This window comes from Humulus lupulus, chromosome 3 (genome assembly GCF_963169125.1).
Source record: "Humulus lupulus chromosome 3, drHumLupu1.1, whole genome shotgun sequence".
NCBI classification, from domain to species: Eukaryota; Viridiplantae; Streptophyta; class Magnoliopsida; order Rosales; family Cannabaceae; genus Humulus; species Humulus lupulus.
In genome coordinates, this window is record NC_084795.1 from 41,824,558 (window position 1) to 41,889,439 (window position 64,882).

General features: G+C 36.5%; 1 protein-coding gene across 2 annotated transcripts; it reads left to right on the top strand.

The window, feature by feature from the left end:
• Positions 1 to 16,501: 16,501 nt before the first annotated feature.
• LOC133822583 (beta-amyrin synthase-like) lies at positions 16,502 to 46,516 on the top strand. Of its 2 annotated transcripts, none has more exons than XM_062254963.1 (16): positions 16,502 to 16,711; positions 16,811 to 17,024; positions 42,174 to 42,359; positions 42,530 to 42,817; positions 42,912 to 42,990; positions 43,082 to 43,248; positions 43,527 to 43,715; positions 43,818 to 43,931; positions 44,029 to 44,268; positions 44,377 to 44,475; positions 44,627 to 44,683; positions 45,006 to 45,052; positions 45,152 to 45,473; positions 45,664 to 45,744; positions 45,860 to 45,943; positions 46,196 to 46,516. In XM_062254963.1, exons 2-16 carry the CDS (start codon positions 16,824 to 16,826, stop codon positions 46,310 to 46,312), a joined length of 2,271 nt encoding a protein of 756 aa, XP_062110947.1. In that variant the 5' UTR covers positions 16,502 to 16,711; positions 16,811 to 16,823; the 3' UTR covers positions 46,313 to 46,516. The 2 variants fall into 2 exon arrangements, with proteins under 2 accessions (XP_062110947.1, XP_062110946.1); XM_062254962.1 differs by having other exon boundaries at positions 16,503 to 16,711; positions 16,798 to 17,024.
• The last annotated feature ends 18,366 nt before the right edge of the window (positions 46,517 to 64,882 follow it).

Below are 64,882 nucleotides of genomic sequence, written 5' to 3' on the forward strand. Positions count from 1 at the left end.
ACTTTAAATTTACTTACCCAATTGTTACCAAAATTTTTCAATTCTATTTTTGGTATGCCATTTAGGTTTCTATAAAATCTTAGGTCAAAATGAGCATTTTTTATTAGTGAAATCACTTTCCAACAATGACATAAAAATGACCTTATTTTCAAGTCCTTATTTTTTTCCAAACTTTGATACTTAATAACTTTCAAACCATTTAGTATTTTCTTACCAAATTTTACAGTGGAATACTAGTCCACCAAATTTTAGAAAAAACTGGTAACATTTTCCCTATACAGTGGCTGTCTAAACTTGGTCCCGAAATTAAGAATACGAAAAAATAGTTTTTTTACCTAAACTTTGAAATAGCATAAATCACTCTTTTTTAAACATTTTTTAGTGTTTCAAAAGCTCAATCTTATGTACTCAATCTCAAAAACATCACAGTATAATTAAATTTTACAAAACAATATACTTTGGATGCTAGACCCCTTGGAAGTCACAGCTCAAAACATGTATTTTGTTTTAAGGTTTCTAACAAAATCCTTGGGGGTTTTGGTTCCTAGTTTCAAAAATCAATACACAAGCATCATAAAAATTATAAAACAACTACCATAACCTTATTACATCACCAATAAGAAACTTTAAGCATTAACTATACAAAATAATGCCTAAAACTAAAAATCATACAATAACAACCATAAAAGTAAACTTTTCACCTCTTTGGTGTTCTTGCTTAAGGTGTGGATCTTCCTACTAGCTTTGGATCCTTCAAAAACTTTTAAAAACCCTAACCAACTCCCCCCAACAACATAGATAATTATTTATTTGAAACTCTATGAATAAAACTTTACAAATGTCTAGATTATTGAAACTTTACCTTAGGGAAAACCCTTCCTAGACCAATCTTAGCTTCCAAGTCTCCTTAGTGTTCTTGAGGTTGAAGGTGGAGAGAAAACTTTGAGAGAGTTTTCAAAAAAATATGATAGTGAAATCAGAGAGAGGTGTGGTTAGTTGGGGAAGGTTAGAAGAGTTTATCAAACTCTAAAATTCCTAAAAACACTTAAGTGCATTACTACCCACTTGCCCACTTGACATTATCCCAAGTTTTTAAATAAATAGGATTAAACTTAATCAAAATCTTGTCATCCCCATTTAATTCTTCACATCTCCGGCCACCTTATCCTATATATATATATATCCATTTATATATATACTTTTATAAAGGTGAATCAATATTTCATAAGAAGAAAAGTCCAAATTGACTTTTGATACATTTTTAACTCTTATTAAGTTTTAATCACAAAACTTAACACTAAATAATTAAATTAAATGTCTCTCACATTTAATTTAATTAATCACACTATAAAATTTAACCTAAGGTCCATTCATGGAATAAAATTCCTTATTTTGTATTTCGGCAAAATTAAGCATTTAACACAAAATGCCCTAAAATTTCCATTTTCTCTTAGGTTTATTATTTTTGACCGAACTTTAATTGTTATGAATGTATTTTATGCCCAAAATATATTTTCCATATTTTTTCATTTTATTTTCCGAGATTCTTACCCGATCAGGGTTTTTGTGTCGGTTCAGGACCGAAAGTCTTCTCTTGACTTTCAAATCACAAAATTCATAATTTGGCTAGCAATAACTCATGGAATAATTTCCAAACAAATATAATATTTTTTAAAATAATATTCTTAACTCGGGGAAATAATCCCGACCCGAATCGTTTAAAGGTACCCGAAAACGCAGGACGTTACATATATATATATGTATGTGTTCATGCTTATGTGTGCTTGTTATTTTTTCTAATTTTATTAGGTTTTCGCTGGTGTAGCGCCTCATTACACTGAAACTTTTCTTGATGGGACTAAGTTCGATTCTAGCCATTATAGAGGATTCCTTTCAAGTTTAAGCTTGGTCAAGGTATTAATTATCAACTAGTGTTGGTGGTATTGTACTTTTTTTTTCCTTTTATAATCATTATGTCTTGTGTTAGTATTGTATTGAGTGGTCCTACCATATGAGCACAAAAACTGCTAAACAAACACCAATAACAATAAACAAAGGACAAATTTTATGTTTCATGAAAAATACCACAAAGCAGCAATTGCAGGAAAGGAATAATTTTAGCCTCTTATAGTATTATAAAGAGTATTACTGTTACATGTAACTTTTGGCTTTGAACAGGCACAATTTACTAGCTTAGCTCTCAAGTACACCACACCACACCACACCACACCTAGTTTGAGAAATAACATTTCGTGGCATTATTGAAGAATTCCAATCAACCAAATACACTCTGGTTTCAAATGCACATAATTGACCAACTAGTGGTGCATTTATTTCAAAAACTTAGTTGCTTTCTACCTAGGAGGAAAACCCAATTTTCTTAGTTGTAGAGAAATACAGAAATAGGTAGGTAGGTAATGATATAATCTCTTACCATTCATTTAAGGGAGCTGGCAGAGCATCAGAGAAATCAAATCAGTTGAATTCTCCTGGCTTGCTGGGCATTGCAAAGATCATTGAATGTTTTTTCCATTGCAACGGATCATTAATGCCTAGCTCTCCAAACAAGTTCTGTTCTATAAATACAGAAATACAGAAATACAGAAATAGGTAGGTAGGTAATGATATAATCTCTTACCATTCATTTAAGGGAGCTGGCAGAGCATCAGAGAAATCAAATCAGTTGAATTCTCCTGGCTTGCTGGGCATTGCAAAGATCATTGAATGTTTTTTCCATTGCAACGGATCATTAATGCCTAGCTCTCCAAACAAGTTCTGTTCTATATGTTGGGATAAGCTCCAACTTGCGACACATACAAAGATAATAAGCACTTCAAATTTGGGAAATGTGTAGATATAAATATATACATTGTGTAGACACCTCATTCTATCCTAGTGGTGCTTACCTCTTTGCATGTACGTTTAGATTGGATCTTATCACTTGTGGTTTATATATATGTTGAAAAAATAGTTCTCATGATATATATCTTTCTCCTCAGAACAACTAAGCTAAGAGAGTTATTTTTGTACTCATTCTCTTATTGATGTGGCAAGTATATTACTTGGACAAGTGCACTAGTTTGGACAATTGCTCAACCGCTTTGACAGATGGCTTCACTCCAAATTTAGTTAGTAGCTAGGTATCTCCCATCATTGTGAGTTTAGTATTTGAGAAGAAAATTTGGATTTTATGTAATATTTTTCCTTTTTTTCATATTCCCTAATGTAAGAAATTGTAATAAACAAGGGTTAGTATAGCTAAAATGGAAGAAAATACAGAAGGGAAAATAGTCACTGCAATCAAATTGATACTTCTTCCTAAAATAAAATAAATGGCCAGAGTTGTTGTCTAGATGCATCAATTACATGGTCTAGTAGATTGAGGAAGTCACTACTACTGCTACTAGTGCTTGCTTGTTCCCTTAGGTTAGTTCTAGTCATTTTTGTCATAGTCGAGTTCAACAACCTTCATTACTAGATTAATAACCAATTTTCCACATTCTTGTTGTTTAAGGTCTGAGATTCTACTATAATGAGGCACACCCAACTAAAACAATTTACTCATTTAGATCATTATTGAACCAAACTCGTTCAGATCATTCTTTTCACTTGAAAATTAATCTTTGTGGCCTTAGACTTGATACTGAGGACATTCAAAAGCTAAGTTCAAATCAAATCTTCCTTTTCCTTTTCTTTTTCATTTGACTTTTAAAAGGCCTAGTTTAGTTTGTTATGAGCTGAACAAAATGAAGAACAAAAACAGAAAATTGTTGTGTTTATTGACATATATAGGTAAGACCATCCAATCCAAACCAATCCATAGCAACAATGAATAATTACTCTTTTATTGTCATTAAGAAGTTGGACACCACACCACCAATGTCATCTTATAGGAAAACAGAAAAGTGTAGGTGAAGATGAAAATTATTCTTAGTGATGATCTGCACGAAGCAACCCAGTTCACATATCAAATACTTCTCTCCCACAGCCAATCAAACACAAAAAATCTATCAATATTCAATTACATATAGCAAATTAGTAAAGTAAATAAAATTATATATTCTCTTATTTATGGCTCCAAGTCTAACGGATGTAATCTCCCAGCCAACTTGCTAGTTTCTTCTCACGCCTGGACCTTTCTTTGAGTCCATTAAAGTGCTTCTCAACCCTAGGCCTGAATTGAACCATTGTGATCTTATTATATAAATATAATTAAGAAAAGAATTGAAATACATTTGATCAAAGAAAAAATGATTAAATAGTGTGCAACGAAGCTTGTGCAAGACGGTTTCAAGAAATATCCTATCAAGTCTAACCTTGTATAAACTTTAACACTACTATAATGAAAACAATTACAACAAAAAAAATTTGATCACGTCAAGAAAAGCCAAACCATCACAGATGCGATTATGCAAGAAACCATGTACTCAAATTTCATTATACACAAAACATACATAGGTTTCTTAATGAAAAGACACTCAAAATCTCAAAATCACAAACACATAGGTCTCTGTAACAACATTCAAACTAAGAAATCTGTAATTAATGTGTATATATACCACAGCCCATGCAAGTGTGTGTACCTGCAACATATATGGCTTTCCTTTGTTATCATTTGAAATATACACTATAAGAAAAAACAGTATTCATAACACTTAAAAACTGCTAACCGGGAGTATTGATAATGCTTCTGGAAAACTAACATAGCCCCTGTTATTAAAGTCCTGTCTTTTCTATAACAGAATTCGAATGTTATGTTCGATGTTATCTTAAACTATTCAATAACACATTTTTAGTTGCTATAATATTCAAATAATAGCATTTAGTTAAAGTATTTGGTTATAAATTTGAAGTTTAATCTTATACTTTTTGCATAACACTTTTCAACTGTTACATTTGATTATTTTGATAGCGTTTTTAGTTTGTTATATTGTATAAACCATAACAATTTGTTACGCTTATAATATGTTTTTAAATCATAACATATTAAGGTTTTTTATTGTGATAAAGACACTTATAAGTTTTCTTTTAAATCAAAAGATTTTCATTATTGTATTTTTATAAAAAAAAAATCAAAATTAATCATAAAATGTAATTCTCAATAAATTGATAAGCCATAAGTATTACATTAAACAATAACTAATTAAAATCATGAATATGTCTACTTCATGAGATATTAGTTCTAACTTAAATTTGAAAGCATAACATAATAAAATTTTATAATCTTGAACATTTTTTACTTCAAAAATGAAAAACAAAAACATTACAAGATACACAAAAGAAAATCATGCATGAAACTTGCTCCATCCTTCAATTCATCATCCTTTGTGCACTTGTCTTTGTTGCCAATGCTTACAAAAACACAAGTTCTTGTGGAAATTTGGCATCATGAACTTAGTGTGCAACATCACTCGCCAACTCCTACAAAAATTTAACATTCTACATGAAATAAGAACTATATTCCAAAATAACTAATAAGAAATGAGCATTAAGTCATTTTCCATTCTTTTACAAAAGTGAGACTTTTTTATGTCAAATAATAGTGGTTAGATCTACTGATTTCCTCTTAAAAACAAAAATCAAAGAATGGTTATATTCTAAATCTCTTACGTGGCATTCCCAATTGTCTGGGACATTTTGATATGAAAAATGGAGTTGTAATAGGTTCAATCTCCCAGATTGAGACCCTATTATGCCTTTCCCCAGCAATTGATTCATCCCAACCAACCTAATCAAGTATACAAACAAATGATGGTAGTATTCTACAATAATAATAATGAATTCATTTTGCTTTCAGCCACAAATTATCCTTATTCATCAGTATTACAAAAAACATTCTTGAATTTTAGAAGGCAACATGTTAATTTAGATCCAAGAAAATCTAAGCATAAACCAATGCCATATTCTTTTGTCCAGCTATTATCAAAACAGGAATAAAGATTCAAGTATAGCTAACTTCTTGTTCCAGACTCTTCGATTTCAAACATCATATGAAAATGCATGCCTAGTGATATTTGGTTTCCACAATCTGTCTTGTAGTACTTGGCTAAAGGAATAACAAATTTTGATGGACTAGCGCTGCACATGCAAAGAAAAATTACACAGTTCACTTTGTAGCCTAATTATAATGCCCTCTCAAACTGATCAAAGTGAAATAAGATATTGAAATTTGCAGTCATGAAAAATTAGTAGGAATTTGTGTTTCTGAAAAGAAGAAAAAAAATGTAGAACAGAGTCACCAGCAAAATGCCTCTTTCCACTGAAAAATAGACTCCATTATAAGCAATCATTTAACTTTGGCTAGGAAACTAAACAAAAGATACAACAAGCTCAATTAAATTCCAACTGAGCCAGATATATTCAGTAATTATCATCTTTTGATAGCATATAAACTATCAGAGTTCCAACAAGTAAAACCATTAACTAAAAGATATGAAGTAAAAGAGAGTAAATTTATTTTTTTTAATTTAAACAATAATTCCTGGCTCTCAAGTGGTTGCTTTTTCAAATGCTCCAGATGCATTAGTGTCAGATCCACATAATTGTGTTATACCCAAGAATTAGGAATTTAAGGGAACAACACAAACATATTTACATCCACATGCATATGGTCAGAAAAAGCATCACTGAGCCTCTGACATTCTCGTTATGAATATTGATTATTCAGCCAACAATAGTGTGTTGTGCAAGACTACAAGGAACAATAGGGGAAATACTATAAAATTATAGTACCACATAAGATACACAAAATCAAGAGCTCTTATAGTTATAACCATTGCATAGCTAAGAATCTCAATAAATTCCCAATGCATGAATCCCATAATCTGTGTTCCAAAAGAATCCAATAGCTTTACATCCTTGCTGCTAAATGGCTAATAATTCCTGAAAGTTAAAAAAAAACCTTCAAAAACTTCTAAGTTGTTTCCATTAGGCACAAATATAATTTCATTACATCCTCTTCTCGGACCCCCGACTCGCCAGAGGTTCCTGCTCCAGGTCAATGACTGGAGGTCAAGCAGGTTGGGGAAGGACAGCTTCGGTATGAACCGTTGTAATAGGGATCACATCTGAGGCCTCCCCGATTGTATTCGACTCCGGCACTGAGCCCCCAAGAATCGTGTCCGACACCTTGTTCTTGGGTGTGCTCCTGGAGGCTTTCTTGGCTGACGCCCTGGCCTTGGCCGCCCAGGCCTCAAGGGCCTACTTCATCTTGGCCATGGGATTAGACAAATCAGAACCTTCTGAAATAGACAAACATAAAGAAAGTCAGCAAAGTATACGAGTGAGGATAAGAAGTGATTCAAAAGAAAAAATGGGCTAAGATCCTCCAGGACGAACCCTTATCTAGAACTCGAGCTCGATTCAATTCTCCTAAAGCAAATGAATGAATTTGGTCTCCCATGTCGTCCTGGTCCAGGAAGTTACCATATTGAAGGAACCTGGACGAGTACATGAGAGTCTCCGGGTCTACAACGATGGGGGATGAAGGTCTCATTTCTCTAACGGCCTCGAACAGGTGGCCTCGACAAACTAGTCTATCCCTAACTAAGTTCCCAAAATGAGGAACATAAGTCAAAAGCAAAGGTGAATTACCTTGCCTCGATACACTAGCCCCGGGAGCCCCCATGTTCGGTGGGCCTCTTCGAAGAGAGCATCCAGTTCCTCGGAGGTGGCCCTCTTCGTTAGAAGCTTCCTTTGAAACCTCTGCCAACTTCTCTGCCTCTTTCCCGGGCTCTACTTCCTCCGCTGCAGTCCCAGACTCCACTACAGTTGATTCCAACTCTGGGAATAACCTAGAATTAGCGTTTAATAGGAAATTGTAGTAGACTACCTCACCGGGACGTGGCTTAAGCATGGAAAATACCACTAATTGCATGGCTGAATAACATTTGTCCAAAAAAACTTTAATAAAATAAATCTTTAATCAATTAATTTGTGACATTTAACAAGATAGAGTAGAACTTACTCGACACTTGGCGAACATAAAAACCAACTCAGCTATTGAAAGAGTGATATAGGTCTTTGTAGCCAAGCTAAGCATCCTGGGAATCTGGTTCCCACTATTCTCTCCGTAGTTACTCCTGATAGATGGTATGACATCAAAAGCCCAGTACAGAAGTGTGGGGGCATAGTCATAGAAGCTATACTTCGACTCCTATTTTTTGCTTGAACACTCTTTCTTCTTCTCTTCATAATGTTTCAATTGTTTCTTCATGTCCTTTTGAACTCCTATAATAACCTTCTTGAAGGACAGCTTCCCCCACGGATACTTGAAAAGGTAATCAAGATCCTCAACCATCTTCAGGGAATCACCCCATATCTGTGTTGTCTTCTCTGGGGCATTCAGTACCCCCTCTATCAAATAGCACAAAACCAACTTAAATGCATCTTCTGGGGTTGTCGAGGCCTTCAAAGCATCTTCCAACTGGCCAAAACTAACCTTCAAATCACCATTAAAGTATTCTTGGATGATCTGATCACTTGAAAGATGCTCTCTCAACTCATCTGGGGACGGGGTGTTCCCAAAATTCAGCCCGGTGACTAGGGAAAACTCTACATTCTCAAATCTGCAAAGAGTGTTACCCAAGTAGACTTGGTCTTCTTCAGGCTTCTTGTTTTCCACCTTCCACAACATAAGCTGATGTAGTAGATCTCCAGAAAAACTAAAGGGCTTAGCCTTGAAGAATTATCCCAACGGGCATGCATGTGCCCGTTCAATTAGCTTATGCCTCCTAAATTGCTCTATAAGGGTATCCAAGTAAGCTCTTCCCTTATAGGTGACACGACCAGGAAAATTATTCTCCAATGGTACAATGAAATCATGCATTTGAAAAAAAGAACAAAAGACTGTTGAAAATACAATTTTAAACAATCTGGTAATTGTCGAGGATAATCGAGGCATGTCGAGGCCCATCGAGGTAAAAAAAATTCAAAAGCTACAAAAATATCGAGGTCTATCGAGGCATGTTGAGGTTTCACACAATATTAATGCTGGCTACACCCATCGAGGCATGTCGAGGCATATTGAGGCACAAATCCAACTAATATAAAAAATGCAAACATCGAGGCCCATCGAGTACTATCGAGGCTTGTTGAGGCCTCACTCAACTCTATGTTCAATCGAGGAGGCCTCTCCCAACTCTATGTTCAATCGATGCCTATCAAGACCCATCAAGGTCTATCAAGGCACATTGAAATTCAATATCTACCTAAACCTATTGAGGCCTATCGAGGCATGTCAAGGCCCTTCAACTCTTACAACCAGTTTCCATCGAGGCATGTCGAGGCCTATCGAGGCTTGTCGATTTCTATCGAGGTGACTAAAAATAACTAAAAACAACCTAGATTTTTTCATTCTCAAGCCCTGATTTATCGCATGAACAAAAAACTTACGAAAAAAACAGACCCAAACAATTTATTCAATAATAAACACGTAAAGTTCTCACCTTTGCCTATTGTGGGGTTTACACGCCTCTCCGTCTACTCTGGTTGTCCCCTCTGTCGATTTTCTGGCCACTGGTGCGCAGTCATGGTCTTGGAAGACAAGGCCAACAGTTACACGAAGAATGCGAAGGGAGGTGAGGGATTTTGGGGGTTTCGGTTGGGATTTTGGTCTGGTTTTGATTTGTTAGAATAGAGAGAATAGAGAAAGACCGAGAGAGTAGAGAGAGAATGGGTCCAACAAATGCCTAGGGTATTTTTGGAAGTGAGGGAAATAATGAAATCAATTTTACATTTGAATAGTGGGTAGTATATTTTTGTTATGGTACCCCATTTAATGCATCGATAGTCAAATTTTTCGTTGTAATTTGAATGTCAACAGGTTTGGGTAGTCCTATTTATAGGGAAAATTTTGGTAAATTTTTTGAAAAATATTTAATACTTAAGAAATTTCAATATTTCAAATAATTACTTAGGTGAACCTCACATGTTTAGTTGTATGAACACTTTATATGTTTATGTGGTACTTAACTTTTATTTTTGTATGAATGTGTATATATATGTACATTAAGTCTATATAGTTTGTGAATTTTATTTTATTTTAAGTTTATTGGAATGTTCATATATTTATTAATATTAAAATAATTGCAGATTAGAATTTAAAAAATAACTATTAAAATATTTTATAAAAAACCAAATTAATAATACAAATAAAATAAATATATTTTTTGAAGAAAAAATACATTTAACTTCGGTTATTATGCATTTAACTTTGGCTTTTAGATATTTTTTTTTTTTTTTTTTTTGTAGTAGTAGTTCTGTATTTTGGATATAAACGAATGCATAGTCTCTAACATAATTGAGCTGAGTTTAATATGCAAAACCAATTATACTTATTTTCTATCTTTACATACATTACTTATAACTTTCATTAAAGTATTGTACATTTTTTTTTTCAATTAATTAGTTTATATATTCATTATTTAAGATTTGAACTTAGTCTTGCCTGACCATGGAAAATATTGGAACGAAGATTAGATCAAAGATACAAATATACGTGCCACAAAAACAAACGCTACGTTTCTTCTACGTACCCGCGTGCTCGATCTCAATTGAACCAAACGTTATATGCGTGTACGATATAACAAAAACTGAAAATGAAAAAGGAAACTAATTAAATAGACTTTGCGCATAAGCATAATTTATTAGTAACTTACTTGTTTAATTTTTGTCATCTCTATAACTATATTAATCTAAGTTAGCTGTTGTTTATTTAGTTGAAAAGTCAAATTAACTACGAACGCTAATTTGAAATTTCTAATTAGAATTTTATTTTATTTTCAACAACCCTGGCTCATTCTCTTGCAAATTGTTATTAGAATAATATCACTATTTAGAGGGGACATGGCTAAGGACTATACAGTGTCACATATGAAATATGATTTGGGTCAAAAATAAGAATTATTCTTAGAAAGAACTTATTTCGATAAATTTCCAATTTAAAACACTTTTGGTGTTTTGGTAAAATTTTTAGGCCAATCGAGCCTTATCAAGGCATATATCATTATGTATTAATTTGGACCCATCGAGGCCAATCGATTTCTATCGAAGCATATATCGTTATGTATTAATCTGGATTCATCGAGGCCAGTCGAGTCCTATAAAGGCCTATCAAGGCATATATCGTTATGTATTAATCTGGACCCATCGAGGCTAATCGAGTCTTATCGAGGCTTATCGAGGTAGATTTGGTTAAGAATTATTTTGGACCTATCGAGTCCTATTGAGGCACATTTGGTTAAGTAGTATTCTAGACCCAATCGAGTCTTCTCGAGGCAGTTCGTTTGACCCATTGAGTTTTGTCAAGGTAGACAGATTCTGTGAATTTAGTAGTTTTTTATTTAATAACTTTCAAAAAAATAATGTTTGATAAAAAAAACATATACAAAACTAACTATATACTATACTATACAAGAGGTGTCTCAAGAAAATGTAAAGTGCATCACGGTGACAAATTCTGATAGAATAGATCCACACACCACTTGGTCCAGAAATGCTGCATGTTCTCATCGATAAAGGTATCGAGTGGTAGCCTGGAAACAAAATGCTCGATATGTTTGATGGCAAACATACCACAATTCCCACTGTATATAATCGATTTTGTGTCAATACAAGATAAAAATAAATTCAATATTTGGATTCCAAAAAACACTAATTAAATGGGGGAATACCTTGTCTTAGTCTGAGGACACTCCTCAGGAGAAATATGACAATATGAAAAAGGCTTTGCTTTTTGCCTAGGAGTTTCCTAGAGGTCCTCATGGTCGTCAAATATGCTACAACACCACAACAACGAAGGCAACAATAAGCACTAAGGCTTGATCACTTCCGCCAACAGAGTGGGACTAAGCACGCTATGGTTGGAATCATAAATGTTGATGCACCACAATTGAATTGAGACTTCAATGGCGATCCAATGCTTAGCTTGATCGACGTGCAAGGCAAAATATACTTCACTAACATTTTTTCAGGATACGAGGAATTGATTTTCATTGCCCTTCAACATTTTCAGCACATCGTCGTCCAATGTATACTTAGTGCCGGTCTCCTTGAAATGATTCCAACGACCTAGGCACACTTGGGGAAAGGTTGTGTTTATGATCGCAGCATCCTACGAAAATGCGGCATGGTGAAAGTGGCGTCGCCGGCGTAGCATGTGTAGAGAGACATCAATAGGCTGCAAAAACATGAAAATTCGTTAGAACCATCAATATATTTTATGATTGAATTGAAAAAAATAATTGTAATTTACACACCGAATCCCAAAGCCAAGTTTGAATTGTGTGCAACAGCAAGAACCATGCCACACCGTGCGTCTTAGTATGGATGTTCTGATCCCTCTTGTTGTCGATCTTCCCGATCATCCACTTATGGAAGCTCTTCTCCTGCTGTGGGACTTCCTCAAAGGTTCAGTAACTAGAACATGTTTATCTACTCTCATCCTTTTCGTTGGGTGGGTGAAGTCATCAAAACGCTTGGGCCTGCATTTCTTCCTGAAAGCTTCAAGGTCAGCTGCCTCCTCAGGCTGTAGTACTCGTACACTAGGACTGTCGGTGTCGCTGGCAACAAGAGATATCTGGGCCTGTGGAATAGAGGGTGGATCACCGGGCTCATAGTCAGCAGGCAAGATATTAGAGTCTGTATTTGATTGTATGTGGGTGGGTCGGCTCTGTTCCATGGATCGATATGAGATCAATGAAATCTGCTGCACCAACTGATTCATGATCGTAGTATGATTTTGAAGTAAAGTTGTCTGGCCCTCCTCAACCCTCTGTAGCCTCTGGGCATAATCAGACTAGCCCTCCTCAATCCTCTTGAGCCTCTGCATCAACTGCTCATAATCAGGCTGGGCAACCTGACTAGAGGAAGGTGCATAGGCCTGTGAAATGCCCTCCTCAACCCTCGGGACATCCTCTTAAAAAATAGAAGCTTCCTTTGCAACCTCCGCCATCTTCTCTACCTTTTTCTCGGGCTCTACTTCCTCCGCTGCAGTCCCAGCCTCCACTACAGTTGATTCCAACTCTGGGAATAACCTGGAATACACATCTGATAGGCTATTGTAGTAGACTACCTCATCGGAATGTGGCTTAAGCATAGAAAATACCACTAACTACATGGTCGAATAACATTTTTCAGAAAAAGTTTAATAAAATAAATCTTTAATCAATTAATTTGTGACATTTAACAAGATAGAGTGGAACTTACTCGACACTTGGCGAACATAAAAACCAACTCAGTTGTCGAAAGAGTGATATTGGTCTTTGTAGCCCAGCTAAGCATCCTGGGAATCTGGTTCCCACGATTCTCACCGTACGTACTCCCGATAGATGGCATGACCTCAAAAGCCTAGTACAAAAGTGTGGGGGCATAGTCATAGAAACTATACTTCGACTCCTTCTATTTTTTGCTTGAACCCTCTTTCTTCTTCTCCTTATAATGTTTCAATTTTTTCTTCATGTCCTTTTGAACTCCTATAATAACCTTCTTGAAGGACAGCTTCCCCCGCGGATACTTGAAAAAGTAATCAAGATCCTCAACCATCTTCAGGGAATCACCCCAAATTTGTGTTGTCTTCTTTGGGGCATTCAGTACTCCCTCTATCAAATAGCACAAAACCAACTTAAATGCATCTTCTGGGTTTGTCGAGGCCTTCAAAGCATCTTCCAACTAGCCGAAACTAACCTTCAAATCACCATTAAAGTATTCTTGGATAATCCGATCACTTGAAAGATGCTCTCTCAACTTATTTGGGGATGGGGTGTTCCCAAAATTCAGCTCGGTGACTAGGGAAAACTCTGCAATCTCAAATCTGCAAAGAGTATTACCCAAGTAGACCTGACCTTCTTCAAGCTTCTTGCTTTCCACCTTCCACAACATAAGCTGATGCAGTAGAACTCAAGAAAAACTAAAGGTCTTAGCCTTGAAGAACTATCCTAGCGGGCATGCATGTGCCCGTTCAATTAGCCCATGCCTCCTAAATTTCTCTATAAGGGTATCCAAGTAAGCATTATCCCTATATGTGACACGACCAGGAAAGTTCTTCTTCAATGGTACAATGAAATCAAGCATTTGAAAAAAAAACTGTTGAAAATACAATTTTAAACAATCTAGTAACTATCGAGGATAATCGAGGCATGTCAAGGCCCATCGAGGTAAAAAAAATTCAAAGGCTACAAAACTCATCAAGGCCTATCGAGGCATGTTGAGGTTTCACACAATATTAATGCTGGCTACACCCATCGAGGCATGTCGAGGCATATCGAGGCACATATCCAACTAAAATAAAAAATGCAAACATCGAGGCCCATCGAGTACTATCGAGGCTTGTCAAGGCCTCACTCAACTCTTTGTTCAATCGAGGAGGCCTCACCCAAATCTATGTTCAATCGATGCCTATCAAGACCCATCGAGGTCTATCAAGGCACATTGAAATTCAATATCTACCTAAACCTATTGAGCCCTATCGAGGCATGTCGAGGCCCTTCAACTCTTACAACCAGTTTCCATCGAGGCCTATCGAGGCTTGTTGATTTCTATCGAGGTGACTAAAAAAAACTAAATAAAAAAGATTAAGATTTCTTCATTCTCAAGCCTCGATCTATCGCATGAACAAAAAACTAACGAAAAAAATAGACCCAGACAATTTATTCAAGAATAAACACGTAAAGTTCTCTCCTTTGCCTATTTCGGGGTTTACACGCCTCTCCATCTACTTCGATTGTCCCCTCTGTCGATTTTTTGGCCTCTGTCGATTTTTTGGCCACTAGGGATTTTGGGGGTTTTGGTTGGGATTTTGGTCTGGTTTTGATTTGTTAGAATAGAGAGAATAGAGAAAGACCGAGAGAGTGGAGAGAGAATGGGTCCAACAAATGCCTAGGGTATTTTTGGAAGTAAGGGAAATAATGAAATCAATTTTACATTTGAATAATGGGTAGTATATTTTTGTTATGGTACCCCATTTAATGCATCGATAGTCAAATTTGTCGTTGTAATTTGAATGTTAACCGGTTTGGGTAGTCTTATTTATAGGGAAAATTTTGCTAAATTTTTTGAAAAATATTTAATACTTAAGAAATTTCAATATTTCAAATAATTACTTAGGTGAACTTCACATGTTTAGTTGTATGAACACTTTATATGTTTATGTGGTACTTAACTTTTATTTTTGTATGAATGTGTATATATATGTACATTAAGTCTATATAGTTTGTGAATTTTATTTTATTTTAAGTTTATTGGAATGTTCATATATTTATTAATATTAAAATAATTGCATATTAGAATTAAAAAAATAACTATTAAATATTTTATAAAAAACCAAATTAATAATACAAATAAAATAAATATATGTTTTTTAAGAAAAAATACATTTAACTTCGGTTATTATGCATTTAACTTTGACTTTTAGATATTTTTTTAACTTCGTTTGGATTAATTTCGCTTAATATCTCCGCGAGATCCGAAGAATAATAAGTGAAAAACCCGAAGTTAAAGTTTTTTTTTTTTTTTTTTGTAGTAGTAGTGGTGTAACTTATTTGTATTGACTTCTTTATTTTGGATATAAAAGAATGCATAGTCTCTAACATAATTGAGCTGAGTTTAATAAGCAAAACCAATTATACTTATTTTCTATCTTTACATACATTACTTATAACTTTCATTAAAGTATTGTACATTTTTTTTTTCAATTCATTAGTTTATATATTCATTATTTAAGATTTGAACTTAGTCTTGCTTGACCATGGAAAATATTGGAACGAAGATTAGATCAAAGATACAAATATACGTGCCACAAAAACAAACGCTACGTTTCTTCTACGTACCCGCGTGCTCGATCTCAATTGAACCAAACGTTATATGCGTGTACGATATAACAAAAACTGAAAATGAAAAAGGAAACTAAATAGACTTTGCGCATAGGCAAAATTTATTAGTAACTTACTTGTTTAATTTTTGTCATCTCTATAACTATATTAAATCTAAGTTAGCTGTTGTTTATTTAGTTGAAAAGTCAAATTAACTACGAACGCTAGTTTGAAATTTCTAATTAGAATTTTATTTTATTTTCAACAACCCTGACTCCTTCTCTTGCAAATTGTAATTAGAATAATATCATTCTTCTCTTGCAAATTGTAATTAGAATAATATCATTCGTTAACTCTTTGTTTTTTTAATTAAATTTTCCGAAGAACTAAATACAATATGAATATATTTTCTTTTAACATTAAAAATTACTATTCACACCGTCTAATCATTTTTGGCTCATATCAATAAACTAAACTTAATTTCGGAAAAGCGTGTGACGCGTACACGGGAAAATGATGAAATATCTATTAAGAAAATGGAAACTAATATCTCCAATCAAAATTTAATAAATAAATAAATAAAAATAGTGACTCATCACTATTTATATACACACATACACAATATTTTTTTCAAAGTCTGTAACTTCAACGAAAATATACATATTAATTATGAAATACGTACTCATTTCCAGTAGTCCTCCAAAAAATTCGAATATAAAATCAGTAATATAGTCCATGCATAGGATCATATATAGTTGAAAATATATAACATGCATATATATACATATAGAACAAGCTAAGACCAATAACTAATTAAGAATCTATTTTAACACCCACCGATAAACTTTCTCCATATAGATACATTTCTGAGTTTTTTCCAACCTCTTCGATCTCTAGCTCTTTCGGTAATTAATTAATTAATAAGTTCCTCTTCTCTTATCTCTATGATCATCTCTCTGAATATATATATATATATATATATTATATACAGTGTTATATTATAGGTTAGTTGGAAGGATGTGGAAGATCAAGTATGGAAGGGGAGCAGAGGACCCATATTTGTTTAGTACGAACAACTTCTTAGGGAGACAAATATTTGAGTTTGAGGCAAACGCAGGGACTCCTGAAGAACGAGCCCAAATCGAGGAGGCTCGTCAGAATTTCTATAGAAACCGCTACAAGGTTAAGCCTTGTAGCGACCTTATTTGCCGACTCCAGGTATTTATATCCATAAACCTACCTCTCCCTAATTAATAATATTAATATGCTTGTTTGGTGACTGATATTAATTAATTAAGATTATATATATAGTATTATATAATTTTTCCAATAATATGTTAAGTCATATATATTGTCTAAGCAAAATATTTCGATTCATATAATGTCATGGGATAAGAAACTCTTTTCCAACAAGTTTGCGGTTTATGAATTATCTTAGTATACTCTTTGATTAAATAATAAACTTATTTAATGGATAATATTATTCTTTTATTTTTATTTTTAATTTTATTCTTATTTTAGTAGTGATATATTTTAGTATATACTACATAGAAGCAACATACAATGCATGTATGCTTAATTTTAAAGTTGTAAATATTGTCTATAATTTTAATAAAAATTAATTCACTATTATTTAAATACATATTAATAGAATGAATTATATTCTATAGTATATATAAATATTTATATCAATAATCTCTACATATATGATATCTAAACATAATGTATAGATATATATTTACATTACTACATGATATATATATATAATACAATAATATTTTTTTAAAATAATAATAGAAATAAAATAAGGATAGAAAAAGTCATAGACAGTAGTATGCATGCATAAATTATTTTTAGTTTCTAATATCCATTGGTAAATTTGATGAAGAAAAAGAGCTTCAATTACTTGATAAAAAAACAACTATCACACAAATTTATAAGATAAAAAAAATGATATGTATGCATTTATTATTTTTAAATAAATATAATTTAATTATTTAAATTATCATAAAATATCTTTAAAATATCATATTTTAATTAATTTATTTATTTTTGTTTAAGTTTATGTTTGTTCTAGTTTTTGAATTTGGTAATGACAAAAAAATATTACATATATTAAGGGTGCACGCGGGTCGGTTTTTCGGGTTTCCGGTGCATCGGGTTCGGGTGGGATTTGTCCAAAAATGAGCTTTGGGCCGAAAATAGGCCTTGGTAAAAAAAAATTCAAAAATACCATTTTTTTTTAGTTTTCACTATGTTTTTTTTTTAACTTCGTTGTTAGTTTGGTAATGTTTATTTTTAACAAATTGGGCCTTGGTAATATTTTTTTGAAAAAAAGCATTAATTTTTTTCTAATTTTTTCTTTTCTTTTTAATTATGTTCGTGTGCAACCCGAACCCATGTGTCCTTAATTTCAAAACCCAACTATGTCCGGTTCGGACTGTATTTCACCTGAATTTCACGGGTTTTGCGAAAAATTGGGTTTTCGGGTTGCAGGTCGGGCGGGTTTGCGAGGTTTTTGGATTTTTTATCAAATATTCACTCCTAATATATATTATATGTTTAATATAATATTAAGTTTAAGTTTAATTAAATTTTATTTAAGGTATAAAATATCTGATTTAATTATTTTTAAATAATTATTATTGTAAAATATTTTATTTTAATTTATTTAATTTTATATAAGTTTAAGTCTCATTTACAACTTACTCTTAATAATATAAAAATATTTTATTAATTATAAGAATATTCTATTAAAGTTAATAGAAAAAAATAAAAAAATAGTTAAAACTATGAATTTCTTTTACCTACACATTTTTTTTATATAGAAGAGGCATGACAAAAAAAATATCAAAGTAAAAGATAGTATATTATACCTACTACTTTATTGTGTTTTATTATACATACCAAATTGTAGATTTACAACAATCCATCTTAACTTATTTCTTTTTAAATTTATCATTGACTAATAGTTAATTAATTAATTTTCTTTTGTATTTTTTCCGGTTTATATTTTTTTAATTTAATCCAATTTTAAAATTTTAAATCTTTATGAAGGTATAATATTAAAATTAAATATGATATAAATAAGTATTATTATTTGGTACTTTGTGCCCAACAAACATGAGGTGTAGTAATTTCTAATTAATTAGTGAAATTATATATAATAATTATTAAATTAAAATATACAAAGACAATCTTAAATTCCACTAATAGCCATATGGTGCATTTTTAGTGTTGGATAACATTGATGCAGGCAGGTATTGTTGGACATACAAGTGATATAATTATCCGTATAAATATATAGTATAGTTACACAACGTCGCGTCGCCTTAAAAGTTAACTTCAAGCTCTATTTTCAATGTCCGATCCTACAATATTCGTTATTATGAGTGGATTATATACTCTAGTGTCATAATTCTAAGTGGAACATTTTATCAAAGCTATTTAGTTTCGAATAAACTCGATTTTAACTTAACTGGTTGATTAATAATTGATTGTCTTTACACAATATTGAAATTACCTATATAATTTGTTTTATGAAATTTAAAAAAACAATATATTTTAATTAAGGAAAATGCTTAATTATAAGAGCCTAGAACATTCTTAAAAGAAATTGATAATATACATATTAGAATATCCTCGTGTTGTATACACGACAGTGGATGGATATAATTTAAAAAACAAAAAATCGTGAAAAAATTAATTTATGCTTAACTTTTGTCTTTTAAAAAAAAAAATCGTTTGACTCTTCAACATTCCTCGAGTTAGTATGTTCAACATTTCCTCGAATTAGTATGAAGCATCAATTGTCATAGTCTTCAAATAGAAAATTCTCATAATTTTCAACGTTAAAACTTCTTCGCACATATTGGATGGAGCGTTTTTTTGTAGCACCCAAAAAAAGACACGGGTGCTTTTTCTTGTCTTTTCAATATTTGGATGATTTTTGCAGGCACACCGGAAGAATATCTTTTAATTTTTTTTTTAAATTTTGAATAATTTATGATTTTGAAAATAATATTTAAATAATTTATTACACATATAATATATTTTTAAGTGCGTGAAAAGTAATGCATTTTGTTTTCAGCGTTTTAAATTATTCAAATTTTTTTATAAATTTATAAAATATTCTAAATAATTAAAAAATACAATATTAAAAATATTGTGGTAAAAATAATCTATGTAGAAAATATGAATGAGGCGCAACGTACACCCAAAAATTGAGAGTTGGGCCTTAGAATTTTCCAATATATTTTTTTTTTGATGAATCAACAGCTATTCATTACTCCACAAACAATATTACAACCTATAGGCACCTAATTCTTAAGGCCCGTATACTCTATACAAGTATAGAAACTAGCTATAATAATTCAAACCATGTCTTATCAACGTGATCTACATGCTTAGGCATTATACATGTTATCCTAGTTTTAATTTTCCATTTTGCTTCCTGAACTAACGACTTGGGAGATACAATGTTTGATTGCCAGAGTTTGTAGTTTCTAGCCTGCCATAAGTGATAAACCAGTGATGCAACTGATGCAGCCAAGACTTTCTTCTGAAACTTGCTTCTCTTGGACCTTTCTATCCACCTAAGAAGTCCCTGCAACGAATCTGTATGAGCTTTCCAACCCAGCCAAGAATTCAATTGTTGTAAGCATTCCTGAGAGAATGAGCAGCCGAAAAACAGGTGGAACACTGTTTCTTCTGCTCCATTGCAGAGGATACAAGATGACTCCTCTGTTATATTGAATCTTCGAAGTCTTTCTCTGGTTTTGAGTCTATCCTGTATTGCTATCCAAAGCATAAAGTTATGTTTGGGGATGTTAAACCTGCACCATACTTCTTTGCTCCAATGGAACCTTTCTTGCATCTGAATAAGCATTTTGTACCCTGAGGAAATTTGATAAGGCTTTTGTTGAAAATGCACAGGGTCCATAAGCTGTTTGACTTGATCTTTAAGCATCACTAACTTCCTCCAGTACCAGCTGCTATGGGGTGGAGCCTTGTAACTCCACCACTCCTCGTTCTTTATATACACAGTATGCACCCACTTAACCCATAGATTGTCTTTTTTTGTTGCAATTGACCAGACATTTTTAAACAGAGCAGCTCGATTCCACTCTGAAATGCTCATGAATCCTATTCCTCCAGCCTTCTTAGGCTTACAAAGCCTATTCTAGCCCACACTTCCAGACCCAACCATGTTACTCTGCCCTTTCCAGAGGAAACTTCTACATATCCTTTCAATTTCAGACAGAATTTCCTTAGGTAGAATCATGATTTGGCTCCAATAGGCATGAATAGAAAGCAGTACAGAATGAATCAACATTGATCTACCTGCAAATGATAAATTCCTGGTACTCCAACTCTTAATCCTGGCTGTCATCTTCTCAACCAGCAGCTTGCAATCAACAGCTGAGATTCTCTTGGCACAGATGGGTATACCAAGATACTTAAATGGTATAGTACTTCTACTAAATCCTGACATATCAATTACTCTTCGAATTTCCTCCTCACTCATACCACTACAGTAGATGGCGGATTTTTTGATGTTTGGGATCAAACCAGAGGACTTTGAGAACAACTTTAGCCCCTGCAACAATAGATATATGCTCTTGAAATCACCCTTGCAGAACAATAACACATCATCGGCAAAGCTGAGATGGTTAAGCTTTAAGTCCCTGCATCTGTCATGAAACTGAAACTCATCCTTCTCCCCCAACTTTTTGCATGATTCTACTCAAGTATTCCATTCCAAGGACAAAAAGAAAGGGGGACATTGGGTCCCTTTGCCTCAAACGTCTTTTCGCTGCAAAGAATCCATGCATAGATCCATTGAACATTAGAGAAAACTTAGGTGTAGATATGCAAGCCATTATTAGACTAATGAACTTTGCAGGGAATTTAAAAGCTTGTAACATCTCTTCTAAGAATCCCCATTCCATGGTATCATAAGCCTTTTGTAAATCTAGCTTTATCATGCAGTTGGGCCTACTAGATTTCCGTCCATACTGCCTAATTAGATCCTGACAAATCATAATGTTATGAGAAATTATTCTGCCTTGAATAAACCCCCCTTGGTTTTGAGCCACAAGATCAGGAAGGATAACTTTCGGCCTACTGCAAATCAATTTTGTAGCCACTTTGTATAGAACATTGCAGCAAGATATAGGACGGTAATCACTTACAGAATTAGGACATTTGCACTTAGGGATAAGAGTAATCACTGTAGAATTAATCTCTTTTAACAGATGCCCTGTATGTAGGAATGATAATATAGCTTCACTAATCTCGTCACCAACTAACTCCCAATTGTCCTGAAAGAAGTAGTTGCAATAACCATCAGGCCCTGGAGCTTTAATACCAGGGATGCTAAACATAGCAGCTTTAACGTCTTCTTTAGTGAACTCAGCTGAAAGAAAAACTGCTTGTTGCCGAGAAAGCACAGGACCGTGAGCCATAACTGAGTTTTTAACTTGATGCCTATTGTCCATTTGAGTGCCCAGCAAAGTCTGATAATAGGAGAAAAAAGCTTCAGTAACCTCATTAGGATTCTCCACCCTATTCCCTCCTGCATTGATAATAGAATATATCCGATTTTGGCACCTTCTTTCTTTGATACTAGAGTGAAAAAATGCAGAGTTTTCGTCACCTTCTTTGACCCAAGTAACCTTAGCTTTTTGAGACAAATATGAGCTGTAGTTTTTATGTACCTTTGCATAATGTTTTCTAGCTTCCAATTCTTGAAACTGTAGAACCACATTCAAAGGATCTCGATGCATTTTATTCTGACAATCATTCAACTTCTCTTTAGCTTGCACATAAGCCATATGAATCTCTGAAAAACCCCTCTTGTTCAGCTCTTTAAAGATGGACTTAAGATTCTTAAGTTTAGCCACAACTTGGTACATTTTAGTCCCTTTAACCATTTGATGCCACCCCCTACACACTTCTTGGTGATATTGAGGATGAGAAGACCACATTCTAAAATACTTGAAAGGTTTCTTTCCACTAGGAATGTCAGAATGCACTGTAAGAACTGCTGGAGTATGATCAAATATGCCTTCATTAAGGAAAATAGCTTCAACATTTGTAAATTTGTCCAGCCAAGCTTGATTCGCCATAACTCTATCAATCTTGGAGTAGATTTGATCTGATCCCTGCTGTTTATTACTCCAAGTATAGAAGTTCCCACTGTATTTAACATCTTCCAATTGACAGCCATAAACACAATTAATGAACTCATTATTTAATCTGTGTCTTGCTCTATCCCCAATTCTTTCATCCATGTTCAAGATATCATTAAAGTCCCCAAGCACAACCCATGGGTCCATTCTAGCCAAATCCTGTAATCCTTTCCACAAGCTTTTCCTTCCCTCCTCATCATTAAATCCATATACAAAAGTGGCAAAAAAACTATGCTTATTGTCCACAGTAGTAACAGACAAATGAATAAGCTGGTTTGAACAACTGAGTATACTTACATTGAATCTCAAAGGGTTCCAAGCAACTATAATTTGTCCTCCCTTATGCCACGCACTGTTGGTTGTGAAGCACCAACCAGAGAACATATGAACATACAAGGCTCCAAGTTTTGAAGCCTTCACTCTCGTCTCAAGCAGACCAACTAGCCCAGCTCTCTGATGGGCAATAAATTGCCTTACTACATTTTGCTTGTGCTGGGTATTGATCCCTCGGACGTTCCAGCATATTATCATATCCATTGGAAAGAGGAGGCCCTCCCCCTCCTCCCGTAATTCCCAGTTCCTCCACCGTTCTCTGTTGATTCTCTTGCATAGTGTCCTTCTGGCTCTCCCCAGTCAGAACACATGTTGAAACTTTAGACTCTGTTAACACCTGAAAGGAGTTCATTGTGGATGGACCAGCCATAGAAGCCTTGGCTTTGACCCTCCACCCTTTCGTAATAGCCTGAAACCCGTCATCTGTTTTTTTAGTTGCCTCCGTTTCTTTTTCCTCTAGTTTCTGAATCACCTCTTTAGCTATCCACTGTTGCTTTCTGCTTTCTTTCCTTCTGCAATCTTTAGTAGCATGCCCCATACCCTTACAATGCCCACAAATGATTGGTTTCCATTCATATGTGACACCTACTGTAACATTAGATCCAAATTCATCCTCAAATTCAATACAACTTGGAAAGTCCTGCTGGAGACTAACTTCAATCAGAACACGAGGAAAATTGAGTTTATCTCTCTCTTGTGTAATCGCATCTACCATCAAAGGCTGCCCCACTTGACTTACAATCTTGAATAGAGACTTTTGACCCCAATATTTCAATTCTAAATCCTCCAACTGAACCCAAATTGGAACTGTTCGTATATCCTCTTTCTTGAAATTAGTGTTCGGATCCCAAGCTTTCATAACAACAGGCCGCTTATTGAAGAATATGTATCCCCCCGTGAGTATAGCATCTCTAAATTCAATACTATCAAATCTAATAAGGAAAATTCCATATGAAAGCATACCCACCTTATTCACTCTGTCATTCCATAATCTTCTGGCAAATCCTTCAATCACGGAGAGTGGCGGATTGGCTCCCAGAACATAACAGATGATTGAAGAATTCCAAAAAGAAATCTCCTCTTCAATGTCTTCCATAGTGATTTTAATCTTGTTAGCCTGTTTCGGAAAAGAATTTTCCAGATTCCGAACCACATTCCCAGATCTGAGTACTGGTGGAGTAGCAGAGATACCTTTCGATAGAGCATTCGAACACTTTTGAGTAGCTTCAAGGAAAGCTGCAAACTCAGATCGAACCGCATCTTGCTGCTGCATTACCTTCAAAGGTGATTTCGGGGACAAAGGGGCCTGAAACACATCCTGTAATGCAGGGTCATCACCTTGGTCCTTCGTACCTTCATCCTCATCTGTGAACTCAAGAGGCTCAATTCCTAAAACTTCCTCCATAGATTTAGTTTTTTTCACATCCGCAGTAGAATTAGGACCTCTTTTCTTCTTCTTCTTAGCAGAACCCTTCAGCTTCCCCTGCATCTTGGCTCTTGTTTTCGCCATGGCACCAGCCCACGAGAGAGCTGCAAAAGCTAGGAGGCGGGAAAAACTTTTATATATTTTCCAATATTTCTGTATATATATATATATACTCAAATTATCACTAACACAGTGACTTTTATTTATATATTTATGTATTGGATAATTTATTTATAGGAGTTTCACTTTAAGCTCTATCGATGAGACTCTCAGTGTTTTTCGACCTGTGAACAGTTTTCGGTGCGATTTTTTTTATGATCGTGTATATTATAGCTATTTAGAGCATCCTGCAAATTTTCTGAAAATTCCGAATAGTTTACACTACCGAAAACTATGTTCAAATATGTAATTTTCCATGCACATAAAAAAAATTATCGTAAACTATTCAGAATTTTCTGAAAATTTGCAAGATGCTCTAAATAGCTACAATACACGATCATAAAAAAAATCGTGCCAAAAACTGTTCACGGGTCGAAAACACTGAAAACTCTACCGGTAGGGCTTGAAGTGAGGCCACTTTAAGAAAATTCCCTATATATATATAAATATATCCAACTAAATTTATCAAGAGTCGATATCTCCTAGGTGGAAATTTGGTCTAAGCTTTATCTTTATTTCCAATTATATCCTCTCTTTTTTTTCCTAAATGTCTTTCATTGTCTTTTAGATCTGTGTACAATATATATTAATTATTCTTTTTTTTTTCATTTAATCTTTTTTACAACTCCATTTTTTTTCGTTTCGTTTCTTTTTATTTTTATTAAATAATATTGTCTAGTATCACTTAATTGGTTTACACACTACTTAATATACATACATATAATATAATATTAAAAAAAAACATTCTAATATTGATGTTATAAATATAAAAAAAATCATTTTAACCATTAAATATATAAAAATGAGAGACTACACTAATTAATATTAATGTGTTTACTCTTACAATAAAATATTAATGTTTTCAATTTCTAATGCAAACTAACATGTATGAAATTATAAATTATGAATCATATTTTTAAAAATTTATTTATCACTTGCTCTTTCAAATTGTATTTTAGAAAATGATAAATTATGTAAAAAACTTTCAAACTTTTATTACAATTTTAATAATACAAAAATAATTGTTACTATTTTTCAATTACAAGAGCTGCAAAGGAAAAAAATTCAAAGACTCACAATGGATAAAATTTTAAAATAACTTAGACACTTTTGTTTGATTTATTCAATTTTTTTATGGAGTATGGATGAATTATTATACCAAAAATGAGTTTCAATCCAAATTTGGTTTTATATATTGTCTCAAATTAAAATTATGAGTGAAAATTCAATATCAGCACATATCATGCACATGCTCATACTATATATATATACACTAGATACAAATAACGTGCAATGCACATGTGCTTAGTTTTATTTATAAAATTTATTAATTATTTTTATTAAATTTATATTAATGTCATCTAAATTTCAAGTAAATATCTTATTTTAATTAAATAATTTATTTATTTTTGTTTAAGTTTATATATGTTCTAGTTTTTGAATTTGAGAGTGACAACAAGAGATTGTATATTATATGTTTAATGTAATATTAAATATTATACGTGAATTTTAAATTTAAGTTTCTTGCTAGTTTTTAAAAAAAAGTAATTTGTTGCTAATTGAAAGTAGATTATATTATATGTTTAATATGATATTATTATAATAGGTGAGTTTAAGTTTAATTAAATTTTATTTAAGTAATAAAACGTATGATTTTATTATTTTTAAATGATAATTATTGTAAAATATTTAAAAAATATTCTATTTAATTTTTTTTAATTATTTATTATTTTTAAATAATTATCATTGTAAAATATTTCAAAAATATCATATTTCAATTTTTTTAATTATTTATTAATTTTAAATAATTATCTTTGTAAAATATATAAAAAATATCTTATTTTAATTTTTTTAATTGTTTATTTTATTTAATTTTAAGTGTTTACAAACTACCGTTAAATATAAGAATATTCCGTTAAAGTTAACATTAAAAAATAAAAAACCGTTAAAACAAAAAATTTCAATTATCTACACACTTATTATATAGAATATATAATAAATGTATAGATAACGAAAAGTCTTGGTTGTAATAATTTTTTATTTTTTTCCGTTAACTTTAATAAAATATTCTTATATTTAACAGAATATTCTTATATTTAACAGTAGATTGTAAACATGACGTAAAATTAAATAAAAATAAATAAATAAATAAACAAAATAAAATAAGATATTTTTGAGATATTGTACAAAGATAATTATTTAAAAATAATAAAACTATATATTTTATAACTTAAATAAAATTTAATTAATCTTAAACTTAATATTATATTGAACATATAATATATAATATTTTGTTTTCACTGTCAGATTCTAAAACTAGGATAAACATAAACTTAAACAAAAATAAATAAATTAATTATAATAGGATATTTTAAAGATGTTTTATGATAATTTAAATAATTAAATGATATTTATTTAAAAAAAATTAAGGCATACATCATTTTTTTTTATCTAATTTATTTTTTATCAAGTGATTGAAGCTTTTTTTCTTTATGAAAGTCACTGAAGGACATTGTGAGATATATTAGAAACTAAAAATAATTTATGCATGTATACTACTGTGTACACTATGAATTGTTCTATTCTTATTTTGTTTCTATTATTAATTTCATTTTAAATATTATTGTATTTTTATATATATATGTCATGTAGTTATGTAAATATATATCTATGTCAACGTTGTGTTTATATATCATATATGTAGAAATTATTGATATAAATATTTATATATGCTATAGAACTATAATTTATTATATTATATATTTTTTTTTAAAATAGTGATCTAGTTTTTATTTAAATTATATTTAATGTTTACAACTTTGAAACTAAGCAAACATGTATTACATGTTTCTTGTACCTAGTATATATATATAGTCATAAAAATTATTGTTACTGATGAGAAGTATTTTTTATATATAAAAAAAAAACTTTCTTCTACAGTTTTACTCTATGTTTTTGCACTGTTACATGTAAATGATATTCAAATATTTTATATATTAAAAAAATTACTAATTATCAATAAAAGTTATTGGAAATTTATGTGGTAGGAGTTTCAAAAAGAGGCTTACCAATGGGGCTTGTTTGTTTTCTCACTCTGTGAACAGTTTTCAATGCAATTTTTTTATGATTGCATATATTGTATTTATTTAGAACATTTTGCAAAATTTCAGAAAATTCTGAATAATTTACAGTGTCGAAAACTAGTTTTAACACAGGTTGTTGCACGCGTGACTAATTTTTTTATGCGCGTGAAAAATATAACATATTTAAACTTAGTTTTCGGCAATATAAATTAATCGGAATTTTCTGAAAAGTTGCGTGATGCTCTAAATAACTACAATATATACGATCATAAAAAAAATTCACGCTGAAAATTATTTACAGGTCATAAATACAAAAGAGCTCCACTAGTAGATTCTTTTTGAAGCCCCTACCATAGAATACTCCAAAACTATTAACTCCTCATTATAAATGTTGGTTTTTATTAATAATAATAAAATACAAATTTTTATTATACTAATTAACACTTTGTTGACGCCGTTTTTCGTCAACAGATAAAAGAAGAGAGCACGTAAACAATTAAAGACAATGGCCAAAAGAAACAAACGAATCAAACACACAGTTTTTTACGTGGTTCAGCAGTTAAATCTGCCTAGTCCACGAGTCTCTGTTATTAACCTCAAGATTATCTCTGAACAATTCTTTAACATGAATTCTACAGAGTTTTCTCTCAAGGATCAGAATTTCGGTCCATTACAATGGTGCATGACCTCTCTATTTATAGAGAAGGTTGCCGAATACTATCCCACATATATTAGGTAGTTACTCTTTTGTGAATAAAAATAAATGGCTTTAAATGCCAATAATCAGATAAAAAAGGAAACGTCCCTGATGACCAGGGAATGCATAACTGACTAAATAATATCCCACAATTCTTGGGGATTTACATCAATTAATGAGGGCTACATCTCATAGTTATAATACTTGTAGATATTCAAGGTGGTTATAGCATATCTCCAAGACTTTAACATTTCAAGTTTCATGTCATTATGCGAGCCATCGACATCTCCCGAGCTAACGTTGCTTTCGAGATGGGATATCGAGCTCAAGAACCATGCTCCGAAGTTCCTGAAGATGAAGATGCTCTCGGAGCTACCTTTAGAGATCGAGTCATTTCGAGATCACCGCATTCGAGATCATGCATCATACTTTGCAGGCTCGACTTACAATGTTAGATCACTCTAATCCTCACGAGACCATTTGTTGCGAACTCAGCTTTCGAGGTCATATTTACTATGGCTCGAAATCTGGGTATAACATTTTGCCCCCTCAAAAGTATTTGTTCGAATCCTAAGAGAAGGAAACTTTTGAACTACTCTTTCTGGGAACCATACCGTCACACTCTTGAAATTGGACACGTGCCAGATGGGTATTGCTCACTTTAAGTACTTGAGTACCTTGGGAACACGCCCACGATCGTTCGTCTGACAACTTTTCGGCTCCATCTTGTCACCGATTCCCATCCATTCGATCTGTTGAGGATTTTAACCAACGCTCCTGATCAGTTTAGTTTTCCCACCTATATATATATATAAGACCTCCTCTTCGTCTTCTTCTTTACGTTTGTTCATCGTAAACCAGAAAGAAAAAGAAAAACAAGAAAGCCAGAAACTTTCTTAAGAAGCTTCCGTCCCGTGCATGTTTTCTCGACCCAAAAAACAAAGGAATCCTGGTCTGTTCGAGTCAGTGAGTTCTTTCTTGCAACCTCTTCTCCACTCGACGATTTCGCTGCAATCACCATCACTGTGTAAGTACGCCATTTTTGTTGTTCTTTTTATACTATATTTGCTGTGTATGTTAGTTTACGTTCTTAGCATGATACGATAGGAAGTTTTGAACCGATAGGTTTTTATGCTTTCTGGATTTTCACTCTGGATGTCCGCCTCTGGTTTATGCCCAGTTTTGTCCTTTGAACGGAGTTTCAACTTTCTGGGTTTTGAAAATGCTAGGCCATGTTTCTTGTACACTAAGTTTTCGGGTAAAAACCCTTGTTCTTGACAATTACACGAAACCCAAAAACGATTTTCCTGGCTAACCGCCACTCTCCTTTCCCTTGAATTTTGGGACTTTTCAAAAAAAATCATCCACGCTCTCTTTCCTCTCTTGTGGAACACGCGCTCTGGCTCTTTAGTGAGGGTCCTAATACTTAGTTTCTTGTCCTTAGATCTCCGAGCTCATCCCATCGAGCTCGTGATTCTTGCATGCATGGCCCTCACCATTTTTTCTTTCTCGTTAGATGTCACAGAATCCGGAAAGACGGTGGGGGTCATTATGAGCAGTCCCTTACGAGCTCAAATCTCCGAGCCCGGAATCGGTCTTTGCTCGGAACCAACGTCGGATAAAAGAATACGAACTTGCGCGCGAGCAGGAGGATATTCGAGCCCACTATCGTCGTCAGATAGACGAGGTCATTGAAAAGAAGAGAAGAGTTCTTCGGGAAGCCATCTATCCGGAGCCCAACCCTGGACCTAAGCCAATTCCCCTCGACCCAGCGTTAAAAGTCACGGTTGCATACCACCCAGGGGAACTCCAGTTTTCCTTAATGGCGGAGCCTTCGTCTTCGCAGCCTAGGAGGGAGATGTTTGAAGCCGAATTCTACCAGAGCTCGGTTACCACCACCGACCAAATAACTAATATCTTGGCCCTCCATGGCCTTGGTTCGTTGGACACACTGAAGTGTCGAGCTCCGACAAGGCATGAACGGAGCTGTTTCGCTCCTAGGGGCCGTGATTCCAGTGTGAAATACGCGGCCTGGAGCCAGGAACATATAAGGGCAGGAGCTTTGCTGCCCCTGAAGTCCTTTTTCAGAAACTTCATTGATTTCGTTGGGTTGGCTCCATTCCAACTCAACACCAACTCATACAGGGTGTTGTCTGCCCTGAGGTCCTTGTTCCACGAGCTGGGGTGGACAGGGCCTTCACCCCAAGAGATTTTATATCTCTTTTGTTTGAAGAGTAATCCCTCCCGAGCTCGGGGAGGAGATGGTTTTTACTATCTTTCGAGCTACCCCAAAGAGACAAAGATCTTTGAAGATCTTCCGAACCACCCTCCTGACTTCAAGAAGGCTTTTTTCTGGACAGACGGTCTGTCCCCGTCTCGACACCGTTCGTTCAGGCGGATTCGTAAGTGTTCTCGTTACTTTCTATTTTTAAGCTCGGAATTTTAGCCCTAAAATCCATATTTAGTTGAAGTGTACCTTGTCTTTCAGCTAACTTTCAGCGTCCCACCCCTGACGAAACAATGAAGGAGCACAGAGAGACCCTGCTCCGACTCCCATACGGCAGGAGGTCTCTCTCATTTCTGTTACATGAAGACAAGCTACGAGCTTGTGGGTTGTTGGGACAGGGCCAGTCAACCTCTGACTGGTCCAGTAAAAAATATGGACGCTGGGAGGAAGTGCCACTGCCCACAGGCATCCTTCCTCCTAGGAGAGAAAGGAAAGCATCTCTCCCAATTCGCTCGAGAAGTCCGCGGTCGGGAAATGAGGCCAATGACGAAGCCTCGAGTTCGGACTCCGGTGGAGGTAAAACCCTTCCTACTTCGCGAATGTGGTCCCCCACTTTATTAAAACACAGGCCCAATAGACTAGTCTCGTGCCCACAGGATAGATACCACTTCTACATATGGAGTTGGGTAGATGACTGTGTCCATAGGTTTGATAGTGGGCTCGGGAAATACGACACTATGTACACCACAGACGAGGTGTGGAATGGGATAGCTGTGCAGTATGGGACCAATGATTATAGGGACCTTCGAGGTTATCTCTAACTTATAGGGAAGGCACTCCCCCCGCCTCTTCTGAAGACGGGGGAATTTCATGGTCCCCAAGCTCGAGCTCGGGGGAGAGTCTCAGTTAGGTTTTTTCTTCAATTGGTTTACATCTTTTCCCTAAGTTATTATCATTGTTTAACTCACTGTCATTATGCAGGTGCCATGAATCCCGACCTCGACGCCGTGCTCTTTAGTGATGGGGGAGCTGGCGCCCAAAAGAGCAAACGCCCGAGGATACCAAAGAGGCCCGAACGACAGTCCAAGGTACCTAAACAACACGAGACGACTCCCACGACCCAGATCACTGCGAACACCTCCAAGGAGCCGACTGCCCAGGTTGATGGGTCAGGCCCTACTGCATCCATCTCGCAGCTTCCCACCGAGACCCGGTTAATAGTTGTTCGGCCCCCGAAGAAACCTTCTACCTCAACGGTTCAGCTGCCAACGGCCCGAACTCATACTGAGGAATATGTACTTGATGGCGCCGCTGGGACAGAAGGGGCGCTTCTCAGCTCGGACGTCCTTTCTCGGGTGGGTCAGAGCTTTTCTGGCTTTGGTGCTGACCACTGGGACCTCGTGCGCAAGGCCTCGGACTGCAACACTCTTTATGAGAAGAGTATCGAACTCTCCGCCGCGGTAGCCTTCTCAACTCTATTTAGAGTATTTATGTCTCTGATTATAATTCTGATTCATTCTTTGTGTTTCATGCCCTTGTTGTTTCAGCACAACTCAACTACAAGCTGACCAACGAGGTGCAAACGAGCTTATCTCTGGCTCAGAAGTCGAAGGATCTCGAGCTGAAGATGGCTGACGAGCTCAAAGACTCGAAGTCTGAACTTGAAAAATTGAAGACCCGTCTCGAGGAGCTTGAAAAGTCAAACGCTGAGCTCGAGAAGGCCAATGCCAAGCTCGAAGAGGAGAAGTCTGCCACCCTCGATTTCATGGAGAGCGAGAAGACCCGCCTCCTGAATGAGTCTAAGGAGCAGAGGGAGAAAGCGGTCGACCAGGCCATGTACAAACTTTGGGCCGACAATGCCGATCTTGACACCAGCTTCCTGGGTCCTCTCGAAGCCACATATGTTGAGCGGTGGAATGCCCGTCTTTTGGCAAGTACAGCTGCTCGAGAGGCGGCCCAGCAGGATAGTCATGCTATTCGTCCTGAGGGATCCGGTGCCACTGATGCTGAGAAGGCCAAGGAGACTCCTCTTCCTTAAATCTGATCTCGGAGAAATCAGTTATTGGGGCTGCGTCCCCTTATGTAATTATTTTATGCCCATGGGGCTGATACAATTTTATTTTTTTAACTAATTCTTTTACATGCTTTACATTTCTTGGCTCGAAATATTTTGCACATTTTTATAATTGATGAACTGGTTATGTTTATTTATGCATACAAACATAGTTTGGATTTAGGCTCGAAATTCGATGCATTCATGCATAGTTTATTCGAATTATCCGTTTCCGACCTCGTTATTTATCAAGGTCGGATATTACTTCAACCATGAACTCGAAAGTACTTATATGGTATGTTACATGAATGATTTGATTATCTTTTTAGTCACTTTTCCTCTTCCTCAGTATTTTGGCTCCGAGGTTACGAGTTCGAAACTATTTTTCTCTTTAAGATATTCCAGCCTCGATCTCGACATTTTTCGCAATAGGTTTAGGTTCCCATTTATCATCGATCGATAACTTGGCTGGTTTGTTCCAAACCTGTTAAGCTTGCACATCTGGTTAACCCAAACGTTTTAGGCTTTTGGTAGTTCGGTTATGTCCGAACTATCTAAGCTCGCGTATTTGGTTATATCCAAACACTTAGTATGTTTTTGATAACTCGGTTAAGTCCGAACTATCTAAGCTCGCTCGGTTAAGTCCGAACTATTTAAGCTCGCGTATTTGGTTATATCCAAATACTTCATGTTTTATTTATTACTTTTTATTTTTTAAGCTGGTGGTATGTATACCAATGATGCCCCCTTAATATCCTATGAGTGTGACCATAGGTTATTAACTTAAGAGAGATTGCAAAAATAAAAAATAAATTACATGCGGAACAAAGTAGACATGTTATTCAAAAACAAAGAAACATAGATAGAAAATCATGGTTACAGGCAACACTTTTCCTGTACTATTGATAATAAGGTCTAAGGTGTTCGCCATTCCATGCTCGTGGTAGGAGGCTCCCATCTAATCTCGCAAGTTTGTATATGCCAGGGCGGATGACTGATTCTATCTGGTATGGTCCTTCCCAGTTTGGCCTGAGTACTCCTGCTGCTGGATCTCGAGTTGCTAAGAATACGCGTCTCAATACCAGATCTCCTACTCCGAACTTTCGATCTCGAACCCTTTTATTGAAATATCTTGTGGTTCGTTGCTGGTAAGCAGCATTTCTCAGCTAAGCCTCCTCCCTTTTTTCTTCGATCAAGTCTAGGGTTTCTTCGAGCTGAGTATGATTGGAGCTCTGGTCGTAAATCTGAGTTCGAATTGTTGGAATTTCGACCTCAATGGGCAACATTGCCTCGCAGCCGTATGCTAGAGAAAATGGGGTATGTCCAGTTGATGTCCGAGCTGTAGTTCTATATCCCCAAAGGACTTGAGGTAATTCCTCAGGCCATCGTCCCTTTGCTTCTTCCAACTTTTTCTTCAAAGAACTTTTGAGAGTTTTATTAACGGCTTCGACCTGACCATTCGCCTGAGGGTGAGCTACTGACGAAAAACTCTTTATTATACCGTTCTTGTTACAAAAGTTCGTAAATAAGTCGCAATCAAACTGGGTTCTGTTGTCAGACACAATCTTTCTTGGCACTCCATATCGGCATACGATGTTCTTTACCACGAAATCTAGGATCTTCTTCAAAGTTATGGTCGCCAATGGTTCAGCCTCCGTCCATTTTGTGAAGTAATCAACCGCGACCACATCATACTTTACTCCTCCTTTGCCAGTTGGGAGCGAGCCTATGAGGTCGATTCCCCACACAGCAAAAGGCCATGGGGATCTCAACATGGTCAGTTCGGAAGGTGGAGCTCGGGGTATCGTGGCGAATCTCTGGCATTTGTCGCACTTTTTCACGTACTCGAAAGAGTCCGTTTTAATGGTTGGCCAGAAATATCCTTGGCGTATAATCTTCTTGGATAGGCTATGCCCCCCGGTATGGTCTCCGCAGAACCCTTCATGAATTTCTTCAATAATCTTCTTTGCCTCGGGGGGAGTCACACATCTGAGCAATGGCATGGAATACCCTCTTCTGTATAGCCTTCCGTCCAGGATGGTGTAACGAGGAAGTTGATACATTAGTTTCATAGCCTGATTTCGATCTTTTGGAAGAATTCCATTTTCGAGATACTCAACGATCGGGCTCATCCAGGTCGGCTCTGTCTCGATCATACACACATCTTCCTCGTCAGGCTCAGTAATACTGGGTGCTGACAGGTGTTCTACGGGTATAACATTCAGTTCCTCATTTTCGGCGGAGGTGGCGAGCCGAGCTAAAGCATCTGCATTTGAGTTCTGTTCTCGGGGAACCTGTTCGATTGCATAAAACTCAAAAAACTCTAATGCGGACTTTGCCTTCTCCAGATAAGCTGCCATTTTTGTGCCACGAGCCTGGTATTCTCCCAAGATTTGATTAACCACGAGCTGGGAGTCGCTGTAGCAATGTATAGCTTTGGCCTTGAGCTCTTTTGCTATTCGTAGTCCCGCAAGTAAAGCCTCGTACTCAGCTTCATTATTAGATGCTTTAAAGCCGAACCTTAACGCGGAGTGAAATTTTCTCCCTGCAGGAGTGATCAGAATAACTCCTGCCCCCGCTCCATTTTCATTTGATGACCCGTCGACGTAAAGTTTCCACAGCTCGCGGGCCGTGGTTGTTATCTCGTCGTCGGCTATACCGGTGCACTCCACTATGAAATCCGCCAACGCTTGTGCCTTAATGGTCGTTCTCGGATGGTAGGTGATCTCGAACTGTCCGAGCTCAACAGCCCACTTTAGGAGTCGACCAGACGCCTCTGGTTTAGACAAGACTTGCCTTAGTGGTTGATCTGTTAGTACATGGATAGGATGTGCCTGAAAGTAAGGGCGGAGCTTACGAGATGAGTGGATTAGGCTGAGGGCGAGCTTCTCCATTAGTGGATATCTTGACTCTGCCCCCAGTAATCTTTTACTGATATAGTAGACGGGTTTCTGTACTCTCTCTTCCTCTCGAACGAGCATCGCGCTTATCGCGTGTTCGGTAGTTGAGAGGTATAGGAATAATACTTCTCCTGTCTCAGGCTTTGATAGGATGGGCGGCTTGGCTAAATGCTTTTTGAGCTCCTGAAAGGCTAGCTCGCACTCATCTGTCCATTCGAACTTCTTACTTCCTTTTAATAAGTTGAAGAATGGGAGACCGCGGTCCGTTGACTTCGAGATGAACCTGCTCAAAGCTGCCATCCTGCCAGTCAAGCTTTGAACATATTTATGTTTCCGAGGTGAAGGCATATCGATCAGGGCCTTTATTTTTTCGGGATTAGCCTCGATCCCGCGAGAATTGACAATGAAACCCAGAAATTTTCCTGAAGACACTCCAAAAGTGCACTTCTGAGGATTCAACTTCATGTTGTATTTTCTGAGCACGCCAAAGCACTCTTCGAGGTCATCAACATGGTTCTTGTTAAGTTGAGACTTTACAAGCATGTCGTCAACATAAACTTCCATGTTGTTCCCTATTTGCTCTGAGAACATCATGTTTACGAGCCGCTGGTACGTGGCTCCGGCATTCTTGAGTCCGAATGACATGACATTGTAGCAGTAGAGCCCTTTATCTGTGATGAAGCTCGTATGCTCTTGGTCGGGGGCATGCATGGGAATCTGGTTATATCCAGAATAGGCATCCATGAACGACATCAGACCATGCCCCGCCGTGGCGTCTACGAGCTGGTCAATTCTCGGCAGGGGAAAACAATCTTTCAGGCAGGCCTTGTTGAGGTCCGAGTAGTCAATGCACGTTCTCCACGTCCCATTGGGCTTCGGGACCAACACTGGATTGGCCACCCATTCCGGGTAAAAAGCGTCCCTTATGAAATTATTTGCTTTCAGCCTGTCCACCTCCTCCTTTAGTGCTTTCTTTCTGTCTTCATCCAGCTGCCTTCGCTTTTGCTGCTTCGGGGGAAAGCTTTTGTCTATATTCAATGCGTGGCTCGCTACATTAGGGCTTATTCCCACCATGTCAGAGTGTGACCACGCGAATACATCCTGGTTTTTCTTCAGAAAGCAAATTAATTGCTATTTTGATTCGTCTTGGAGGTGTTTCCCGACCTTCACCTTCTTTGAGGGATCAACTTCCTCGAGCTGAACCTCTTCGAGCTCTTCCAAAGGTTGGAGGTCAACCTTCTCCTCAATCCTCGGATCGATCTCCTCATCAATTTCTAAAACTGTCCCATCTTTATTCTGTATGACAACGAGTGCTTGAGCGCTCGTTTGTTTCTTTCCCCTCAAGGAAATGCTGTAGCACTCCCTTCCTGCCAATTGATCTCCTTTCAATGTTCCGACTCCGCTCGGAGTTGGGAACTTAAGGGCTAGATGCCTTACAGATGAAACTGCCCCCAGCCCGACCAGGGCGGGTCTCCCGAGCAATACATTGTAGGCAGATGGTAACTCTACTACCACGAACTCCATCATCTTGGTCACCGAGACTGGATAGTCTCCCAAGGTCACAGGGAGTTCGATGGACCCCATACAGGCGGTTCCTTCTCCAGAAAAGTCGTACAACGTGGTTGCACAAGCCTTCAGGTCGCGAAGGGAGAGTCCCATTTTTTCTAGTGTTGCTTTTATAAAGAATGTTAACTGAGCTCCCATTGTCTATGAGAACTCGGCGCACTCTTTTGTTGGCAAGCTGTAGGGTGATGACAAGTGGATCATGATGAGGGAACTGGACATGGGAGGCATCCTCCTCGGTGAAGGTTATAGGCTGAGTTTCAACCCTTTGGCTTTTTGGTGCCCTTGGTTCGGGTTCATAACGAGACCCGTCCCCTGTCTTCAGCTCATTCACATATCGCTTTTGAGCATTTCTACCCCCTCCTGCGAGATGAGGACCTCCCGAGATGGTTATTACGTCCTCTCCATCTATCGGCGGAGGCCTGTCTTCTTCCCGAGATCGGGAGTTATTATTCTGTGCTGCCGGAAGCGCGGCTACTCTCTGGCTGGCAGTAGCCTGTCCAGTATTCTGGTTTTTGACATACTGCCGGAAATAACCTCTCGAGATCAACCCTTCGATCTCGTCCTTCAGCTGTCGGCACTCATCAGTTGTGTGTCCGGTGTCCCTATGAAACCGACAATACTTGCTGGAATCCCTCTTGGACTTTTGATTCCTCATAGGGTCCGGACGCCTGAAGGGGACCTGGTTTTCATTAGCCAGGTATATGTTTTCCCGAGACTCGTTGAGCTTGGTGTGCACTTTATATACGGAGAAATACCTTTCTCCTTTTTTCTTCTTTCCTCCATCAGCCTCGGGGTTATTTCCCTCGCTCTTTTTCCTCTTGGAGGGATTCTCCGAGGTAGGCTGTGGAGCTGCTGGGTCAGCCGAGGTTGAGGCGGAGTTAATGTTTATCGTTGTAGTTTCGGTCTGCGAGGTCGCCTTGAGCGTTGACCTCGCCTCCTCTACATTGACAAATCTCTGCGCCCGTCTGTTAAACTCGGTTATCGACCTCACCGGTTTCCCTTGCATGTCATCCCAAAGGGCACTCCCGGGTAAAACACCAGCTCGGATAGCCATTAGGTGCCAACTGTCATCCACATCTCGAGCTCGGGCGACCTCAAGGTTAAATCTTGTTAGATAGCTTTTCAGTGTTTCGCCCGGCTGTTGTCGGACGTTGGTCAAAGTGGATGCCTCTGGTCTGACTCCCATCATAGCCCGGAACTGCTTCTTGAAGTCCCTAGACAACTGATCCCATGAGGTTATCGAGTGTCTCTTGTACTTCTCGAACCAACTCTTGGCAGGTCCGGCTAACGACGTTGGAAACAACATGCATCTGAGCTCGTAACCCACGTTACTAGCTCTCATGATAGTGTTGAATGTACCCAGGTGGCTACATGGGTCGGTTTTTCCCTCAAATGCTGGGACGTGAGGAATCCGGAACCCTTGGGGAAACTGAGTGTTAGAAATATTGGGAGCAAACGGCTCGAGCTCCTCATCAGAGTCCTCATATCGACCGTTTCCTCGTTCATTCTTCAAAAGCCTAAAGGCTTTTTCGAGCTGATCAATCCTTTCTTGGACTGGGTCCTTAGGCGGTGTCTGGAATTGCCAGTCATTGATTATGATCCCAGGCTCGCGTCTCCGTGAGGGATCTCTACGCCCATTTAGGTGATTCCTTAGGCCCGGATTCGTCTGATCTCCCTCCCCCTGCTCTGATTCAGATGATTCCGCAGGTCGGGATGGGTCTTGCGGCTTCCAGTATTTTTACGACCTCGGTCGCGTTTACTGACGGACCTGGTTTCTCCGGACTCGTCACTGGTGAAACTTACTGATCGGTCATTTCGTGGTGAATCCTTTCCACGTCGCCTTGTCTCCGCAGTGCGAGACCGGGACGTCTGACTTCTCTCAGATGGCGCGCCTCTCCGCCCCTGGAACGTCTCTCTGTTTCCTTGTCTTTCCCCTGTACGCCCTTGATCCTGATCTCGACCAGGTTGAGCGTTTCTGCGGGGAGGTGAAGGATATCTTATGGGAGACGGAGGGAACCGTATAGGTGACGGTGGTTGCCGTCCTTGCCTCGGCCTGGAGGGTCCAGAATTTGCACGAGATGGGCCAGTTGCGTTCGGTGCACTACCAGGAACCTGAGTCCGAGCCTCGGCAGGAGCTCGGTTGTTCTCAGTTCCTGCAGGCACTTCCACAGGTGGATTAGGCGGGACCCGAGCTCGTGTACTCCTCTGAGGCCTAGAAGGAGCAGATGGCTCTGTTGGTGCTGGAGGTTGTGCTGTCCTCCTTGTGGCAGCATTTTTTCGTGGACGTCCACGGGGCCTCCGGGGAGGAACGTGCACATCCCTTGGAGGAGGGACTTGGTCTTCGCGCGGAGGCGGGGGCTGAGCCACCTGCGCCTCTGTGGCTATCCTAGTCAACTCCTCGTTACGTTTGTTGGCTTCTGCCAACAACTGTTTCAGCTGCCGATTCTCCAATTCCACAATAGGGACATAACGTTCAGGGTTATAATACATGTCCTCATCCCTTGGTTGTGGAGGTGGTCCCCGGGAATCAGAGGACCCACTCCTTTCATCAGCGTCCGGGTTCTCCATTGGCTGTTTTCCAGGACGCCTTGGGTAATTTTCTTCAGGAGTGTTCTGATTGTTTGCAGCCATGAATCTCTCAGGGATGAATGCTTAAGGCTCTCAATGAAAGCACCAAACTATTGACGCCGTTTTTCGTCAACATATAAAAGAAGAGAGCACGTAAACAATTAAAGACAATGGCCAAAAGAAACAAACGAATCAAACACACGGTTTTTTACGTGGTTCAGCAGTTAAATCTGCCTAGTCCACGAGTCTCTGTTATTAACCTCAAGATTATCTCTGAACAATTCTTTAACATGAATTCTACAGAGTTTTCTCTCAAGGATCAGAATTTCGGTCCATTACAATGGTGCATGACCTCTCTATTTATAGAGAAGGTTGCCGAATACTATCCCACATATATTGGGTAGTTACTCTTTTGTGAATAAAAATAAATGGCTTTAAATGCCAATAATCAGATAAAAAAGGAAACGTCCCTGATGACCAGGGAACGCATAACTGACTAAATAATATCCCACAATTCTTGGGGATTTACATCAATTAATGAGGGCTACATCTCATAGTTATAATACTTGTAGATATTCAAGGTGGTTATAGCATATCTCCAAGACTTTAACATTTCAAGTTTCATGTCATTATGCGAGCCATCGACATCTCCCGAGCTAACGTTGCTTTCGAGATGGGATATCGAGCTCAAGAACCATGCTCCGAAGTTCCTGAAGATGAAGATGCTCTCGGAGCTACCTTTCGAGATCGAGGTCATTTCGAGATCACCGCATTCGAGATCATGCATCATACTTTGTAGGCTCGACTTACAATCCTAGATCACTCTAATCCTCACGAGACCATTTGTTGCGAACTCAGCTTTCGAGGTCATATTTACTATGGCTCAAAATCTGGGTATAACACACTTATTTTAATGCGTTCACAGTTATATATTTTAAAGAATTTATATGTTTTGTCTTATTAATTGTTTCAACCATATATTTTGACAAATTATTTTTGTACCTTATGTTTCTTAAAACTATTCGAATAAACTCATAAATTCTATTTTGATGAATAGAAAAATCAAATGTAATTATTTAATATTGTATCATTTTATGTCATCTCTTATTATATTATAGAGTAATGATATGTGCATTCAAAATATGTATCCAAAATATTATAAACAGTAGCGTGACAGTCTAAACTAATCAATCACATTTATCAAAATTGAAAGTAACTATTTTAAAACATGTCACTGTAATATTTGAGTACATACTAAAACGTGCTCATTTATACATATTTTTAGTCAATTTATTTTTAAAGAAAGATAAAATTGTTCTTATTGAAAATGTGCATTAATATCTTTATATTTTTTTATAAATATAATTTATGAAATTAATCAACAAAACTTAAAATTTAAAAGTAAACTATAGGTATTGATGCAATTTTAGTGAGGATATTATTGTCTTTTCAATAGCTTTTTTTTTACTAAAAACACATAAAAAAATGGTTCACTTCTGTCTATTTAATATAATATAATGGTATTTTTAGATTTTTTGAAAACTCAAGATTAAACTTATAATAAGCTTAAAATATAGGGGTTAAAATAATATTTTTCTTATTTTAATATAGGAAAATGTTTAAAACAAGTCCAATCCATAGCATAAAACTTGTGTTAGACCATAACACTAAAAAGTAATATTCTATAATAAAATAGAATATTTTCTTTATTATAATTCAAATACAATTAATAAAATATATTTGTAAAAGTAAAACAAAAAAGGTATTTTTCTATGGTCCATGATTGCCAACAAATTTGGTGGGACACTGAGACTTCAACAAATATAGTAAGTGTTTTAATAATATTGGGTCTGAGTATAAGAGCCAAGTAAAAGTTTCTTTCTAAAAAATAAAATTGACAAGAATTGGACAAATTAGAATTTGCTCTTGATGTATGCACAATATTAGATGACAAAATGAGTGGATATAATAATAGCATATATGTTACATCAATTAAGTTATTACTAATTTTATTTTTATTTCAACTGTCATGATCTTCAAATAGAACTTTCTCACAAGTGTGCACACATGAGTAATCAATACAAATTATTATTTGTAAGGAATGGATGTAAATTGATCATCTTACATATTAAATGCTTGATTTTTTTTGAGTAACTTATTAGATGCTAAGAGAGAAAAGCTTTAAGCAAAGTATTGATCAAGTCAAAGTGAAAGACGTTGAGGAAATCAAATATGAAACAGTGGATGCCACCATGAGAAGGTCCATCAACTTTTGGTCAGCTCTTCAGTCACCCCATGGCCATTGGCCTGCTCAAAATGCTGGCATTATGTTCTACATTCCTCCACTAGTAAGTTTATCAATATTTGAGGAATATACTAACATATTATATTGAATTACTAATTTAATGAAAAATACCATTTTTAATTAATATCAACTGGTTTGCACATTGCATTTCTAGTTTTATTTTTCCTATATATGCAAAATTTAGAATTTTCTAACACAAAGATATATATATAGGTATTTTGCATGTACATTACAGGTCATATGGAGACAGTATTCAACGAACATCATAAAAGAGAAATGTTATGGTACATGTATTGTCATCAAAATGTAGACGGTGGATGGGGATTGCACATTGAAGGTCCAAGCATGATGATGTGCACTGTTCTAAACTATCTTGCCATGCGCATTCTTGGAGAAGGGCCCGATGGTGGCCTTGACAATGCATGCGCCCGAGCTCGAAAATGGATTCTTGACCATGGTGGAGCGACTGGTTCTGCTTCATGGGGAAAGACTTGGATGTCTGTAAGTTCTTCTAAATGATCACTTTATACATTTGTATGTGTATTAACTGTCACTACAAGCTAGCATTGAGACAATTAATTATTATGATTTGTAGATTCTTGGTGTATATAATTGGGATGGATGCAATCCAATGCCACCGGAGTTTTGGTTCTACCCTTCCATTCTTCATCCATGTAATGTTCATCTATGTTTATCTTATGTCTCTTAAACAGTTAATTAATAATGCTTATTATATGATAATACTATGTTTATATGACAATACAGCAAAAATGTTTTGCTATTCCCGGTTGACATACTTGCCAATGTCATATCTTTATGGGAAAAAGTACGTTGGCCCAATCACCCCTTTGATTCAGGAACTCAGAGAAGAAATCTACAATGAGCCTTACAAACAAATCAAATGGAGCAAGATGCGACATCTTTGTGTCGAGGTGATAAATCAACTTATATATATATATATATATATATAGATTTCACTGCATGCATACAAGTAAATAAAAAAGTTGTCACCTTATTTTTTTTATAATATAGTAATATAGTTACAACAGAATTCCTATAAATTTTATTTTAAGTAATTTCGAATAATTTAAAATGTCGAAATCTTCATTCAAATAACCTATTACACGTGTATATAAATTATATATATAGCCTATAGATAATATTATATATTGGATATCTTTAATAAAATGTCATACTTCCACAAACACAGGCTGATAATTACTACCCTCATGGTAGAATACAACGACTCTTGTGGGACAGTGTCTACTACATTGCCGAGTCTTTTATTGCTACTTGGCCTTTAACAAAACTAAGAGAACAATCGCTTCAGCAAGTAATGGAACACATTCATTACGAAGATGAGAATAGTCGATATATCACTATTGGATGTGTTGAGAAGGCAAGTCTACATGACTACTACATCTATTAATTATATTAGTACAAATATGCTCCTCTTTATTATTAGCTAACTCTATACATGTTGAACTCACTATATATGCAGCCACTAATGATGCTTGCTTGCTGGTCAGAAGATCCAAATGGAGAATATTTCAGAAAACATATTCCTAGAGTTGCAGATTATTTATGGGTTGCAGAAGATGGAATCAATATGCAAGTTAGTAATCCAACATTTATTAACATGAAAGTATTTATTTTTTATTAAGTGGTTTGCTTGTTAGCATATTGTTTATGATTGTTACATGAAAGTGTAGAGTTTTGGTAGTCAAGCATGGGATTGTAGTCTCTCTGTGCAAGCTCTACTTGCAGCAAATATCAATGAAGACATTGGACACATACTAAAGAAAGCACACGAGTACTTGAAGCAGTCACAAGTGAGGATTGATCCTCCCGACTATTCAAAATATTTTCGACATATTTCCAAAGGAGCATGGACTTTTTCTGATCGAGATCATGGATGGCAAGTTTCTGATTGCACTGCTGAAGGTCTAAAGGTATATTTGATATCATCCATTAATATACTCATACTATTAAGTTAAGAGTTTGGCTTTCACCCTTAATTTCAATAATTTTATTTTTTATTTTTTGTATTGTTTTGTTAGTGTTGCCTGTTGCTCTCAATGATGTCGCCTGACATTGTGGGAGAACCTATGGAAGTAGAGCACTTGTACGATTCAGTCAATATCATCCTTTCACTACAGGTGAGAAGATATGATAAGTTGTGTTACCATATTCATATATACTTATAAATAACCTTAAATTATATTAATTACACATATATTTGTATTATATCTATATGTTAGTGTATAGCATTAACACTATTTAATGTCCATTATTGTGTCTAAAAAACAGAGTGAAAATGGCGGTCTATCAGCTTGGGAGAAGGCAGGAGCTCCAAAAGTATTAGAGGTAATCAAACAAAAACCCTTTTATCTACATTCTCGATCTTAAAATTGCAACAAATTATCATATAAAAAATAAATATGACATGGCTTTACTAGTTAATAATTAATTAGTGCTTGCATTTTTTCCACTCCACTCCAAGGCCGACTCAACATTTTGAGGCCTTAATTTTATATGGGGGGAAATTTTTTTGAGGCCTTATTTCTTATACACATAAAATAAAGCAAAAAAAAAAAAAAAAAAATTGAAACCTTAAATCTATGGTGCTCGACTCATTATTTACCCAATGTAGTAGTGCAATGCATTAATACTTATTTTCCCTTTATAGTGGCTCAATCCAGTGGAGTTTCTGGAGGATGTGGTCATTGAATACGAGTAAGTAAAATTGACCACCATTTTCTCTTTATTAGATCGATCTAGTCACTGATGAAACAACCTTAACAAAACTGGTAACTATGTGTGCTTATGATGCAGGTATGTAGAGTGCACCTCTTCCTCAATACAAGCATTAAATTTATTTAGGAAGTTATATCCAAACCATAGGAAAAAGGAGATTGACAATTTCATTACCAAGGCTGTGAGATACCTTGAAGAGACACAAATGGATGATGGTTCTTGGTATGGAAGTTGGGGAATTTGCTTTATATATGGTACATGGTTTGCCATTAGAGGTTTGGAGGCTGGCGGAAAACACTACAATAACTGTCAAGCTGTTCGTCGAGCTGTTGACTTTTTACTCAACGCACAAAGAGAAGATGGTGGTTGGGCAGAAAGTTACACTTCTTGCTCTAATAAGGTACGTATCGAAAACTTTTAATAATTTTTCCTTTTTAAGTAAAATTGAAAATAATGTAGTTAATTGGGATTCTTTTTATTAATCCCTTCTTGGGTTAGTTTGGTTTTAAATAGAAGAAAACAAGATTGGTGTAAAATAAAATTAATCTTCTCCTCATGAATTTACTCTTCTTTGGAGCTCATATATACAGGTATATACTCCTTTGGAAGGAGACCACTCACATTTGGTGCACACTGCGTTTGGATTGATGGCTTTGATTCATGCTAGACAGGTTTGTAATTAAGTAGCTTTTTGAGACTAGAATATTTTGTTCATATATATTAATTATTTTGAGTTTTCCTCCAATTATTGAATTTCTTTTTAACGATTTTACTAATTTATAATAGGCTGAGAGAGATCCCACTCCTATTCATCGTGCTGCAAAATTGTTAATCAATTCTCAATTAGAGGATGGTGATTTTCCTCAACAGGTAATAATAATTGTTTTTATAATATATATATATTTATATAATGGAAAAATGAGTGAATAATTCATATATTAATTAGTACATATTCGTTTAAAAAAGCTTTTACATACCAAACCAAGAAATCTAAACATATTAGATCAAATTAGAATTAATTCAGATAAATTATAATTAGTATATGTTAGTGAACTCTTTAGTCTAATCTCTATTTGCAATAAATGCTTAAAACTAATCACTTGTTTTGATTAAAATTTGCAGGAACTTACGGGTGTTTTCATGAAAACTTGCATGTTGCATTATGCGGCGTATAGGAATATCTTCCCCATTTGGGCTATTTCAGAGTATCGTAATTTAGTTCCACTGCCTTCCAAATGAAGAAGAAAATTAATAGAGTAATTCTGATAAATAAAAATAAGTTTTTCTAAAAAAAAAATAACTTAAATTAAAATACTTGCTTAAAGGATATATGTACGCATAACTGGAAATAATATGTAACAGAATTAGCCTATATTTATGCAAATTAATATGTAGTGTTGTGCTGTGTTTGAGCATGATTAGTAAAGCAGCCATCGATCATTATTGTATAGTGTAGTTATATTGTTGCTTATTGGGATTATTAGTAACAACTATAACACACTTGTAGAAACATGTGAGATTAAAAAAAAAAAATTGATTGCTTAACATATACCAATAAAACGAAATTCACATAAATTCTAATAAAATAGATAAAATAACTCAACAAAATTTTAGAATGACACGCTACCTCTCCAGAGTTCTCGTGCATTTTTCAGCACTATCTTCACAACATACTTGTCATGTAATTGCATTCGTCTTTTTCTTTTTAATTTGTACGTCTTCAAATAAAGTCTAAATTCTTCTTCTTCTTCTTCTTCTTTTAAATCTACTGTAAATTAGAAAGGAAAATGGTATTAGATATTCTCTCTCGTTAATTCATGAAAATATATATATAATATAAAAATTGTCCCTGTCTTTTATATATTATTAAATAAAATTTGTTTTATAAATTAATTTTAACATTTAACTTGAAAAGAAATCATATTAGTGATATGATGCATGTCTTGTGTATCTTCGAGCAACTCCAACCTGGCTAATTATGTTAAAGAATTAGCTATTTTAGCTAATAATGTGATATATATTTTTTAACTTTTTACCACTCCAACCATAACTCATTTATAAATAGTGTGAAGTGACTAGTCAAATTGATGGCATATAATAATAATTTACTTTTTGACTAGCCTAATATAACTAGTGTGAAGTGGTTACCAAAATTGATTACATGCTATTTTAATAATAAAAAAAGTAATGATGGTAATTTAAATTTGTAAAAATTATTAAATTAACCAATGTTGGAAATCTAAAAATTATTAAATTAATCAACTTTAGCTATTATAGAGAGCATGACTGGAATGATGGTATTAAAAGTGGTTAGCTAAAATATCTTTGTTGATGTCGTTTTTCGTCAAGTTAGAGAAGAAGAGCAATTAAACGAAATATACCAGAGGAAACAAATAATACAGACACGATTTTTTACGTGGTTCAACAGTTAAAAACTATCTAGTCTACGAGTCTATATTATTAACTTTTTGGAATTCTCTGATAGCTTTCTGGAAGCAATTGTACAGAGTTTTTCCAATATTTGTTCTTTAATCCCCTACAAATGAATCGTCCCACTCTATTTATAGAGTAGTTTACCGAATCTCTTCTCACAGATTTCGAGGAATTATTCTACAAATCAATTAAAATAAAGCCATTAAATGCATTAGCTACTACGTACGCAATAATATTCCATGATATTTGGGATTTAATAACAAATTACATCAGATCTCTTAAACATAGGGATTTTACAACAATAAACATGTTCACACACAGCTTGCGAGCTTGGACGCTAGATTCACACACCTTCAAGACCGTTTACCTATTGCGAGCTTGTCACCTTGGTTCACCCATGTTCTCCACATGTAATGTTGACGAGACCATCCTCTTCGAGCTTACAATACTCGAGCTCGAATCGTCTTGCCTGATGGCAGGAAATAAATCAAGAAAATTATACTAGTGTTGAACCATTGCCACTGCGGGTTGCGAGCCTAACTTATAACCTCAGAACACCTTCGAGACTATGTAGTTCCCGAGCTCACCAATCCCGATGTTGTCACATTTACTGCTCAGCGAGACTGTCTCTAACTTGCTGATCACATGACGACTGTGCTAGTCTCGAGCTTACACCTTACGAGCTTGAGTTTCAAGATCAAAATTCCCATTCTCGAAATCGGGGTGTAACATTTTGCCCCCTCAAAAGTATTTGTTCGAATCTTATGAGAAGGAAACTTTTGAACTGTCTCTTTCGAAAACTGAGCCACCTACTACACTTGAGTGTGGACACGCGTCAGTCGCGAATTGCTCAATCAAAGTACTCGAGTAATTTTTCACGACACCCACATCTATTCGCATGCCAGCTTTTTGCCGCCATTACCACGTTTGCACCCAACCATTTGATCAGATACCGAATCCAGCCAATGGCCCAGATTAGCTCGACCCTTGACCTCTTCTTGGTATGCATATACATATATATATATATATATACTAGGTATAAAATACATGCAATGCACGTTATATTTCGGTGAAGCAAAATATAGAACAGGAGGCCTCCATTTGGTGCCTTGTTATACGCTTATATATATATATAAATAAATATATACATATAAGCACACACATAGAAAAAGAAAAGTTGGGTTTTTTCAATTATAGCCTTTAAAGGGGATTGAGTTCTTGATAAATGTAAAAAAAATTGGTAGTTCAGCAGAGGATGTGGCTTTGTTTCTGAAGAACACTAATGGCTTGAATGAAACAATGATCGGTGACTATTTGGGTGAGAGAGATGAATTTCCTCTGAAAGTTATGCATTCCTATGTGGATTCCTTTAATTTTAAAGGGATAGATTTCGGTGAAGCAATAAGGTTTTCCCTGCGCGAGTTCAGGTTGCCTGGAGAGGCACAAAAGATCGATCGCATCATGGAGAAGTTTGCTGAACGGTATTGTAAATGCAATTCGAGTTTATAATGATGAGAGAGGAGGTTTGATGAGATAATGATTTTTATCATGCCTGTAAACGCTAATGGTTGTGTCCTTTGGTAATGGTTGTATATTTTTCAACAGTTGCACTGTTTGACTAAATTTTTGTTAAAATATTAATAACCAACTGTTAAATCGTACCAAAATCTGTTAAATACAAAATACTGTTTAATAGCCATTTATATAATAGGTAAGATATAGTCTCATCTTCTCTTCTTCTTCACTTTTATCATTACGTTTTTAGTTTCAGAGAGAAAAAACCAGAGCTTAAAATTCTTTCATCTTTGCATGTTCTCCAAGCCGAAGAGACAAAACACCCCTGGAATTTTCGACTCTGTGAGAGCATTCTTGCAACCGCTCCTATAGTCGTCAATTTCACTATACCCGCAAGCTTCTCTGTGCAATTTTCTTTTTCTTGTTCTTGATTCTCGTATTTTGATTTAATCCCTTGGGGCAAAGAAAATTTATAGCTTGCTTTAGGGCTATTTTATACTTGTTCAAACAGTAATTTTAATACTTATGTATATGATTTTCTTTGCTCGAAAACCTTTATACACTTGATTTTTACATTAAGCTTTTACTTTAATATTTTTGCTTTACATTTCTGGGTCGAAATATTTCAAGCATCTTATATTAAAGGTTTGCTTTTATGTTTGTTCATTTGTACAAACACATTTGTTGGATTTAAGCTTGAGCTTCAATGCATTCATGCACAGTTTACTCGATGTATTCATGTCCGATCTCGTTATTTGTCAAGGTCGAACCTTACTTTCACCATGCACCCGAAAGTGATTATATGGCATGTAAGATTAGTAGTTTAGTTATATCTTGCTTTTCTAGTCACTTTTCTTCTTCCTCGAGTGGTTCCCTAAGGTTGTGAGGTCGAAACTATCTTTTTTTGCAAAATATTCCAACCTCGAACTCGACTTAACTCGAAGTGGGTTTATTTATATCCCAACTTCCTGTCGATTAGTTTTAGCTGGTTTGTTCCAAACTTATTTAGTTCGTGTCGAGTTTGTAATCCATACACTTATAACTTTGGTAATTTGGTTATGTCCAGATCATCTTAGCTAGTGTATCTGGTCATATCCAGACACTTATAATTTTGATAATCTGGTTATGTCCAGATCATCTTAGCTCGTGTATCTGGTTATATCCAGACAACTTTAGCTCCCGTATACACTGCTAACTTCTATGTTGGGTTAATAATCCCGACATTTTTGTTATTTTACGTGTATACTCAACATTTTTATGTCGGGTTAACGATCCACACATTTTTATTCTATGTTATTTATTTTTTCAAACTTATGGTATTATTGTATACCATTGATGCCCCCTTAATATCCTATGAGTGTGACCATAGGTTATTGAATTAAGAGAGTTTGCGAAAAATACAACATTTAGTAAAGAAAATAACTTTTGAGCAAAGTTTAACATTTTAATAATAAAAATTCTGAAAAATAAACAAGCTTGGTTACAACAAAACATTATCCTGCACTACTGATAGTAAGGTCGTAGATGTTCACCATTCCAAGCTCGCGATACCAGTTCTTTGTTCAACCTCGCCAATTTATAAACCCAGGTCAGATAATAGACTCGGTCTGTTAAGGTCCTTCCCAGTTAGGTCCGAGTACACCAGCCAATGGGTCCCTTATAGCCTGGAATTCACATCTTAATACCAAGTCTCCCAATCCAATTTTTCGGGTAGTTCGTTGCTGATATACGACATTTCTCAGTTGAGCTTCATCTTGTCTTTCTTCAATAAGGTCTAGACTTTCTTTGAGCTAGGATTGGTTCAAGGCCTGGTCGTAGGCATGGCTCCATATTGTAGGTATTTCGACTTCAATTGGCAACATGGCCTCGCATCCATATGCTAGGGAGAAGGGGGTATGTCCCGTCGAAGTTCGAGCTCTGGTTCGATAGGCCCACAAAACTTAGGGTAACTCCTCAGGCCACCTTCATTTAGCCTCCTCCAACCTTTTCTTTATGGAGCTTTTAAGGGTTTTGTTGACTGCTTCGACCCGACTGTTTGATTGGGGATGGGTGACAGAGGAGAAGCTTTTTATTATCCCATTCTTTTCACAGAAATAGGTAAACAAGTCACTGTCGAACTGGGTACCATTGTCCGACACTATCTTTCTGGGCATTTCGTATCGGTAAATGATGTTTTTTTATCACAAAGTCTAAAACTTTTTTCGAGGTAATTGTTGCCAGGGGTTCGGACTCGGTCCATTTTGTGAAATAATCGACCGCAACCACAACATACTTCACTCCACCTTTGCCTGTTGGTAGTGAGCCTATAAGATCGATTCCCTACACCGCAAATGGCCATGGGGAGGTTAGCATGGTTAGCTCGGTAGGTGGAGCTTGTGGAATTGAAGCAAATCGCTGACACTTATCACATCTTTTGACATATTTGAATGTGTCTGCCTTGACTGTGGCCCGGAAATACCCCTGTCTTATCACTTTTTGGGATAGGCTATGCCCCCCAGTTTGGTCTCCACAAAATCCTTCATGAATTTCTTCTAGAATTTACTTTGCCTTGGGTGGAGTTACACATCGGAGTAGTTGCATAGAATACCCTCTTCGATACAACCTCACTTCCACAATAGTGTATCTCAGGATCTGATACATCAATTTCTGAGCCTCGTTCCGTTCTGCTAGGAGAATTCTGGTTTCGAGGTAATCGATTATTGGGGTCATCCAGGTAGGTGAAGAGTCGATCATGCATACGTCTTCTTCCTCAGGCTCGCTGATACTCGGGGTCGATAGAAACTCTATTGGGACCACGTTCAATGTATCGGCCTCGCTAGTCGTAGCGAGCCTGGCCAATGCACCCGCGTTTGAATTTTGTTCTCGGGGAACTTGCTCTATAGCGTAGAACTCAAACTGTCCGAGCGTAGCCTTGGCTTTCTCTAAATATGCAGCCATCTTTATGCCACGAGCCTGATATTCCCCTAAAATTTGGTTGACCACTAACTGTGAATCACTATAGCAGTCTGTAGCTTTTTCTTTGAGTTCCTAGTCTATTCGAAACCCTACCAATAATGCTTCATATTCAGCTTCTTTATTTGATGCTTCGAAGTTGAACCTTAAAGTGGAATGAAATCGATTCCCGTTGGAGTGAGCAGTATGATACCTACCCCTAATCCATTTTCGTTGGAGGATCCGTCGACATAAAGTTTCCACAACTCGCGGACTGGGGTTATAACTTCGTCGTTAGACAATCCAATACATTCTACAATGAAATCCGCCAGGGCTTGTCCCTTTATGGTTGTTCTCGGGTGATATGTGATCTCGAACTGTCTGTGTTCGACTGCCCACTTTAACAATCTTCCAAAGGCTTCTGGTTTAGATAGAACTTGTCGCAGTGGTTGGTCAGTTAACACATGAATAAGGTGTGCTTGGAAATAAGGTTGGAGCTTTCGGGATGAATGGATCAGGCTAAGAGCCAGTTTTTCCATTAAAGGGTATCTCGATTCTGTCCCCAGTAACCTTTTGTTGACATAGTACACTGGTATTTGTACCTTCTTGTCTTCTCGGATGAGCACGACACTAATGGCGTGCTCGGTGGTAGCGAGGTACAAGTACAAGACCTCTCCTGTGATAGGCTTCGACAAGATCGGTGGTTCGGCAAGATGTTTCTTTAGGTCTTGGAATGCAAGCTCGCATTCCTCTGACCATTCGAACTTTTTGCCCCCTCTTAAAAGGTTGAAAAATGAAGACAACGTCTGTAGATTTTGAAACAAACCTACTTAGTGTCGCCATTCGTCCAGTTAAACTCTGGACATCCTTATGCTTTCGAGATGAGGGCATATCAATCAATACCTTAATCTTGTCAGGATTGACCTCTATTCCTCACGCATTTACTATGAACCCCAGAAAATTTCCTGAAGATACTCCGAAAGAGCATTTTTGTAGGTTGAGTTTCATGTTATATTTCCGTAGTGCGGTGAAGCATTCCGTGAGATTATCCACATGGTTATTGTTGTGTTTGGACTTGACTAGCATGTCATCAACATAAACTTCCATGTTATTACCTATCTACTCAGAGAATATTCTGTTCACCAGTCTTTGGTACGTTGCTCCAACGTTTTTGAGCTCGAAGACATGACATTGTAGCAGTATAGCCCTTATCGGTTACAAAGATCGTATGCTCTTGGTCCAGTGCGTGCATGGAGATCTGGTGATATCTAGAATAAGCATCCATGAATGACATGATGCCATGAACTGCAGTGGCATCTATGAGCTAATCAATCCGAGGTAAGGGGAAACAACCTTTAGGGTATGCCTTGTTAAGGTCGGAGTAGTCGATACAGATTCTCCATGTGTCGTTGGGCTTCAGAACCAACACTAGATTGGCAATCCAATCAGGACAGAAGGCATCTCGTATGAATCGATTTTCCTTTAACCTGTTGACTTCTTCCTTGAGGACCTTCTTTCTATCGTCATCCATGAGTCTTCGCTTTTGCTGCTTCGGGGGGAAGCTTTTGTCGATGTTAAGTGCATGACTCATGACATTTGGACTGATTCCCACCATGTTCGACTGTGACCATGCGAATACATCCTGGTTTTCTTTTAAGAAGCAGCTTAATTTATATTTCTCTTCTTCAAAAAGATTCTTACCCACCTTTAATATCTTTGTGGGGTCTTAGAGCTTGACCTCCTCGAGCTTTTCTAGAGGTTCAAGGTCAGCCCTTTCTGCTATTCTGGGGTCGATCTCTTCATCTATCTCGATGACAGTCCCATCCTTGTTCTGAATAATTACAAGTTCCTGTGCACTTGTTTGCTTCTGCCCCCTAACAGAGATGCTATAGCATTCCCTCCCCGAAAGCTGGTCCCTTTTTAGCATCCCAATGCCACTAGAAATCGGGAACATGATGGACAAGTGCCTAACAAATGACACTGCGGGTCTCTCGAGCAGTGCATTGTAGGCCAATGGGAGGTCCACCATGACAAACTCCATCATCTTGGTTACAGAGACTGGATAGTCTCCCAAGGTCACGGGGAGTTCAATGGATCACGTACAGACAATCCCTTATCCTGAAAAACCGTACAATGTGGTAGCACAAGCTTTTAGATCGCGAAGCGCGAGTCCCATCTTTTCTAGAGTGGCTTTATAAAGGATATTCACCGAGCTCCCATTATCAATCAGGACTCGACATACCCTCTTGTTTGCAAGTTGGAGGGTTATGACCAGGGGGGTAATGACCCAACTATTTCTAAAACCTTGGACCATTAAAACTACTAGACATAGCTACTACTATTTGGATACAAACATAAGAAATAACATAACTTTATTAAAAACCCAAAATATTGTTCCAATACAAAATAAGATAAAAATATTAAATAAAATATGCTATGGTATGGGATCCCATTGCTTATAAAACATAAAACATAAACTTTCAATTTTTTTAACTACTATTTGCGGAGTTACATCAAAACATGATTTAAAAGACTAAATAACACCATCCTCGATCGACACGCAGTCCATTCATCCTTAACACACAAGCCAAACTGCCAAGAATCCTTCCACCTTCCATAATCATTTTCCTGCATCACACTAAAAATAAAGGAATGATCCTAATGCCCAGCAAGGAAAAATCTACTAACAACGTATAACATAAATCATAAGCATAAGACTATATCTTAAACATACACTATAAAACATATGACTATAAAAACATATATCGTATAGGACTACAATATTAATGGCCATCATAAATTCTTGGGGCTTGTTAGCTAAGCAAGTCATATGCCCATAAATTTGTGGGGCTTGCTAGCTAAACAAGTCATATGCCCAAGGACTATAAAACATATTCTTGGGGCTTGTTATCTAAACAAGTCATATGCCCAAGGACTACAAGACATATTATACATATACATATCATAACATCAACATATCATAACATAAGCACCTAAAATCTGTCCTATTTTCCTTACCAAAAGCCGGGATATTTGGGAACAAGAACGGGATTAGAACACTCCTATAAACCAACAGTAAATATGATGAGAATCTTACCAAAAGAGATAAAAAGAACACTAAACCATCCAAGAAGAAACTTATCAAGAAGAACCTTAAGTTTCAAGAACTTAAATACCTAATCAAGAATCGTAAACAAGAGTTAGGATCTAAATAAAAGAAAACTAAAGAAAACTATAGAACCATAAAGAATTGAACTTAGGAATAAGAATACCTTGAATGATCTAATGGATTGATCTAAACCTCAATTCCGAAATCACACTTTATCTTACTTCCCAAGTGTTTAGAAAAGCTTAGAATAATAAAGCTTTTAACCCAAAAACCCAAGTGTATCTCTCAATAGTAACACTAGAAACTTGGAGGCTCTGAAGACTGCTTGAAGAATGAAGAAAATGGCTGAGTACTAGGTCCTATTTATAGAGTTCAAGGAGTGAAACTGACACCCAAAACTCGGTCAAAATCGTTCAAAGGCAGGTCTAAGTGGTTAAGGGTAATTTTTAAAATTAAAAACCAAACTTAAAAAAAACCCATCTTGGAGCCGATATATCGCCCCCCCATAGGCGATATATCGCCTCCCCATGTATTCCCGAGCCTCGTTCGATTGTTCGTGCAAAGTCGACGTGTTTTTCGTATCTTTCGTAGGCAATAAATCGGCCCCCATAGCTGCGATATATCGGCATACGTTGATATATCAAACACGTAATTGCAATTTTTCAGCATATTTTGAATTGAGTAAACAGCTTTGACTGAGTCATAATACGATCCTAACAGTTTCTGGAATGTTCTAGAGCTTCTAGATCTTTCTTTTTAATTAAACTATTCATCAAAATACTTAAATCCTTAATAAACATGATTATAACAAGTGTCATGCTCTTAACAGTTCTATCTAAACCTTAGGTTATAATCAAACCTTATGTTATAATTAATATTCTTAAACTATAGGTTAAACTTATAAAATCCACAACTGTTGCTATGAGTTTCTAACTAAGTCCCGGTTTGAACCAAAATCCACGGTAACTAACATACTACAATCTAATACTAACTACTACTACTATCTAGCTAGCTAAGTAAATATTTTGGGACTCTAAAATTCTCCCCTACTTAAAAGAATTTTTTCCCCGAAATTTACTTACCAAACAATTCTGGATACTAGGCTAACATGTCTTCCTCCAACTCCCACGTTGCCTCCCGTTTAGAACCATTACTTCATAGGATCTTGACTATCGGAATACTCTTAGATCGTAATTCCTTCATCCCTCTATCTAGGATGCTAATCGGTCGTTCCTCGTAACTCAATTCTTTCTAGAGTGCTATCGTATCATACTTGAGGACGTGAGATGGGTCTGACACATATCTACACAACATCGAGATGTGGAACACATTATGGCTATCTGCTAGAGCTAGCGGTAGGGCTAATCTATATGCAACTGTTCCCAACTTGTCCAATACCTCAAATGGACCTATAAACTGAGGACTAAGCTTGCCTTTCTTCCCAAACCGCTTTACACCTTTCATAGGAGATATCTTTAACATGACTTGATCTCTGACTTTGAATTCCACATCACGTCGCTTGGCATCCGCATAACTTTTCCGATGGCTCTGAGCAGCGAGCATATGCTTTCTAATCAGCGCTACTGCATCCTGAGTTTCTCTAACAGCTTCAGGTCCAAGAAGTTGCCTTTCTCCCACCTCGTCCCAATGTAACAGCGATTGACACATCCTCCCATAAAGTAACTCATAGGGTGCCATCTCGATTGTTGAATGGTAGCTATTGTTGTAGGAGAACTCTATAAGTGGAAAATACTTACTCCATGATCCTCCGAAATCAATTACACAAGCAAGCAACATATCTTCTAAAATCTTTATGGTATGCTCGGACTGACCATCGGTCTGAGGATGAAATGCTGTACTAAGACTTAACTTGGTACCCATGGCTTGCCGCAAGCTTCCCCAAAATCTCGATGTAAACACTGATCCTCTATTGGATACTATGGTCTTAGGGATTCCATGCAGTCTTACTATTTCTCGGACATAAATGTCTGTGTACTGATCTATTGTGTACGTAGTCTTGACAGGCAGGAAGTGAGTTGACTTGGTTAGTCTATCTACTACTACCCAAGCCGAGTTGTGCTACTTAATTGTTCGTGGAAATCTCGTCACGAAATCCATGGCTATGTCATCCCACTTCCATTCTGGAATACTAAGCGGTTGCAATAAGCCTGCAGGCCGCTGATGTTCTGCTTTCACTTGTTGGCATACTAAGCATTTAGACACATACTCCGCTACATCTTTCTTGATTACTGGCCACCAATGTAATGCCTTAAGGTCGTGAGTTATCTTAGTCAACCCTGGGTGAACTGAGTATGGGGTATTGTGCGCTTCTTCTAAAATATTCATCCCATGATCATTCGGAACGCATACTCGGTCCTTATATCTCAAGAACCCCTGTCCTAATATTGAGAAATCTGTGGCCTTGCCTTCCTTAACTACATTTATGTGAGATACTAAAGTGTCATCATGTCGTTGTTCGATTCGTATATATTCTAACAGACTTGGCTGGATGGACAAGTTAGCCAGTTTACCAATGACTACTTCTATTCTGGCATTGATCAGCTCCTGCTATAGTGGCTTTTCTATTCCAACTAATGCTGCTAGACTTCCATAACTCTTCCTACTTAGCGCATCATCAACTACATTTGCTTTTCCCGGGTGGTATAAGATTTCATAGCCATAATCCTTTACTAATTCTAACCACCCGCACTGCCTCATATTGAGCTCCTTTTGTGTGAAGAAATAATTTAAGCTTTTGTGGTCCGTATAAATCTCACACCGCTCTCCATAAAGATAATGTCGCCAGATTTTCAATGCAAAGACCACCGCTGCCAACTCCATACCATGCGTTGGATAGCGTTGCTCGTACTACTTCAGCTTCCTTGAGGCGTAGGCTATCACTTTCTCATTCTGCATCAGCACACAACCCAAACCTTGCTTCGACACATCACAGTAGACTACAAACTTGTTGTTGGGTGTTGATACACAAAGTACTAGTGTTGAGCATAGCTTATCCTTAAGCAACTGGAAGCTCTCTTCACACTTATCCGTCCAGTTGAACCTTTGTTGCTTCCGGGTCAGGTTGGTGAGCGGAGTGGCTATCTTAGAAAATCCCTCTACAAACCTCTGATAATAACCTGCTAGCCCAAGAAAACTTCTTACCTCTGACGCGTTCTTAGGTCTTGGCCAATCCTTCACAACCTCTACCTTAGATGGGTCTACGGTAACTCCTTCCTTGGATACTATGTGGCCGAGGAATGCTACTTGAGAAAGCCAAAATTCACACTTCTTGAACTTGGCGTATAGTTGATACTCTTTCAATCGCAACATGGTCATCCTTAAATGTTCCTCGTGCTCGACTTCGTCCTTTGAATACACCAAAATATCATTGATGAACACTACGCTGAATCTGTCCAAGTAATCCTTAAAGACCTTATTCATTAAATCCATAAATGCGGCTGGAGCATTGGTAAGACCAAAAGACATAACTAAGAACTCGTAATGTCCATATCGAGTTCTAAAAGTTTTCTTAGGAATATCCTCTTCCCGTACCATGAGTTGGTAATACCCAGACTGTAAATCGATCTTTGAAAACACGTTCACTCCTCGGAGTTGATCAAAAAAGTCGTCAATCCGAGGTAACAGGTACTTATTCTTAATCATCACCTTATTCAGCTCGCGGTAATCTATACACATTCGCATGCTTCCATCCTTCTTCTTCACAAATAGAACCGGTGCTCCCCATGGCGAATGACTTGGTCTAATGAAACCCAAGTCTAAGAGTTCTTGTAGTTGCGTCTTTAACTCCTTGAGTTCGGTAGGTGGCATCCGGTATGGTGCCTTTGAGATAGACTCAGTGCCCGGTACTAGTTCAATTGTGAAGTCAATTTCCTGAGTTGATGGCAACCCTGGTAAGTTGTCAGGAAATACTTCTGGGAATTCCATTATAATGCGGACGTCTCCAACCTTTAGTGGTGTTTCCTTTACCACATACGTGACGCTGGCTAAGAATGCATGCCATCCTTTTTCAATCATCCTTTGAGCTTCGAGAGATGAAATAAGAGGTTTTCGTAGTCCTGAAACCTTCCCCATAAAACATAGTCTCTGACCATCAGGAGTCTCGAATGTCACTTGCTAACGTTTGCAATTGAAGGTTGCGCCATGGCTTGCTAGCCAATCCATGCCCAGTATCACGTCGAAGTCTTTGATCTCTAGTTCTATCAGGTCTCCTTCTAGTTCTATGTCCTCAATTTTGATCAGTACGCCTCGTACTATCCGTGATGATAGGACTATTTCACCCGAAGGCAATTCTGTCACAAACCTAGTTCTAAATCTTTCACAAGGTTTGTCTAATTTCTCTATCATTCCTAACGAGATATACGAGTGAGTGGCTCCCGAATCAAATAATATTGAACATACATTATTGAGGGTAGAAATTTGACCTGTGATTACTTTATTACTAGCTCGAGCTTCTCCATGGGTCAAGGCAAAGACTCTGGCAGGAACCATCTTTTTGTCCCTTTTCTCTTCTGGCTTGAGCTGGGGACATTCTCTCTTCCGATGACCTTCCTGACCACAATTGTAGCATCCCTTGGTGTTTGCATGACACTCACCAGGATGTTTGTTTTGGCACTTAGAGCACTGCGGGTATTCTACATAACCCGACCTACTACCTCCATTGTTCATCCGTGCTCTTTTATCATTGTCGGATTGCTTATTTTCAGGATGCCTTCTCTTCTACCATTATTGTTGCTAGGCTGATGGCTGTTGTGGTGGTTATTTCAACCATTTTGAGGTTGACTCTGCTGCTTAGGCTCAGGCTTATTGGCCTCCTCCTTACTAACCTTTTCCTGAAGCCTTTCTACTTCCATAGCCATTTCTAGAACATCGACATAAGTAGTAGTTCCAGGATTCGCTAGCTTAACCCCTAGCTCAATCTTTGGTCTAAGTCCTCTAACGAACTTGGTAACCCTAAACAAGTCAATTGGAACCAACTCTGGTGCAAACTTAGCTAATCGGTCGAACTGCCGAGCATACTCTGTTATTGATAAGTTCCCCTGTTTCAGACTGGTGAACTCTTCCACCCTTGTAGCGATGAAAACTGAGTTGTAGTACTTCTTTTGGAACAGCTCCACAAATCTGGTCCATGTCATGGTGGCGACGTCGTGTGTCTGCTGTACTAGGTCCCACCATATTCTAGCATCCTTCTTAAGCAGAGACGAAACGCACGATATGTAGTCTGCGTTGCCGAGATTCATGTGTGCTAGGATCAGCTCTACATTTTTGAGCCATTCTTCTGCCTCGAAGGGGTCGGTTGTCCCTTCAATGTTTGGAGCGTGTTGCTTACAAAACCGTTCGTAACTTGGCTCTATGTACTGAGCTGGGTAGGGCGCATAGTTCTCCATTGGCCATCCCCCATACGGACCTACTTGTTGGGGTGACATTTGCCAAGGCTACTGTTGAGGCTGACTCTGAGTTTGTGGCTGCGGCTGGGCCTATTGTCACTGTTGCTGCAGCAATTCCTCCACTTGTTGTCGTAGCCTGACAATTTCTGCAGTGTTGTCAACCGGCGACGACGATGCACTTTGGTTAGTAGCAGTAGTGGTAGCACGCGCTCCCCTTCTGCGAACTGGAGGGGCTTCATTGCTTTCGTGAGCGACGCTGGAGACATTGACATTTGTGCGTACAGACCTTCTGAGTGACATCTTCAGTAGAGTTCTAACAGTTGAGAAAAACATGTTAGAACTTACCCTAATAGGCTCTAAGGCAAAAACTTAATCTAAGCAAACATAACTCAGACATATTAATTATGATAAATTATATAAGCCTTCTTTATCTTTAGGGTGTGTTTCTATACTTAGAAAAAAATAAGCCATCTTTATTCTTTTCTAAGTCTGTTTCTAATCATCCTATATGACTTAATTCTCAGGCTCGAAACTCGTTGTTGTTCTAAAGTTAACCATATTAAGGGAGGGTTGGGATCAGTAAAATCGTTCCCACTACTATCGCCCCCTAACTCTCAATGTAGAACTCGGTTAATTGATTTGTTTCCACCCTCACCGAACTTGGTCATTATTTATTAAATTTATTATTTATTATGATTGTACAAAAAAATCAAACTCATACATGTCATTCAAAAATAACAATAATATTCATTTGGAAAAAGTTTTCACTAAGTACAATCATAAATGAAAAGATAATAAAGAAAATAAATAAATAAAGAAATAAAATAATCTAAAAATCAGGATCTTCTACATCTGACCCTTCATCTAACATATCATCATCTATCTCCTCATAATCATCATTATCTTGAGCCTCAAAATTTCCTTAAGGAAGATTCGTAAAGATTCCATGTTTGTGCTCATTAGTGAATTGGAATTCCATCTTAGAGGTGAACCTAAGTATGAGAAAATAATATCTTATAGCTACTGGTAATTCATCTTCATCATCTATAGTCTACCATATTTCTTCTATAGCAGAAATTACAGAAGGATGATCTTTTAAAAGCCTAATTACTAAAACATATTGCTCTGTAGCTCTCATCATGATATGCTTAGTAGTTTGGAGGTGAACTATCTCCTTGTGAAATAAGAGTAATCTCCGAGTGATTCTTTCTAACAATCCTACTGTATTCCTTGGCTCTCTAATCCTTTTAATGCCTTATTGGCTCAAATATCCTCATAGGTCAAGGCTCCATCCATTCTTAACTAAAAACATAAGGACTAAAACGTTTGCTAATAACATAAACATAATAACTATAACATAAACACTTACATTAGCGGTTAGATTCGGAGCTTGGGCGTGTGTATCAAGGAGAACTTCATGCATATGAACCGTTCTTTGATACCAACTGTAATGACCCAACTATTTCTAAGACCTTGGACTATTAAAACTACTAGACATAGTTACTACTATTTGGATACAAACATAAGAAATAACATAACTTTATTAAAAACCCAAAATATTGTACCAATAAAAATAAGATAAAAATATTACATAAAATATGGTATGATATGGGATCCCATTACTTATAAAACATAAAACATAAACTTTAAATTTGTTTAACTACTATTTGCGGAATTACACCAAAACATAATTTAAAAGACTAAATAACATCGTCCTCGTTCGACACACAGTCCATTCATCCTTAACACCCAAGCCAAGCTGCCAAGAATCCTTCCGCCTTCCATAATCATTTTCCTGCATCACACTAAAAATAATGGAAATGAGCCAAATGCCCAGTAAGGAAAAATCTACTAATAACATATAACGTAAATCATAAGCATAAGACTATATCATAAGCATACACTATAAAATATATGACTATAAAAACATATATCATATAGGACTACAATATTAATAGCTGTCATAAATTCTTGGGACTTGTTAGCTAAGCAAGCCATATGCCCATAAAGTTGTGGGGCTTGCTATCTAAACAAGTCATATGCCCAAGGACTATAAAACATATTCTCGGGGCTTGTTACCTAAACAAGTCATATGCCCAAGGACTACAAGACATATTATACATATACATATCATAACATAAGCACATAAAACCTATCCTATTTTCCTTACCAAAAGCCGGGATATTTGAGAACAAGAACAAGATTAGAACACTCCTATAAACCAATAGTAAAAATGATGAGAATCTAAAGGAAAAGAGATAAAAAGAACACTAAACTATCCAAGAAGCAACTTACCAAGAAGAACCTTAAGTTTCAAGAACTTAAATACCTAATCAAGAATCATAAATAAGAGTTAGGATCTAAATAAAAGAAAACTATATAACCATAAAGAATTGAACTTAGGAATAAGAATACCTTGAATGATCTTATGGATTGATCTAAACCTCAATACCGAAATCACATTTTATCTTCCTTCCCAAGTTTTTAGAAAAGCGTAGAATAATAAAGCTTTTAACCCAAAAACCCAAGTGTGTCTCTCAATAGTAACACTAACAACTTGGTGGCTCTGAAGACTGCTTAAAGAATGAAGAAAATGGCTGAGTACTAGGTCCTATTTATAGAGTTTATGGAGTGAAACTAACCCCTTTTAATTTGAATAAATAAATGAATATAAAATGAAAAATATTTGAATTTTTGTTCAACTGACGCCCATAACTCGGTCAAAATCGTTCAAAGGCAGATCTAAGTGGTTAAGGGTAATTTTCAAAATTAAAAACCAAACTTAAAAAAAAACCATCTTAGAGCCGATACATTGCCTCCCCCTATATTCCCGAGCCTCGTTCGATCGTTCGTGCAAAGTCGATGTGTTTTCCGTATCTTTCGCAGGCGATATATCGACCCCCATAACTGCGATATATCGGCATACGTTGATTTATCAAACACGTAATTGAACTTTTTCAGCATATTTTGGATTGAGTAAACAACTTTGACTGAGTCATAATACGATCCTAACAGTTTCTAGAAGGTTCTAGAGCTTCTAGATCGTTCTTTTTAATTAAACTATTCATCAAAATACTTAAATCCTTAATAAACATGATTCTGACAAGTGTCATGCTCTTAACAGTTCTATCTAAACCTTAGGTTATAATAACCAATATATTTAGGACCAACAATATTAATCAAACCTTATGTTGTAATTTATATTCTTAATCAATAGGTTAAACTTATAAAATCCACAATTGTTGCTATAAGTTTCCAACTATGTCCTGATTTGAACCAAAATCCACGCTAACTAACAAACTACAAACTAATACTAACTACTACTACTACTACTACTACTACTACTACTACTACTACTACTACCACCACTACTACTACCACCACTACTACTACTACTACTACGACCACTACTACTACTACTACTACTACTACTACTACTACTACTACTACTACTACTACTACTACGACCACTACTACTACTACCACTACAACTACTACTCCTACGACCACTACTACTACCACTACTACTACCACTACTACTACTACTACTACCACTACTACTACTACTACTACTACTACTACTACTACTACTACTACTACTACTACTACTACCACTACCACCAGTACCACTACTACCACTACTACCACTACCACTACTACCACTACGACCACTACCACCACTACCACCACTACCACCACTACTACCACTCCTACCACTGCCACCACTGCCACCACTACCACCAACACTACCACCACTACCACCACTACTACTACTACTACTACCACCACTACCACCACTACCACTACTACCACTACTACCACTACTACTACCACTACTACCACTACTACTACCACCACTACCACCACTACCACCACTACTACAACAACAACTACTACTACTACTACTACTACTACTACTACCATTACTACTACTACTACTATCGGCATAAGTTGATATATCAAACACGTAATTGAACTTTTTCAGCATATTTTGGATTGAGTAAACAACTTTGACTGAGTCATAATTCGATCCAAACAGTTTCTAGAAGGTTCTAGAGCTTCTAGATCGTTCTTTTTAATTAAACTATTCATCAAAATACTTAAATCCTTAATAAACATGATTCTGACAAGTGTCATGCTCTTAACAGTTCTATCTAAACCTTAGGTTATAATAACCAATATATTTAGGACCAACTATATTAATCAAACCTTATGTTGTAATTTATATTCTTAAACAATAGGTTAAACTTATAAAATCCACAATTGTTGCTATAAGTGTCCAACTATGTCCTGATTTGAACCAAAATTCACGGTAACTAACAAACAACAAACTAATACTAACTAATACTTACTAGTGCCTACTACTACTACTACTACTACTACTACTACTACTACTACTACTACTACTACCATTAC

Coding starts and splice junctions, on each gene's coding strand:
- LOC133822583 (XM_062254963.1), top strand. CDS start 16,824: ATGTGGAAGATCAAGTATGGAAGGGGAGCAGAGGACCCATATTTGTTT. Junction 17,025..42,173: donor ACCTTATTTGCCGACTCCAG/GTATTTATATCC, acceptor GTAACTTATTAG/ATGCTAAGAGAGAAAAGCTT. Junction 43,249..43,526: donor TGCGACATCTTTGTGTCGAG/GTGATAAATCAA, acceptor CCACAAACACAG/GCTGATAATTACTACCCTCA.